This window comes from Glycine soja, chromosome 7 (assembly GCF_004193775.1).
Source record: "Glycine soja cultivar W05 chromosome 7, ASM419377v2, whole genome shotgun sequence".
NCBI lineage: Eukaryota > Viridiplantae > Streptophyta > Magnoliopsida > Fabales > Fabaceae > Glycine > Glycine soja.
The window spans coordinates 34,959,615-35,031,703 of NC_041008.1; the positions used below are offsets into that span (position 1 = coordinate 34,959,615).

At 39.9% G+C, this 72,089-nt stretch overlaps 2 protein-coding genes and 2 long non-coding RNA genes across 5 annotated transcripts; 3 read left to right on the forward strand and 1 right to left on the reverse strand.

Annotated features, from left to right (window-relative positions):
* Positions 1-23,446: 23,446 nt before the first annotated feature.
* Positions 23,447-24,079, reverse strand: LOC114420619 (major prion protein-like). The gene is made up of 2 exons (XM_028386469.1): positions 23,980-24,079; positions 23,447-23,655 (listed from the first exon to the last, which is right to left on the reverse strand). Exons 1-2 carry the CDS (start codon positions 24,077-24,079, stop codon positions 23,447-23,449), a joined length of 309 nt encoding a protein of 102 aa, XP_028242270.1.
* Positions 24,080-33,047: 8,968 nt separating this feature from the next.
* Positions 33,048-41,488, forward strand: LOC114419358. 2 transcript variants are annotated; one of them, XR_003668246.1, is made up of 6 exons: positions 33,048-33,258; positions 33,468-33,624; positions 34,159-34,322; positions 34,673-35,231; positions 37,095-40,542; positions 41,448-41,488. It is a non-coding gene; the product is annotated as an uncharacterized LOC114419358 (long non-coding RNA). The 2 variants fall into 2 exon arrangements; XR_003668245.1 differs by having other exon boundaries at positions 34,159-34,317.
* An 88-nt stretch (positions 41,489-41,576) lies between these two features.
* On the forward strand, positions 41,577-43,159 carry LOC114419357 (probable cyclic nucleotide-gated ion channel 20, chloroplastic). The gene is made up of 3 exons (XM_028385014.1): positions 41,577-41,696; positions 42,178-42,426; positions 42,935-43,159. Exons 1-3 carry the CDS (start codon positions 41,646-41,648, stop codon positions 43,016-43,018), a joined length of 384 nt encoding a protein of 127 aa, XP_028240815.1. The 5' UTR covers positions 41,577-41,645; the 3' UTR covers positions 43,019-43,159.
* Positions 43,160-66,139: 22,980 nt separating this feature from the next.
* Positions 66,140-67,959, forward strand: LOC114420321. Its single transcript, XR_003668386.1, has 3 exons — positions 66,140-66,186; positions 66,525-66,607; positions 67,912-67,959. It is a non-coding gene; the product is annotated as an uncharacterized LOC114420321 (long non-coding RNA).
* Positions 67,960-72,089: the final 4,130 nt, after the last annotated feature.

Genomic DNA, 72,089 nt, shown 5'->3' on the forward strand with positions numbered 1-72,089 from the left:
GGAGGGTACATCCTTTGTGGTACAAGTAGAGGGTACATCTACTTGGGTTTGATTGAGAACAAGAAATGGTACATCTCTTGTGGATCAATTCTAGTGGAGGGTACATCCACTAGGTTGTTCAAAGAGAACAAGGGAGGGTACATCCCTTGTGGATCTTTGCTTGTAAAAGGATTTTTGCACAGTTGAAAAGAAATCTCAAGGACCGCAGGTCGCTTGGGGACTGGATGTAGGCACGGGTTGTTACTAAACCAGTATAAAAACTCTTTTGTGTTTGTCTCCTTCTTCCATACTCTTTTAATTTCCGCTGTGCATTTCAATTCCTGCTTTTACTTGGTTAAGTTTCTTTTCTACTCTTTATTTACTTAACAACACAGTAAAAGCCTTAGAAGAGTAAATTTTTAATTAGTAAAGGTTTAGGAATAATTAATTCAACCCCCCCTTTCTTAATTATTCTTAGGCCACTTGATCCAACAGGAATTTCAGAATCTAATGTTATATTGTAAAGTGTAAAATATAATAGAATGCATGCAAATTTCTCAAGTGATAGGGATATCAAACATTGTAGGAGATGAACATATTAAGGGAACATCAGCTAAAAGTATTCACTTAAGACATGATAATCATAGTTTTCTGCTCATGAATCAGTATAGGACAACATATTTAAAACTGATATTCATTGTCTAACTTGAATTGTAATACATAGGGCAAAAGAATTGGGGGGAAAAAAGAAAAGTGACCTAGGCCATTACCTTGTCTCTCCTTAAGGCAACATAATGTTGTAAGCCATTACCAGAACCCATCATAAGAGAAAAAATTATGTTATTACAAATTTAGTCATTAGTTAACGGTTATAAATAGTTAGTAGTAAAGAACACAACTGAAAAAGCTTGTAGCCATATTTAATCTTTTAGAACCAAATGAGACTTTGTCATACTTGTTGATGATTTTTGGGAATGCCATGAACAGTAAAGAAGCTGCAAATCAATTGACACCATGTTCGTTAGTTTTGTAAGGATAATCATGCTTTGTCAAATTTTAAGTTAAAAAGTGATCAACAAGGATGCAACTTCCCTGTAGAGATTCACCCATTGAAGCTTGTCATATAATTCATTCAAGTATTTGATCATTTGTTACTCTACCTTCCATAGGTATTTCTTGCTAAAAGACAAGTGATCATGATTTGAAGCCAAGAGCAAACTGTTAATGTCGTGACTAGAGTTTTTTGGTGTGACCACATCGATCTTTACCTCAGCTCCATGTTCTTCTTTGAGATTTCTATTTTGAAACAACAAGGACATGTTTTGTTAATAACTTATAGTATTAATAACTTCAACATTGATGAGAAACACAATTTCAAAGGTAAAAGCTTGAACTAAAAAAAGATAAGTGCAGTTGTACTACCTCATATTTGTTGATGTAAATTGGACTATCATCAGTAGTATCGAAATCCTCAGCTTCACAATCACCTGAAACAATTCCTGTCGGGGTCACCCAAAAAATACATATCATTTCGATGCAAATACCCATTGCGAATACAATGCATTGTCCAAATATTTTGAAGCTGACCAAAATCAAATAAACAAATATGTATTTTATTTTCAATTTTTAGTCAATACAACTACAAACTTGTTTATAATACATGTTTAAAGAAAGACATCAAATACACCATAGTGGTTGTTCAAATCTCATCTAAAGCTTTCTACATTGGATGTTTTTAATCGTTAAAAAATATGATGCCCATTTTTTGCGAATTGTTGTCATGGTCTTGATGTCAAGTGGCATGCCATCACCAAACTACTACAAATTATAAAATATAAAAATTAGTCATCTTCATTTGAAAAAGGAATAAAAAGTGTTAGTCAAGGAAACTTTTTTCGTGGGTTAGTAAATATACCATGCTCCAATCATTCTTCAACTCCCTGCTTACTATGTTCCACATCCAATGCATGACATAATAGTCGCACTCATATCCTCCGCTTTGAACATGACTCTACATTCAATATGAAAAATAATTCAATCTTACAATTAAAATGCACAACATCAACAGTCAGAAATAACCATTAATTATATGACTAACCTTTACTTCAATCCACTGAGGTGTAGCTTGATCAATGTTACCGTCAGAAGTAGTCTTTAATGTCTTGAATGCATTGCATAGAAAGATATGGACGTGTAAATGAGGGAAAAACTATTTATGTATCCAACTTAAAAATGAATTAAATGTCTTATAATATAAAACTTAACTTGTTTATTGCAGCTTTGATACGAAAATCAAGCTTCTTAAACAATGAACAAAACCAGACGACAACATTGCTTGTAGGACACATAACAACCAGCTGCCAATGGGCCCTAAATTGGATAATAATTAGGTATGAATTACACAAATATTCTTTACAGGGATATCATAAATTTTACTTAGTGATTCAAATAAGCTTCTAGGTAGACCTCTCTTTGGGATTCCTTAACCCAATTTTCAATGTAATGTTGACATTCAGCATGTTTATCCTTTGCATTGTGTATCAATTGAGGCTCAAGGAATCCATACACTGATCCATGACCCAAGCTAGAACTCCAGTCATCCATAAACCTATTTTCAACATTTCAAATGAAAAGTGTCGCAACCTACCCTTTGAAGGGAGGGCGACGCGGGGCTCACGGGTGCGTCTTCCAAGGGAGAAGAACGCGCGAAGTCGCCACCAATGTTTATTTGAGGAAAATGTTGGAAAACCCGGAATTTGTGGTCTACGAACTTTAGTCATGAAGGTTTAGTGTGGCGTCCCTAAATTAATGACTGGTTGAATAGTAAGAATTTAAATAACAAAAACCATGGTAAATTTTTTTTTTCTTTTTCTTTTTCATCTCTTTCTCTTTTCGCCAAAACAAGATTTAGAAGGAAAATCCTCACTATAGAGTCCTGAATGGCCAGTTCACAACTCTATTCGAAGTCATTTCTTTCTTACCGCTCATAATCTCTAAAACTAATTTGTTGTTTCAAAAGGAAGAATATACCAGCCATTACTTTAGGTCGTCACGTGAAAATAAAAGAATAAAATACGGTCGGTAAACTCTTTTACAATTAAAGTTACAAATGCTTTCTTCTCCAATACCAAGATCGATTATAAATGCATTCATCATTTAAAGTTGTCCAAAATATGGGAGTTTTACAAAATATATAGTGTCATCCAGAGCAAAGGTGTTCATAGTGGTGGCTTCAGCCACATGTATACAATCATCAAATTCCTATACATCAGGTCTACCCATACAAAAACAAAAGAGTAAACCTAACAGTCAGTCCTAGATACACCCACCCTCCAAAATATACAAAACGAATCCAAAGAGCTGTCCACTAGGATGAAGAGCCTCCGCTGATCGCCATCTCCCCCGGGCCACCATCCTCCGTAGAGTCTGCCTCAGATGCCGACATGACTTCCTCGGGAGAATCCACCTCAAGAAGTGGATCCTCATCACCCTCTAGAAAGTCAAGGGCATCCACAGCAGGCTCAGGAGGTAGCTCCTCCAGATCCTCCTCAGGGTCTTCCTCGGATGACGTTACCTCGATCACTTGGACGGGCTCCACTAGACGATAGGGTGTAGGCGTGGGTAGTATCCACTCCACCGTGTGCTGAAGCGTCCGTGCAGGTTCATCTGGATGCACCAAAGAAGTAGCCGTGAATCGAATGGTGCCCCGAAATCGGCACCTCGTGTTGCCTTCGAGGGTCTCCCAAGCTCCCTCTAGGCACTCCATCTCTACTCGATCACGGATTAGCTGCGCCGCCATCACGATCTACAAGAAAGAAAAGAGAGGGGTAGACTCTTTCACAAGAATCTAACTGCGCTGCACACAATGCATCTCATAACCACTACATGACATTAAAAGGAGTATCTTAAGGCTTTTCATCTCTGGTAATCGATTACACAGCCTTGGTAATCGATTACCAGAGGCTAAACTTGAATTACACAGCCTCAGGACATGAAATATGCAAAAATGCACTGTGTAATCGATTACACATACCTGGTAATCGATTACCAGTGACCCATCCCTATGTGTAATCGATTACACAGGCTGGTAATCGATTACCAGAGGCTCCCTTAGCTTCCTGACTTCGTTTTCAAGCCTGGTAATCGATTACACCCCGGGGTGATCGATTACCAGAGACCATCTTAGCCTCCTGTCTTCATTTTTAAGCCTTGTAATCGATTACCCACCCTTGGTAATCGATTACCAGAGGCCATAATCCACATATCACACAAAATTCACAGCTGGCCAGCCACCACAAGCCTCCTTGCTTTGTGGTCTTTGTTCCTTTTATCTGTTGACTGCCAGGAGCTCGCCTGCTTAGGTACATCACAGGTTCTCACTGACCGACTATGCCCGGGTTGGGTCGGGATTGGTCAAGCTTGGTTTTGGGCAATAGCACCCCACCTGACGTCCCCAAGGTCTCCTGACCCCCGCGACATATCTCCAGGTACCACTCTGTGGTCAACAATAAAAGCAGGAAGTTTCACCCTTCAACACTTCCTCATCTCAAGCTTGTAGGATTATGGGGTACCCATCACATGTGGTACTAGGTGGCGGTCGGGCGATGGTGCACAACAAGTTTTCCACATCCACAATGCGCGCATAAACCCACCATCCCCTGTTGCCCACCTCCAACTGAGCTCACATACTCCCACGTAGCCCATATCCTCGTTTCTCTCAACACCGGGTCCCCATCAATCCTCCCAAGCTTCCACAACATCCAAGCAAAACAACATTCAAACAGCACAAGCTATCACAGCCAAGCAAAACAGGGCAAAGGCAGAAAACTCTGCTCAAACACCAACCAAAATCACAGCTTTTCTCACTTAAAGACCCCAATAACAATTCCTTCGATCTAATTCGTTAACCGTTGGATCGACTCCAAAAATTTACTGGAAGTCTATAGTGCATAAGCCTACATTTTGACCGTTGGGATCTGCTAGCAAACATTCAGAACTCATTCTACATTACTCTTTCCACAACCAGCAAATACATAGCATTTTTCTGCACTTGTGCAAAATCCTGCTGCACAATTTCACAGCAAAAATCTGCACAAAGTGCAGATTTCGAAAATCACACTTCCTCTCATCCAATCTTGCTCAAATCAATTCCTACAAGTCCCAAATCATGTATCAATCATGTCTAACCCAAAATCAAGCTTTACAGCACAGCAACACAGAATCTAGGTGTCCAACACCCCTCAATTCAATGGGTTTTCTAGGTTTGAAAAGTGAAATTTAGAATGAGGTAAATTTGAAGTGAACTCTCACCTCACACCAGTCCAGAACATCAATTTAGACTTGTTCAAACTGGATTTACACCTAAAATCTCACCGAATCAAAATTTGACTCTTCAACACCCAAATTTGCCCTAGAAATGGCCCTTGGTTCACTTTGGTCATTTGTTGTTCTCTCTAGCACAGTCCAAGCTTTCTCATAAGTCCTAAATGACATTTCAAGCTAGGATTCACTCACTTTAACCTCCATTTACCATAGAATTCAGACTTAACCTTCCAACCCTCAAAGCCTCACTCTTTTTCCACTCATAACATCACATTCTCACTTTCTAACCCTAGGTTAGTTCTACCCTTCATCTCTAACAGTTTTCCATAAGCAATTTCAGCATATAAACATCACAAACATCATCACAAAACCCCTAAAACAGAATGGGTATGTCTACTCATCCAAACATGACAATTTCAACAAGCTTTCAACAAATGTCTTCACAAATAATCATCACACAGCAGAAACCTAGCAAGACTACCCATCATATCTCCCCAAACCCCATACCCACGAAAATCAAAGGAGAAAGAAGTCCACCCAAACCTGAAATTTCGAAGTCCCACTCGTAGCCACGCACTTCACGACTCCAAAAATGCTCTCCTTTCGCGATTTGGAGCAGAAATGATGGCCAAAGGTTGAAGCTTTGCTTGGAGTTTCAATGGAGAATGAGGGGGAAAGAAAGGCAACGTGAGGGAGAGGGAGAGAGAAGGCTTCTGCAATTTTTCTGCTGAGTGAAGAGAGAGAGAGTTGCTTTTTGGTTTTTAAAGGCTTTTTCCTCTTTTCTTATTATTTTATTCAAGCTATGCCACATGTCTCCATTTGAGTGGAGCAAGAAGGGCCCACTTTCTCTTCTAATTGTGACTCATACTCAGCCACAAACAGTGAGAAAAATCTGACCTTTGAAACGCTAAAATCCTGCCTCGGTTTGCGTGCCGTTTCTGGGGTTCCAGTTCCTCGCGTTTCTCTGCGTCCGTTGGGGCCAGTTTTCGAAAGTAAGCAATATATATATCAAAACGCTCAGAATAAAACCCCGAGCGTGGTTCAGAGGTTGGTTTCGTTAAATTCTAAGTCACACGCAAAACGATGATTTTTAAACTGATTAATTAAGAATTAACCCACAACCTCCCAGTTATGGATTTCTCTTCCTTAATTAGTCTAACCCGCGTATCTTGCCCCCCACCATTCCTACCCTTACCAAGAACATATATGCATATACACTGAATAATACTTATATATATATATATATATATATATATATATATATATATATATATATAATTCAAAATACATCGTTTCCGAAAACTCCGGGTAGAAATTTCCAAGATGTTACATTTAGCAGTTGTTTTTACGCACGGGGAAGGTATTAGCACCCCACACGTCCGTCACAAAGGATGGCAGCCTTCAACCAAGTGTGCAAAATATGACTTCAAAACTACGTATTTTCCCTTTTTTATGTTTTTATGTATTTTCCCTTTTTTATGTTTTTTACTTTTTTGTGGGCCTTTTTGTATTTTATCTTTTTGTGGTCCACAAGGGTGTTTCCCTCGCTCCTACCTATTCCTCAATTGCGATGAGGAAGTCAGACCTACGTAGTTCTTTCAAAACTAAACGTTGGTTAAGTTGTTTTTATCTTTTTTCGTAAGATTGATTTTAATCGAACAAAAGTTGTTTAAGGCATTGGACCATTAAATGATCTTTTGATTCTTTTGAAAGGAGAGAAACGTTAAGGCATTGGACCATTAATGATCTCTTGGTTGTGAAAGAAGAGAAACGTTAAGGCATTGGACCATTAACGATCTCTTGTTTTTTTTTAAAAGGGATGGTCGACAAAAGTGGGGCTTTTGCTCCTACGTATCATTGATTTGTGGTGAGGAATTCAGACCTACATTGTTCTTGCAAAAGCGGTAAAGTTATGTGTTGATTTTATGCTTTTGAACGGTCCATGTTAACCGACAAAAGCAAAGAGGACCATTTTTAAGGCGTTGGACCTTAAAATGGTTTTAAGTGACTTTTGCGGACAAAGCTTGGTTTGTGAGTTGATTTTAGCCTTAGTTTCACTTTGGTTATTAATCATATTAATCAATTCATTCAAGGAAACTTTCAAAGAAAAACGTCCGATTTTTTTTATTATTTTATTATCATTTCTTTTCAAGATATTTTGATTTTATTATTATTTTTCTTTTTTTGATTTAACCGAGGTTACAACGTGAACGATCGGTTGGATTTTTTTTTAACAGTGATTAAACGAGATTACAACACAAATGATCGGTTGAAATTCATTTTATCAAATATTAGGTGAGAATGACTTAAATAAACGATTAAAAACTTGTTAAAGCGGAAGAAAAAAAAAACCGAAAGTGAATAAGATGAAGATGAAAGCAAACAAAACAAGAAATGAATTGAAAGCCTCGGATTCGAACACTTACCAGTTGAAGATCGAAGAACGGCGAAGAACGATGAAAAATCTTCACGAAATCACCCATGGAAACGTCTCAGAAGCGTTACAGAGGCACCTCGGCTTGGATTTTCTTCATGAAAACATGTTTTTTAACCCAAAACAGCTGAAATGCATAGCATAGGGGTCAGGCACCCTTTGGAACAACCCTCCTCTACCAATTTCTAGAAAAAAGGGGTGGAGTTTGCCACCCAGGTGGCTTCCTCAGGAAGCTTCCTGAGGCACCCCCCTTTTTACTAAGTTCATCCCTTTTTTTTCGTAATTTACGAAAGCATATCGGAGTGAAATATACTTATTTAGGTTTACGGGTGTCATACCCTAATTTCGTCCGGGGACTATTGTTTGATGGCATGCAACCTTTGGTTGACCGCTTCGAGGTACTTGGCACCCTTTGTTGCACAATACGTGAAGTTCCGAGACATGCCGAAAGTCAAAAGGAAGCATTGTTACGCAATCCATGAAATTCCGTAACGTGCCAGAAATCAAAATGAAGTGTTGTTGCACAATCCGTGAGTTTCCGTAACATTTCGAAAGCTAAAAAAGGAGTAATTACATGATCCGTAAGGTTCCGTAACCTTACGGGAAGAAAACAAGTATCATTACGAAATTCATAAAGTTTCGTAACGTTACGGAAAAAGAATCACCAATAAAAGAAAAGGGGTGTACTTAGTAAAAAAGGAGGTGAAAATAGCAACCAAGCCCACTTGGGCCTTCCGGATTCTTCCTCCAGAAGGCGGTTGCTTCTGGAGAAAGCAACTTGGCTCGCCTGGGCGAGCTGGGTGGCAAGCTCCTCCCCTATTTTCCTATAAATAGAGGGAGGAGTGAAGAAGGAAGGGGTTCAGCCTTCTTGGCACTTCGTATTCACTTGAAATTACTGAGGAAAATTGTTTCCGTGAAGAAAATCCAAGCCGAGGCGCTTCCGTAATGTTTCCGTGGGTGATTTCGCGAAGATTTTGAACCGTTCTTCGACATTCGTCGTTCGTTCTTTGTCGTTCTTCGGTCTTCAACCGGTAAGTTCCCGAAATCGAACTTTTCAATTCATTCTATGTACCCGTGGTGGTCCTCATTTGTTTCGTGTACTTTTATTCTCGTTTCATTTACTTTTTGTACCCCCTTTTGACGTGCTTCAGTCATTTACTTAAGTCATTTTCTCGCCTAATCAAAAAATAAAATAAATTTCCACCGATCATTTGGTTTGTAATATCCGTTAATTTCTGTTAAAATGAAATCCGACCGTTCGGTCATGCCGTAACCATGTTGGAAACCAAAAAGAGGTAAAATAATAATATAATAATAAAAAAATATCTTTTAGTAAAATAAAGCAAAAAAAATCAATCGGACGTTTCTCTTTGAGATTTCTCTTTCTTAATTGAATTCACTAATAACTAAAGTGAAACTAAGGCCAAAATCAACTCGCAAAGTCAAACTCGTCCGCCAAAAATCACTAAAAAGGATTTGAAGGTTCAATACCCCAGTTTTTCTTACCAAGTAAAATGGATAATTTTTAAGGTCCAACGCCTTAAAAAGACCATATTCCAAGTAAAAAGAATCGCTTGATTCACCCTTAAGAAAGAACTACGTAGGTCTGATTTCCTCTTCGATGGAGGGTACATAGGAGCAAGAGCCCCGCTTTTGTCGACCTCAAAAATAAAAAAGAAATAAAAGTTAGGGTAACACAATTTCACACAATTCTAAAAATAAGGTTGTTGTCCTTTGGGACAAACGTGAGACGTGCTAATACCTTCCTCAAACGTAAATACAACTCCCGAATCTGGAATATTCTTTATGACCGGTTTCCTTCGGTTTTTCTGACGTTTTCCACAAATAAACGTTGGTGGCGACTCCGCGCATTTTCCTCCTTTGGAAGACGCACCCGTGAGCCTCGCCTCGCTCGCCCACAAAAGGGTAGGTTGCCACAGTTGGCAACTCCACTGGGGACCGTTTTTGTGAGTTAGGCCTATTTTAGAAAATTGTGGAATTGTGAAACCTTGGGTGTGCATTTTGTTGAACTGTGTAAATATAATACATGATGTCTTTTCCACATTTTTACACTGCATTCTAAGCACCCACGTGTTTGAGTAAAAAAGTGACCCTATACCCGGGTTCATGGGAATCTAAGGAGTGGAGGTGAATCTATGGTCATGCTAGCTCTCCGACTTGCTTGATAATAGCGAAACCTCGTCTAGAGCTTTCTCTCTTTATAATGTGTTGTAACTGGTATTCCATACCGCCGCAATATTATTATCTTGAGTGATGATACCTCTAGAAAATAGCCATGTGAGATATGAATCGTTGGGAGTAGTTATTAGAGACCCCTAGATATTATCCTATAGGTCCCCAAATAGGGGCATGGAGCAAACACGCTCCGTGCCATCTGTTCTCATGCATTCTTCTGCAAATAGCACATAAATTATAGTTTTGCTAGTGATATTTTGTTTCTCTAGAGTAATGCGTTAGTTTTTAATACATACGTTGGGGCGCCATAATGCCTAGAACGTAGTATTAAAAAGATCGATCTTTTTCGGTCTCGTATATGTAAATTACCCCTTGTTTTTCTTTCCGTTTCATGCATGCGCATTGTATCATTCATATCGGAGCCTTAATCCACCCCTTTTTTAGGTAAATGATGGGGACAAATCAAAACGGAAAAAGATTCTATCAAGTCAAGATTAAGGGCCTAGAAGTCACCAGCCTTAAGGAGTTGGGACGGTTGATGGGACCCCTCCAAAGGCAAGCCTTCCACAAAGTGTGAGGAAAGATTTTAGATTTGACCACAATGGAGGTATTTACGGAAGCCATTGTATCCCTCGCCCAATACTATGACCAGCCGTTGAGATGCTTCACGTTTGGGGACTTCCAAATAGCACCGACTGTTGAAGAATTTGAGGAGATTTTAGGATGCCCTCTTGGGGGAAGAAAACCGTATCTTTTCTCTGGGTTTCTTCCCTCCTTGAGCAAGATTGTAGCTGTGATCAGAGATTCGGCGAGAGAGTTAAATCGTATAAAGCAAACTCGAAGCGGCGTAGTGTGCCTGCCGCGGAAATACTTGGAAGGCAAGGCAAGAGATATGGCGAGTCAAGAAGAGTGGGTCCCATTTGCGGATATACTAGCTTTGCTGATCTTTGGGGTTGTCATCTTTCCAAACGTGGACGGTTTGGTGGACCTATCCGTAATTGATGCTTTCCTTGCTTATGACCATAGCAAGGAGAGCCCGGTGGTAGCTATCTTGGCGACTTATTTGATACATTTGACCGAAGGTGCGAGAAGAACAGCGCACGGATTGTCTGCTACTTACCCTCTCTTTGTGTGTGGTTGGTTTCGCACCTATTCCAACAAGACATAAGACACCCGTGTCCGCTTTAGAATTATCGCTCGTGCGTCGAAAAGAGAAGAGTCGATTGGGACCAATACTTGGTTGGGATAGGAGGCAGCATAATCAACTGGTTTCCTCGATGGAAGGAAGGAAAAGAGGGGGTTCTCTTCTCATGTGGGGACTATCCAAACGTGTCGTTGATAGGGACGAGGGGTTGTATTAACTATAATCCCGCACTTGCCATAAGACAGTTAGGGTACCCCATGAGGGGAGCACCGATGGAAGAGAGCCTCTCGCCTTTCCTTGTGAGAGATTTTGGCGCGCAAAGTCTCAAGATTGTACAAAGAGTCCACAAGGCATGGAAAAGCCCGTTAAGGAAAGATAAAGAACTTAGGGGCATCTGCAATGGCATCATCGGTGGTTATCATGAATGGCTAAGAGTTCATACATGAGGGTTAGATTGGCTCTCCAAGTTGAAAATTATCAACGAGGAGAACTTCGAAGCTCCGGAAGAGGATGAAGAAGTCCAAGCTCTAAAATCCGAGCTAGGAAAGGCAAGACTCGCCAAAGAAAAATTCAAGTCAGCCGCTACAAACATCCGGAAAGAGTGTGCCGAGTTACGAGAGGAAAATGCGGCTACCGCAAGAGCCCTTGAACAAGAAACCAAGAGGGCCCGCAAGGAAGAGCATGGCCGAGATAAATTTCGTGGAGCTTTGTGGGGCAGCAACAATGAGCTCAAGCTCCGGAGAGAGGAAAGAGACCAGTCACGAGTACATGGCATGATCTTAAAGGAGGAGTTAGCTGCTTGCTCAAGATCGAAGAGGAGTTTGGCCCAACACTTAGAAGCCACGGAGCAAAGCATGCTAGCTTTAATAGGGCCGTACAAAGAAGAGTTAAACCAGTCTTTGACCCATGAACAAAAACTAGTAGAGGATTTTGCACAAGCGTACGCCGAAAAGGAAGCAAGAGGGAGAGTGATTAATGCATTGCATCAAGAAGCGACCATGTGGATGGATAGGTTCGCCTTGACCTTAAATGGAAGTCAAGACCTCCCGCGACTACTAGCCAAAGCAAAGGCCATCGCCAAAGTGTGTTCAGCCCCAGAGGAAATTCACGGGCTAATCAATTACTGTCAACACATGATAGATTTGATGGCCCATATAATTAGAAACCGTTAGGTTCTGTTGTAACACTTTTGTATGATCTTGGCTAGATAAAAGCTATGTTCCTTTTTATAAAAAGAGAAGTTCTGAAACTCATCACGTTATCTAAAAATGGCCTTGAGGTGGATCTAAGTGCTCTGATCATTCATTAGCATATTCATGTTTTGGTGGCATACTCACCACTGTTTGTTTCTTTAGGGAACTCACGATAACTAAAAAAAGCGCAAAGGCACCCCTATAACACCCGATCCAGAAGTAAGATGGATAACGAGGAGGGAGTGCAAGAACAGATGAAGGCTGACCTATTGGCCTTGAAAGATCAAATGGCTTCTATCACGGAGGCCATGCTAAAGCTTCAAAAAACTATAGAAGATAATGCTACGGCAGCCGCTTCCAATACAGCTAGGGAAGCGGAACCGGTGCTACCGCCCATAATAAACTTGGGCCAAGACAGAAACACGACGGGTTTCAATCGGAGGTATAATCCTCAAGCCTACCCTTATGGTTTGCCTCCGGACTTCACTCCCCATACCACTCCAGACGATTTGAGCCAAGCCCCTACCTTTGAGGGGCAGCTCCCTCCTCGTGCCGACTATCCTCTGCAAGAAGATGATGAAGGAGATGCCCATTTAGGCCCTCTACTTCCCCTCAAGGATCCGACCGCCCCAACCAAACATAGTCTGCCATGTCCCGTCTCCATCCACGTCCGTTAAGGAACTTGTTCCCTTTGCAAAAGGCAAGGGAAAGATTGATCCACTTGAAGAGAGGCTGAGAGCAGTAGAAGGCCTCAGTAACTATCCGTTCTCGAATTTAGCAGATCTGTGTCTGGTACCTGACATCATCATTCCCCCCAAGTTAAAAGTACCAGATTTTGATAAATACAAAGGGATGACGTGTCCAAAAAGTCATCTTCGGATGTACTACAGAAGGATGGGAGCATATTCTACGGACGAAAAGCTGTTAATGCACTTCTTTCAAGACAGCTTAGCCGGAGCAGTAGTGGCGTGGTACACCAATCTGGAAGCTTCTCAGATCCAGTCATGGAAAGACTTGGCAACTGCCTTCATTAGGCAATACCAATACAACACGGATATGGCTCCTGATCGAAACCAACTTCAGAGCATGACCAAGCGGGAACATGAGTCCATTAAAGAATATGCTCAAAGGTGGAGAGACCTAGCGGCCCAAGTCGTCCCGTCGATGACTGAAAGGGAAATGATCACGACTATGGTAGATACGTTGCCTACGTTCTACTATGAGAAGCTGATAGGATATATGCCGGCTAACTTTGCAGACCTCGTCTTCGCCGGAGAAAGAATCGAGTCCGGACTGAGAAAAGGCAAGTTTGAATATGCCTCCAACGTTGCCTCTAACAATAATTGAAGAGCCCTAGTGGTGGGCACACGGAAAAAGGAAGGAGATACCCACGCGGTCACCACCGCCCCGACGTGGATGAAAGCGCCCCAAAATGCCCAAAACTCATACCAGCACAACCACCTGAACTTTTCAATCCGAGCCGGAAGTTCCCTCCCAACTCAAGTGGAAGGGACTCCCGCAACAGAAAAAATGCCTGCCCAACACACAGCTCCAGCCACTCCTCGGCCAGCCAATAATACAACTCCTGGCGCGAGCTATAGCAATGCACGGCGCCCCCCGAAAGACGAGTTCTCTCCTATTCCCATGGCATATTCCAAGTTGTGGCCCTCATTATTGGAAAATCATTTGGTGGTGGCCATACCCAGGAAGGTCTTCCAGCCACCATACCCCAAGTGGTACAACTCAAATGCCACATGCGTGTACCATAGTGGAGCCCCCGGACACAACATCGACTCTTGCCTGCGATTCAAGTATAAGGTGGAACACCTAATAAATGCCGGCTGGCTATCATTCCAAGAGGAGGGCCCCAACATTAAAACTAATCCACTAGCCAGTCATGGAGGGGCTAGCGTAAACGCCATCGAAAAGGATAGGCCATCAGGGTCGAAGAGATTAAAAGATGTGGCTACGATTAGACGATTCATCTACCAGTCGCTGCAGGCAGCATGCATGGTCTCTCATGGCGGAGGCGAAAGTGACGAATGTCTGTTTCATCTCGGGGAATAACACGACATGGAAACCTGCCCCGCAGTGGAAGTGTTACTTCAACGGCTCATGAACTGGGGGCAGCTCGAAGTGTCCAAAGGAGATAAGGAGGAACCACAGATTTGCTTGCAGTCGGAAGAAAAGAAGGTTCCCCCAACCCCCAAAGCCCTAGTAATATGTTTCACTTGGAATGTGACCGGCTCCAGGCCCATGTACCCCCCGGCAGCGCCCAAGCCAACGTCATTCTCCTATCAAAGCAATAAGGCCGCTCCATGGAAGTATACCCCTCCCGCTTTTGGAGAAAGAGCTGCAACCGAGGTTGACTCCTTGTCAGCCAAGATGACCAACATCACCGGCCTTAGTGGCGTAACCCGTAGTGGCCGGGTGTTCGTTCCCCCTCACTCGGCGGAATTGCCCTCCAAGGGGAAAGCACCCATGATCCAAGAGCCCACAGACACGGCCACACCCTCAAAAGAAGCGGATACCCTGGTGGTAAAAGGAGCTGTAAAGAAAGAAGGTCTTCAAGGAAAGGCGGTGATCTTGGAAGAGGCTCATGAGTTCCTTCGTCTCATCCAACAAAGTGAGTTTAAAGTAGTTGAGCAACTGAATAAAACTCCAGCAAGGATCTCTTTGCTCGAACTGCTCATAAACTCCGAGCCTCATTGTGCACTATTGGTAAAGGTCCTCAACGAAGCCCACGTAGCACACGACATCTCAGTTGAGGGGTTTGAAGGAATTGTTAATCATATAACTACCGATAACTATATCGCGTTTGCGGAAGAAGAGATTCCTGTCGAGGGGGGAGGGCACAACAAAGCTCTACATATGTCTGTCAGATGCATGAACCATGTCGTCGCTAAGGTACTCATCGACAATGGTTCAAGTTTAAATGTCATGCCAAAGACCACCTTGGAGAAACTTCCTTTTAATGCGTCACGTCTAAAGCCAAGTTCGATGGTAGTATGAGCCTTTGACGGTAGTCGGCGGGAGGTGATGGGGGAAATCGACATCCCCATTCAGATAGGCCCCACACACTTGCAATGTGGTTTTTCAAGTGATGGACATAAATCACACCTACAGCTGCCTTTTGGGGAGACCCTGGATTCACGCGCTAGGAGTGGTCCCTTCGACGCTTCACCAGAAATTGAAATTCGCGGTTGGTGGACTCTTGGTGATAGTGTCAGGCGAAGAAGATATGTTGGTGAGCTACCCCTCCTCCGTACCATATGTAGAAGCAGCGGAAGAATCATTGGAAACAGCTTTCCAATCCTTCGAGGTGGTAAGTTGTGCCTCTGTGGAAACGAGTCCGTTGCTGCCATGTCTCTCTAATGCGGCCCTAATGGTGGCACGGGTGATGCTCAGGCACGGTTATGAGCCCGGAATGGGTCTGGGCAAGTACAGTCACGGGAATGCCGATGTGGTCGACATTAGGGGGAACCCGTACAAATATGGGTTGGGCTATGAACCCGGGAAACTGGGAAGAAGGAATGGGTCGTCAAGACTCCGGGCAGATAGGGCATGGCCCGACCATGTTAGCCAGTGTTTCAAAAGTGCTGGGATAATGTTCGAGTAAGAGGTGGCGGCAATAGGAGAGGAGTCTCCACAAGATCCGCCAAGTTTCGTGTGGCCATGCCATCCCAATTCCTAAGTGGGGAACTATCGCGTGATGAGCCAGTCGGAAGGCTATACCGCTGATTCAATGTAACTAGAGGCTATAGATTTCTTTCTCTTTTGTTTTGTGAAACCTATCTTATTAAATAACAAAGAGATCTTGTTTCATCTGTTCTTGCGATTCCACCTTTTCTCATATCATTTTGCATGTTTTTGTTGCTTTTGTCTTGACTGGTATAGATATGAGGGTCGATTCTTTGAGGATCCTAACAACGAAGGTTTGATAATCGATTTTGACCAAGAAGTAAGTCAAACAATAAACGAAGAAGAGGAAGAGGATGTCCTTTCACCAGAATTGGAGAGGTTGATAGCTCAGGAAGAACGCAAAATGAAGCCTCACCAAGAGGAAACTGAACTGATAAACTTAGACACCGGGGAGGGAAAGAAAAAAGTGAAAGTAGGAACCGGTATGACTGCACCTATCCGCCAAGGTTTGATAACCCTTCTTGAAGAATATCAAGACATCTTTGCGTGGTCGTACCAGGACATGCCAGGTCTGGACCTCGACATTATGCAGCATAAGTTGCCATTGAATCCCGGGTCTTCCCCGGTTAAGCAAAAACTATGAAGGATGAGAACCAAAATGTCTTCAAAAATTAAAGAAGAAGTGAGAAAGCAGTTTGATGCGGGTTTCTTGGCTGTAGCTCGATACCTGGAGTGGGTAGCCAACATTGTCCCGGTCCCAAAAAGGACGGCAAAGTGCGAATGTGCGTAGACTATCGGGATTTAAACTGAGCCAATCCTAAAGCCAATTTTCCTTTGCCACACATTGATATACTGGTAGATAATACAGCCAAGTTCACCCTTTTCTCCTTTATGGATGGTTTCTCAGGGTATAATCAGATAAAGATGGCACCCGAAGATGTGGAGAAGACTACTTTCGTCACCTTATGGGGAACATTCTGCTACAAAGTGATGGCCTTCGGGCTGAAAAATGCTGGGGCAACCTATCAGCGTGCCCTGGTAGCATTGTTCCACGACATGATGCATAAAGAGATAGAAGTCTACGTAGACATGATTGCCAAATCTCGGACCGAGGACGAACACCTCGTCAATCAACGTAAGCTGTTTGGAAGGCTGCGGAAATACCAATTGAAACTAAACCCAGCCAAGTGCACCTTCGGGGTGAAATCGGGGAGGTTACTGGGATTTATCATGAGCCAGAAAGGGATAGAGATAGATCCCGAGAAAGTGAAGGCCATTCTTGAAATGCCAGAGCCATGCACAGAGAAGTAGGTTCGAGGTTTCCTGGGCAGGTTGAATTACATCGCGAGATTTATCTCGCAACTCACCCCAACCTGTGAGCCCATCTTCAAACTATTGCGTAAGAACCAGGCGGTCCTGTGGAACAGCGACTGCCAAGAGGCCTTCGAGAAGATCAAACAGAGCCTCATGAACCCCCCGATGCTCATGCCACCTGTAACAGGAAGACCTCTTTTCCTGTACATGACTGTGTTAGACGAGTCTATGGGGTGCGTGTTGGGTCAGCACGATGACTTTGGGAAAAAGGAACAAGCCATTTATTATTTAAGCAAGAAGTTTACCGCCTGTGAGATGAATTATTCAATGTTGGAAAGGACGTGTTGTGCCTTGGTATGGGCGTCACATCATCTTAGGCAGTACATGCTCAGTCATACCACGTGGCTTATTTCTAAAATGGATCCCGTGAAATACATCTTTCAGAAGCCGGCCTGCACGGGACGAATCACTAGGTGGCAGGTACTACTATCTGAATTCGATATTGTGTACGTCACCCAAAAGGCGATAAAGGAAAACGCCTTGGCAGATTATTTGGCTCAACAACCCCTCCAAGATTACCGATGCACCCCGAGTTCCCGGATGAAGACATCATGGCCCTATTCGAGGAGAAGCGGACGAATGAGGATATAGACAAATGGATTGTTTGTTTCGATGGGGCATCTAATGCTTTGGGCCATGGAGTAGGGGCAGTCCTTGTGTCCCCAGATGATCAGTGTATTCCTTTCACGGCCAGGCTAGGTTTCGATTGTACCAACAATATGGCCGAATATGAAGCGTGTGCCCTTGCGATTCAAGCGGCCATTGATTTTGACATAAAGCTACTCAAAGTATATGGAGACTTGGCTTTGGTAATATGCCAGTTGAGAGGAGAATGGGAAACTAGGGATCCGAAGTTGATACTTGTCATACCCTAATTTCGTCCGGGGACTATTGTTTTATGGCATGCAACCTTTGATTGGCCGCTTCGAGATACTTGGCACCCTTTGTTGCACCATATGTGAAGTCCCAAGACGCGCTAGAAATCAAAAGGAAGTGTGGTTACGCAATCAGTGAGTTTCCGTAACTTCTTCGAAAGCTAAAAAAGAGTAAATACATGATCCGTAAGGTTCCATAACCTTACGGAAAGAAAATATGTATCGTTACGAAATTCGTAAAGTTTCGTAACATTACAGAAAAAGAATCACCAAAAACAGCAAAGGGGGTGTATTTAGTAAAATGGGCGGTGCAAATAATAATTTTCGAATCTGGGCCCTCCTAGAGGTTTCTGGGAAATTTCTTGCTTAAGGTGGAAGCAACCTAGCTCACCTGGGCGAGCTAAGTGGCAACCACCTCCCCAGTTTTGTTAAAAAATGGGCTTCCGGGGCTTCTGGGACACCCGTAATGCTTCCGTAAAATTCCCATAACCCTAAATAAGCATATTTCACTTAATATGAGTGAGAAGGAAGAGAAAAAAGAATGGGGGTGAACTTATCAAAAATGGGGGGTGCAAATAGCAATTTTGAAATTTTGCAATTGGGCCTTCCAGAGTATTTTCGATGCTGGATTGCTTCTGGAGGAAGCAATCCAGCTCGCCGTAACCACGTTGGAAACCAAAAAGAGGTAAAATAATAATATAATAATAAAAAAATACCTTTTAGTAAAATAAAAGCGGAAAAATCAACGGACGTTTCTCTTTGGGATTTCTCGTTCTTAAATGAATTGACTAATAACTAAAGTGAAACTAAGGCTAAAATCAACCTGCAAAGTCAAGCTCGTCCACAAAAAATCACTAAAAAAGGGTTTGAAAATTCAATACCTCAGTTTTTCTTACCAAGTAAAAAGGATCATTTTTAAGGTCCAACGCCTTAAAATGATCACCTTCCAAGTAAAAAGAATCGTTTGATTCACCCTTAAGAAAGAACTACGTAGGTCTGATTTCCTCTTCGATGGAGGGTACGTAGGAGCAAAAGCCCCGCTTTTGTTGACCTCAAAAATAAAAAAGAAATAAAAGGTAAGATATCACAATTTCACAATTCTAAAAAATAGGTTGTTGTCCTTTAAGACAAACGTGAGAGGTGCTAATACCTTCCTCAAACGTAAATACAACTCCCGAACTTAGAATTTTCATTTTGACCGGTTTCCTTCGGTTTTTCCGACGTTTTCCACAAATAAATGTTGGTGGCGACTCCGGGCATCTTTCCTCCTTTGGAAAGCGCACCCGTGAGCCTCACCTCACACGCCCGCAAAAGGGCATGTTGCGACAATACTCTATCAAGCTCATATCTTGAAGTTAGCCAAATTCTTTGACGACATTTCTTTGCACCACATTCCTCGGGATGAGAACCAAATGGCCGATGCATTGGCCACCTTGGCATCCATGTTTCAACTTGCCCCACACGAGGATCTGCCGTACATTGAATTCAGATCTCGGGGCAAGCTGGCACATTGTTGTGTGATAGAGGAAGAGCGAGATGGGAAACCGTGGTATTTCGACATCAAACAATATGTTGAGAACAAAGAATATCCACCAGGGATTTCTGACAACGACAAAAGAACGTTAAGGAGATTGGCTACTGGTTTCTTTGTGAGGGGTACCATCCTGTACAAACAAAATCACGACATGACCCTCCTGTGATGCATAGATGCCAAAGAGCCGAACTACATGATTGAGGAAATCCACGGGGGTTCATTTGGGACACATGCCAATGGGCATGCTATGGCTGGGAAGATCCTTAGAGCAGGTTATTACTGGCTCACTATGGAATACGATTGTTGCGCCCATGTAAGGAAATGCCATAAATGTCAAGCATACGCGGACAATGTCAATGTTCTGTCACATCCTCTGAATGTCATGTTCGCCCCTTGGCCTTTTTCCATGTAGGGGATAGATGTCATTGGGGCCGTCGAACCCAAAGCTTCGAATGGTCATCGCTTCATTCTTGTGGCGATAGATTATTTCACCAAATGGGTCGAAGCGACTTCTTATACCAATGTCACGAGGAGTGTGGTGGTCAGATTCATAAAGAAGGAACTGATTTGTCGATACGGACTCCCTAGGAAGATCATTACTGACAATGGCACCAATCTAAACAACAAAATGATGCCGGAAATGTGCGGGGATTTCAAGATCCCGCATCCTAACTCCACCCCTTATCGGCCAAAGATGAACGGGGCTGTAGAGGATGCAAATAAAAATATTAAGAAAATTATTCAGAAGATGACGGTGTCATACAAGGATTGGCATGAGATGTTGCCTTTTGCCCTGCATGGATATCGAACCGCAATACGAACTTCTACTGAGGCAACACCGTATTCCTTGGTTTATGGGATGGAAGCGGTACTCCCGTTTGAGGTAGAGGTCCCTTCCCAGAAGATACTAGCGGAATCGGGCCTAAAAGAATCAGAGTGGGCTCAAACACGCTATGACCAACTCAACCTTATTCAAGGTAAGCGTTTGACGGCCATGAGCCATGGGCGCCTGTATTAACGAAGGATAAAGAACCCGTTCGACAAAAAGGTGCGCCCGTGTAAGTTCAACGAGGGGGACCTTGTGCTAAAAAAGATATCCCACACTGTTAAAGATAATCGAGGGATGTGGGCCCCGAATTATGAAGGACCTTTCGTTGTGAAAAGGGATTTTTCTGGGGGGGGGGCTCTGATGCTCACCAACATGGATGGCGAGGAACTACCCTCGCCCGTGAACTCCGATGTCGTTAAGCGATATTATGCTTGAAGTCTGGGGCAATTGAGGAAACCGCTGCATGTTCTTTTTATTTTTGTGTTTTTTGTTCTTCTTGGTTTCCTCCAGGGATTCCTGTCCGCTGTAATTGTCTCGTCACAGTTCTTTAAAAGGAGAGAACATGGGTCTGAGGTTTCAGTCCTCACTTTGGTTTAAACCATGTGCAATTTGTAATAACCTGAGCCCTTTCGCTCAGTTCATGGGGTGCCCCAAGCGCATAATTAAAACTGAACCTAACCAGCTTTCACTAAGAAGATTATTGCATTGAAAACATTCATGCATACGCATGCGCATGCATATTTTGTGATAACAGGGGCAGGATCGTCTTAGGCAACGGTCAGAGGTCGAGACAAGGTTAAAGGCAGAAACCAATCAAGGTAAGACAACGACGCGGTCACGATTTGCCACACATCGTTGTTTCCTACTTTCAGGTGCTTAGGGACGGACGCAAGGAGAGGCTAGGGTCACGACCCATAGGTCGTCAAACTTTGCCTAGCCCGGGACGAACGGAAAGCGCCGCTGCAAAGCAGCCTAGTATTCTTTAAAAATTCACAGTAATTATTACTATTGTTTGTTTAAAATAAATTGTGGATGCCTAATCTACCTTAAGTGGGTTCGAATAAACGAACGCCGAGGGCCATGCTTATGTTTCCCTTAAAAAAATGGAAGGTTAGCTCGCCTGGGCGAGCAACCCCTGCACGAAAATGTTTAAAAAAGGGGAAGGGGGAAGTTTTCTTCCACCCGAAAACTTCCCCCCTTCATTCAAAAGCAAGAGCCACGGTTTTCACGAGCCTGCAGCCCTAGGATCACCATTTTTCGCATTTTTTTTATTCCGTTTTGCGATATTATTCATCTCCAACAAGTAAGTATCTCATCCTTGAGCTTTCTAACTTTCCATTGATGTATTTTGGTGCTCTAAATTACATGCATTGGCTAAAAAACGTGAGGGATTTATCTTCAAATTATTGCTTGTTTTTGTTGGATTGAGGGGTTGTAAGGGATGGCCTTAGGTCTATGTTGCATTCTGGAGTAATGGGGCATGCCACATTGCCCCCATTCTCTTGCTATTCATGCCAAAACGTGCGCCCACCAAGTGCTCGGTGAAATGCCTCAATGACATATGAGCATGGTTTTGTAAGCTTGGGATTGTGGGACTGTTTCATATGTATAGGGACAGCATCAAGGATTTAAAATGAGTGCCCGAATGTGATTCTAGGCCTAGGAACCCAAGCTTTTAATTTCAATACAAGGAAGCATGACTTACACCTAGGAATCTAAGTTTTGGTTTTGAATGTAAAAAGGCATGAATATTAGGACATGTTTGAGAGGGTTTTTTAGAATTTAAATTTGGCTGCCCCATGAGGAATACCTTGCACCTAGATAGCATGGAGAATACCTTTCAACGGTATGTATATATGTGAATATATGTAGCACGGAAATGCCTTGCAAAGTGTGTGAATATATGGCATAAAAATACCTTGCAAAGTGTGAATGAATAGCAAATAATGCATTTTAAAAAATCTGCATGTGTAGGATAGGTAGCGTAAAAATGCCTTTCAAAATATGTATATTTGTGGATAGGTAGCATAAGGAGTCTTTCAAAAAATGTACCCATGTCAAAATGGCACGAGAATGCTTATATGATGTGGAATTGCCCCTCAAGTGTAGATAGATGGCATGAATGTTCCCTTTCAAATGCAAGTGTGTGCGTGACGTGAGATTGGCTCTCTAATGTGCATATATGTATAGATAAATGTGAATGAAACAACAAAAAAAATTTTATGTTAATAAAATACTTCAAATGTGCGTAGGTAGTTTGTGGTAGCGAAATACTTAGGATATGAACATGTGTAATTTTGACACAATACCTTGAGCGTGCATATATGTATTCTTTTCAAAAAAAAATATGTGTGTGGTAACTAGAATGTTTTGAATATCCTTGTATGTTGATATAAATAGTAGGATATTTTACGCATATACACGTTCATAAATGTTTCACATTAAGAAAATGTGTGCACGAGTTTGTTCTAAGTCGGAAAGATTAGCATGCCATTTTTGCTTTAAAATAAGTGTTTTCTTGTAAACTAACTTTCCAAATGTTTGTCCTCGCAGGAAATGGCTCCGAGAAAGCTTTCCGCAAAGAGATCTAGGAAGGACGCCGCGGCTGAAGGGACTAAATTGATGTTATTATTTTGTTAATAAACTTTAATGCATAACCGGGCGTCAATTTTTTCAATTCTAAAAATCCTCTTGCAATTGCTTCTTGGACCAAACAAATTAGACATTTAGTTTTTATTTATTTATGTTTAGCAAAAAGGAACAGATAGAGAAAACACAGATACATAAATACATATATAAAAACTATTATTTCTGTATATCACAAGAGAGGAGAGACTTTCACTTTTATTACAACTACACTTCACATGATTTTTTATTTATTGCAATAACTTAAACCTATATATAGGCTTTAGCAAGTTTCCTTCTTAGTTGTTAAGGTTGCCATTAATCCCAGCCTCAACATGTTCATTAGGACGCCAACCACCCCAGCCACCGTGCCAACCCCAGCCACCACCGTGCCACGGACCGCCCCATCCACCGCCATAATAAGGGCCACCCCAGCCGCGATACCAAGGACCACCCCAACCACCGTAACCCCATTTGCTATCATATTCCCCATTTGGAGCAGGCTTCCCTACAAATAAAACAATCATATAATCATAAGGTATTTGATGAAATAACTATTTTAGATTATACTTTTGCTATATATCCCAAACAGAAGGATAAAATTGACAAACTAGGTAGCCTTCTGAATGCATAATCAAAATGCCTATACAATGCTTGCTGAAATTATTGTCCACGTATAAAAAATTAAACATGATTGGATATGCTTCCAAAATCTTGTAAAGTATCTTTATAGGCATACTATATAAGTGCTATATATCATCAAACTATCATATGCATGAGGTACAACCAATAAAACCTATAATTAATGTAGAAAAAATATGAACAAAGTTACCATCTTTTTTGTCAAAATTCTGGTATTCATTGGGTGCAGCGGAAATCAGAAGTATAGTGGCCATGAACATAACTAGAACAAGCAAAACCTTGGAACCCATTTTTCAGAACTCACTGAGAACTTATAGAACACTAGGTCATATATGTCGATGTGAAAGAAGTGGCTGAGTGTTTTCTATTTATAGGCAACTGAAATAGAGTGAGAACCAGAAGCATTCAATGCTTTACTTGGTGGGGAAGTACATTTTAATTTAATTCAGTCTTATCTTATCTTATAACTTCAAATTTTCAAAAATTATCATCAGAATCTTGTCAGTTTCCCCTTTGTTCTCGTTTCCATTTTCGTGTTGAAATTGAAAGCAATCATCACATTGTAGGATAATGTAAAAGAAAATGCCTCAACGAGGATATGCGTGCATGTTCATTACTATTTGACTTGCTAGAATTGGAGTTGAGAACAACAATGTGGACTTTTAAGATTGCTATGACACCGTGAATATAACTGCAATTGGATGTTTTAGACTGCATGCATGACAAATAATGCAATTAGTTCTCCGTGCGTGCATGCAACTCTTCGCACATAAACTATCATGACGCAAGAATTATATTTCATTAAATGAAAGCAAAGTTCAATCAGTCTCTACTCTCTACTCAATTCTTCATTTCTCTCAAATATATATATTTTTTCCTTTCGTGCTTGCGCCGCATAAAGACTAGTTTAATTTATATAAAAAGAGCTATATTAGTTTGTTGTTTTTCTTATTAAATATAGTAAAGAAAATATCAACTCGCTACAAATATTTGTATGACAATATGCATTATGCATGCCTTAAACCTAAAATGAAATTAATTAGTTTCAACAATATTCTATAGACTCAATTTTCCATTTCTCTCGAGCGATAAAAAATAATTTAATTTATATAGAAATGATAGATCTTAATTTAATAATAATTTCTCATTTCTTTTCTGTGTAGGAATGTCGAAAGTGGACCTTTGAATCAAATAAAAAAAACTAATTGGGATCAAATAGAGGATAGAAATAAGAAGTCAGATATCACCAAACTCTTTATAAAGTGCACGACATTTGTGGAATGTCATGGATGATTAATTAGGATATTTTATTTTCACTACTATAAAATGAGGGGTTTCTACATCGACTAACAACCAATATTGATATAGAAGTTATGGCAATTTATAAATTAAAAGCAAGTTCTCATTTTTAACCAATGTAAATTTACGTTTACATTCACAAAACCACCCCAAGTTCCTATTCTCTCACTGCTTTCTCTCATGGAAACAACACCTAACCCGAATGATCCACTCATAAGCTGAAGCACGTCGTGAAGAGCACCCCACCCAGATGCACAACAACAGCAAAAGATGGCAACAACAATCCATTGTGGAACAAGAACATGGTGGAAGCATCAATGGCGGAGACCAACAACGTGGCTATCAAGTTCATCGAGAAGGAGGATCTCACAATCGTTGAGAGCTTCGCAATGTATTGAGGGTGGTGTGGAGATCTTTTATGTGTGGATTGTTGATATATTGTATATTAATATCGGAACTCTAAGAAAGTGTAAGTAGATCTCTTTGATTGATTTTATCCTCTTTGAGTGGTGTCATGGCCAGTGAGGGCGTGAATGCCTTGCGACAATCAGATCGAAGTCACAACCTCATAACGACGACAAATGAAGAAGAGAAACCTCACGATCTAATCTAGCTTTGTTTTGAGTCAATGACAAAACAATAAAGTAGACGAGGCAAAAAAGGTGACATTGAAGAAGCGGCAATTATTTGTGGATCTGCTAATTTTTGTTTGTTTGAATTGACTTTCTACATTGGTTGTTATAGTAACTAGTGTAAAAATTCCCCGCATTCTAAATAATCTGTATTTACACTGGACACATAACCAATGTAGCATTTCCAATTTAACTAACATAAAAAATGCACATTGTAGTAATGTTTTTTTAAGCTTTTATTGTGTGTTTGGGCCTCATTCTTGAATTTTCGCCTTTTGTTGTATTTTAGGTTTTGTTTAGGATAATTTATTTATTTATTTTAGGTTCACTTTAGAAACTTTACTTATAAAAGAGGATTATAAACTCTAAGCAGAGACTTATGTTTCTCTTGTGAAAGAAAACAACATTTTCAGAAGAATTATTTTTTAAAAGTTTTTCAAAGCTATTCACCCTCCTCTAGATTCTCAACCCTGGTCCAACAGATCATCTAGGTTCTTTGATGCTCTCAATCTTGTAACCTGTGGTGTTCAATGTCTAGGCAAACTTCTCAAGAGATTTTGTCAATGTGATTAATGTTATCATAAGTTCTACTAGACATCTAGTTCATTTAGTATAGCTTGAAAACGTCCAATTGACAAGTAAACTGAAATTGTTATGTCTCAACTAAGCGGAACCCTCATACATTAAAACAAGAGTGTCCCACATTTTCTTATTAGTGCTTTTGAAGCTATGGATCTTGGTGTATTCCTCCTCAGAGAGTGCACACATAGTGGAGTTGACGGCAAAAATTTAGAAAGCATGGAATCTGGTCTAGAGAAAAGCGAATCTTGTATCGCAACCGAGACAGTTACTATCAGTATCTCTACTTCTTTAGCAATTTCTTCTACTACATAATCACTATTGGTCATGCTTATCCAAATTGGTAGACCATCTACTATGGCAAATACACTATCAGTTATCAAAACAGTTGGCACGTATTGTTACGCCTATGGTTCACAGTGAATTTCAATAGGCTAAGGAATTTGAGAGTAGGCATGGGAATATTGGAGAAAATATCACTACAAGAAAAATAACCTATGCCTACAGACACTTTTTAGCTACAGACATAAATTAGTGTAGGTAAATCTCAAAAATACTTTTACCTACAACTGACTAATGTAGGTAAAACTCAACCACTTGTACCAACCATTATTTGGTGTAGGCAAATTCATTAAAACTAAAAAAATACTTCTACCTATAATTATGTTGTGTAGGTAAAACTCATTATTAGAAAATACACTTTCAACATCGGTTATTTAGAACATTCTACATCGGTTCTAAAACCGATGTTGAAAGTGTCGATATTGAATGTATCAATGTTAACATCGGTTTTGGAGAACCGATGTTAACATATATATGACAACATCGGTTCTCTAAATACCCGATGTTAAACACAATGAGCAACAACAAAAAAAGTGTACGCATGATGAACGTTGACATCGGTTTTCCAGTAAAATTGATGTTAATATGTTATATTAACATCAGTTTTTTAGAAAAACCGATGTTAATGTAATATACAACCGATGTTAATATGTAATATACAAACGTTAACATCGGTTTTCTATTACAACCGATGTTAAGGTTAATATCGGCATCGGTTTTTGTAAATAACCGATGTTGTTTATGATATTAACATTGGTTTTTGTTAATAACCGATGTTGTTTTCAAGTATTTTTTTATATATACTTTCTGTTTTTACAGTAAACCCAAAATTGTACCTGTCAAATGCAATTTCAGACCCAATTCACAACAAATAAACATTTTATTCTGCTTTCAAGCAGTTTTAATGATAATAAACATCAAATAATTGATTTATCATAAAGAACAATCATCAAATGAATGCAATGTTCATGTTACATAGAAAATGTAAAAAATGTTAAACCAAAGTAAACTAAAGCTAAAGATAATGTCCCTAAATCATAGGCCTGATCTCTAACTCGGAGATAAAACTGTGCCCACTGGATCCGCAATGCTTTTAATCTCTCTGGCTCCAATGGTCTAGGATCGTTAAAATACTGCATGATGAAATAAATCATAATAAGTTAATAATGTAATACAAATTATAAATAAATCGATTTTGTTTGAAATAAACTTACTGCTTCCCAATTATTCCTAAAAGTTCCTAAAATGATGGTGGACATCCAGTGCATCACATAGTAGCCGCACTCAGTACTTCCTTTTTGTCTATTACACTAAATACATAATGAAATTTGGATATTAATTAAACAACTAGTGTACAGAGACATAAAGAAATATATATAAGTGGAAGTTTTATGTAAATGACGTACCTTGACGACAATCCACCTAGCAGAAGCCTTTGATTTAGGCTGTGGAGCATCATCAAGACCCTTGATAGCACTGTTCCATATGAGTAACAATTAAAAACTGGTGTTGTACGTTGAGGTATTACAATGCAAATGTATTGAAAAGAACACTAACCTATTAATAATCCCCTTAAGGTAGTTGTCTGGCCTGTTATGCAATGAACAAAACCAAACAACTAGGTGTTCCTTGGGCTGGATGACCACCATCTGCCAGTGTCCGCTGCAGTGGAACCTAAAAGGTGTTGGCGTCATTGACACTAACAGAGAGGACGAAGAAGTGGACCTGTTTTGTCTTGTTTTCTTAACGGAGCCGATCAAGTGATCTTATTATTTGTTCTCTCTCTCTCTCTCGGGAAACTGTTGCTCAGTCTATTTGCGCTTTAAAATTGTAGTTTGAAGAAGAAGATCAAAATTAATACTTTGAGTAGTTGAGACTGCCTAAAAGTGGCAGTTAACATTTTGTCGCCATCTCTAAAATAATCCTGAGACTGGAACTGGGACTCTCCAACACGCAATGCAACAACTCAAAGTCAAAACTCAAAACAAATCACTTGGGGAAAATTTGAGAATTCAAATGACCTAAGCCTTCGAGTTCGAGTACTTAATGGCCTAAGCCTTGGAGAGTGACACTCATTCAATCCATGCTAACTTCGATTCCTATTTATTTGTTATCCTTTTTCAGGGTGCCTAAATCAGTGGAAGACGAGCTAGTGCGTTTACAGTGAAGATTCCTTTGGGGGGGAGGACCTGATCAAAATAAAATTGCATGGGTCAGCTGGAAATCAGTGTGCTTGCCAAAAGAGAAGGGCGGTTTGGGTTTGAAGGACATCAAAAGTTTCAATACGGCATTACTTGGGAAATGGGAGTGGAATTTAATGCACCACAAAGGAGAGTTGTGGGCAAAGGTGTTGGATTCAAAATATGGAGGTTGGCGAGGCTTGGCTGAAGTGGATAGGGTAGGTCATAAATGTATTTGGTGGAGGGATTTACAGAAGGTTCTTTTTAGCACAAATAGTGGACAGCTTATTCAAAAAGGATTGAAGTGGAAGGTGGGGAGTGGTGACCACATCAAATTTTGTGAGGATAAATGGACCGGGGAGGAGGATTCATTAGCAGAGAAGTACCCTAGACTTTATTCAATCTCATTGCAGCAGCATCAACTCATTAGATCCATGGGAATGTATCAAGACATGGGGTGGGAGTGGAACTTTGCTTGGAGAAGAGCCTTATTTGACAATGAGATCACCTCAGTGCCTATGATTTGATAGGACAAGAAGCAACAGATAACAGTCAGGAGGAATGTTTTGAGAAGCTTTGGAGGATAAAGGTTCCAGCTAGGTTTCCGGTGTTTGCGTGGAGATTATTAAGAGATAGGCTGCCGACAAGAAAAAACTTGCAGAGAAGACAGATTCAACTCACAGATTCACTTTGTCCTCTCTGCAAAACCCAACAAGAGGATGCATCCCATCTTTTCTTTCACTGCAACAAAGTTCAACCCATATGGTGGGAAACCAAGTCATGGCTGCAAGTTAAGGGTGTTTTTCCATTAAGCCCACAGCAGCACTTCCTTCATCATTTGGGTGTTCAACCTGCTGGTGTAAGAAAGAATAGATGGCATTGTTGGTGGCTAGCTTTAACCTGGTCCATTTGGAAACTTAGGAATAGTATAGTCTTCTCTAATGTGAATTTTGATGCTAATAATCTATTTGAAGAAGCCATATTCCTTCTATGGTCTTGGCTTAGGGGTTTTGAGAAGGATTTCACAGTGCATTTCAATCACTGGTCAAGTAATCTACCACAAAGTTTTATGTATCAGCAGGGGATTGCATAGTTATGAGATTTATACATGTAAATTCATATGCATTTTGTATCCATAGCTTGGTTCCCCCTCAGAATATCAATGTCTGATTGTGGAACCATTTATATGGATCTTCTTTGTATTATAAGTACCTCTGGTACTTCTTTCAATATATATTATTTATCTTTGCCGATAAAAAAAACTTACACTAAAAATTTAAGAACTTCTAATATTTAATATTCCAAGATGATAACTGATTCATAGCTAGATGGAAACCAAATAAGAGAACCAGAAAGATTACTATCAGAAAACCAACAAATTAAGCATGGAAGAATAACCAACTCACTCTCTTCTCTCTTTTGAACCAAAATCATCTCAAAGACATCTCCTAATCTTACATTTTTTCTTCTAAATGCTTGAAAAGTATAAATAAAAAAAACCATTTGTTTCAATTAATAAATCCCTTAATACCAATATATAGAGAGGAAGATGGTGCAATCTATTAAAAAATATATCTATCTCCAACACTTCCTCATGCATTCTAGTAATTTATCATTCTCTTTATGCTCATCTAAGTTTCCTTTATTTCAATAGGACTACAATTTTCTAGATTCTTTCCTTTTTTCCTTTTATTAAAATTATTTTTACAACCCTTTCATCCAGTTATTTAAACTAACCACCAATATCTCTCTCCTATATAGTACCCAAGAAAATGCACAATGGGTAAACATGCAATCTAGTTGATGATGGAGTCAAGAGTCATTAACAATATAATTGCATGTAGCTTAAATGGCCATGCTGTAAACAAAGCATCAAAATTCAATGAAAAAACAGTTACGTATTGGACGACCAAATTTGACCACTTCTTCACCTCTAGTTCTCTGTTGACCTAGATAACCTATACATGAAAATGAGAAATTAGGATAAAGAAATCACAAGTGAATCATCACGGTATAAATCAAACTTCTATTACATCCAACATGAGTTGTGATCTTGTGAATGATAAAAGTAAAAGATCATGATTTGTAGACAATAAAAAACTGCTAAGATTAACAGTTTATCATGGCTGAAAATGCCTAACTCTTGGTGAACGTGACCCTAAGCAGCAAAATAAATATGCCCTAATAAATGCCTAGGATAAATCCAGTTTTATATTAAATTCAAATGTTCAAAAACATAAACTAATAGAACAAAGGCTTCACAAAAGGAATGTACCTACAAAGATAACAACACCATCAACAGACACCTAGCTTTTCTTTTATTCCAATTACCTATCAACAGACTAATAGGAAAGAACAAAATACTAAACATTTATTTAATTAAATCTAATAAAAAATTTACTTCAATAACATTATTTAACAAAATACTTGCAAGGTAGGGGTGTCTTCTAAGAACTGGAGGGAGCTTTATCTATACTTAAGCATTACTTGCTCAAGAAACAAAAAATATGTTCAAACAACAACATTCAAGCCCCCTCTGTTGGATAGTAAAATGTTAAAGCAATTGCAGGCAATTGCAAGACCCCTGTGGATCCATCTACAGAAATCATGGTTCATTCTCTGTTATAGTGCAAACAGAATAACACGTTACTAAAAATCATGCAACATTACTTATTACTACCCATAAAAAATAAAATAGGTCAAATGAAATATACAAGTTAGTGTTACCTTGATCAAAAGAACCCAACAACACACGCGCGTCAGCGGAGCCTGTAGAATCGCAAACAAAAACCTTTTGTTTATTATCCGATGCCACTCTCAATTCGGGTCAAACCACTCACAAGGAAACTTAGCATAAACGAATTTGAGCTACGTACCTCGCGGAGAAAGCTTTGACCTTTGAGCAGCGACGAGTGTTTCAGCACCCTAGTAGCAACAGTGTATGTAGGGTTTTCTTCGACCCAGGACTATGTGGGTTCTGCGGGGTTCCAACGACGACAATATGGATTTTCCGGCACTGTAGGGGGTTCTGTGGGTTCCAGTGAGGACAATGTGGGTTTTCCGGCAGTGTAGGGGGTTCTGTGGCATCGATCGACGACAATGTGGGTGTCGAGGGAGCGGTTTCTAGCATATTTCAGGCGGGAGGAGAAAGAGGAGCGATTTCAAGAAGTAGGATGACAAAGAGAAGAGGGAAGGCAAGGTTTTCGAGCGCGTGCGGCTTGTGAAATCTCAATTTTTTTTTAACTTATAAACATAACAACATCGGTTTTTAATGGATAACCGATGTTAACTAAATATAGTTAACATCGGTTTTGTAAAAACCGATGTTAACATCAAATACATCACATCAGTTTTTTAACAAACAGATGTTAAAATCAACTCCTTAACATCGGCTTCCTCAAAACCGATGTTAACTCTATGAACTTAACATCGGTTTTGCCCAAACCGATGTTACCATATTCATCTTAACATCATGTTAACATTAGTTTTTTAAATAACTGATGTTAACATGAATTAGTTAACATCGGTTTTTCTAAAACCGATGTTAAGTAACTCCATTTAATTACAAAAATGCCACCCCGCTTTCGTTAACATCAGTTTTAGCTATAATCGATGTTAATTGGGCGATGTAGAAAGCTTTTTTTTAGTAGTGACTCCAAAAAACTTATGCCTATGGTTGATTAGTGTAGGTAAAACTTAAAAGAATTACTACCTACAGAAGCACAGTGTAGGAAAAATTTTAAAAAATTTTAAAAAACTTATACCTACAACTACGTGATGTAGATAAAATTTCACAAAATCTATGCCTATAATTGGTTGGGGAAGGTATAACCTCAAAAGTCTTATACCTACAATTGTTGGTGTAGGTAAAACTCTTTAAGACATAAATTGGAGAATCCAAAGAACATTAACATTAATCAACGAAAACAACCTCAAAAGTACTTTTTTTTAAAATGAAAATAATATGCATGGAAAGAAACGATTAAAATGCAAGAGTTGATTAGGAATAATAAAATAATTAATCAACAAAAATCAATTACAGTAACAAGCACCAACATTAACATTATAATAAAGCATGAGTGTTAATTAAATAATTGTACGAGTTTAATTAATAATTAATAAAATATTCTCTCACCTTCGTTTCTTCTGTATCTGCCGTCACTTTAGAGCTCTCTCTCTCTCTCATATGTCCCTTTCAGTCATAAATTAGGGAAAAGCAAGCAGACAACTACACACAATACTCTCTCCCATTCCTCCTTCTTCTTCTCTTCTAGTCTAAGAGCGCAAAATGTTAATTACTCTCTTTCTCTCTCATCTAATCATCATAATCATCCATGTTCCTCTTTTCTCAGTCTTCTTCTTCTTCTTCTTCATAGTCTCTCCCTTCTTGTAATCACTGATCATGGTGGCGGCTACGTTTGATGGATTCTCCATAAGGTATATCTATTTGTCTATTATCTATTGTTTGTGGATTTGGTTTTACTAATATATAAAAGCACGCCACAGAAGTTTAACATATATAGCCATGACAAACACGATTATCAAACCTCTGGTTCCATTCTACACCAATTTCTATGAGTTTTGAGTGCAATGCAACTCTAAATGACGTCGTTTGATTTAATTTCAGTGTTTTGATTGGATTTTAGGGTTTCCAGCCTCGAGGCTGATTCGGATTGGTTGGAGATGGAAAATTCCAATTTGACGCAGTGTGTTTGAGTTGCTGTCAAAGTTTGGCCTCTGATTACGTCGGAGCTTATGCTTGGATGCACCGATTGCATCTCCATGGTTCCCGGTGAACCTCAGGTGTCTTTGCTATTTGAATCTATGCTCTGTTCGTTTTGCAGTTCAAAACCATTCACAGAACTAATATCAATGTGTTTGAATCTATGCTCTATTTGTTTTCTATTTGAATCTATGCTCTGTGTGTTATTTCTTACTGTAACTAGAATAGAATAGAATAGAATCACACACCTAACACGTGGATGGCTTTTATCAGCAGGAAATTCACCAACAAAATCTCACACGAAGATTTTTACTAATATATTATAATCTGTTCGTGCGTGCGCTCAAAACTGTGCATAATATATGAATATGATTGCCTTTTTACTTTCTTATAATCCAGGTTCATGCATTAGCATTAATTAAGTTAATGATAAAAAAACAATGTTAATTAATTAAGTTAATGTTCCCCCATATAATAATCTCCTATTTTAGAGCATTGGTGTAGAATGCAGATGCTGCTGTGGCTCTGACATTACACAACTGGAAAAATTACAGAGTGTATAGGCTTTGTGGAATGAGGTGAGTAGTGATGGTGTTCCTTCTTTCTTGTTATAGGTGTTGGCTATGTCCAAGGCCGACATGATAGGAAGTGCAAACTAATCGGAGTTTAGTTATTATGGATTTCGTTCGTTCCCGCTCTCAATTATCAAACCTCAAAATCGGAGGCTGAGCTGAGAATGAGATGATACTCGGTTACTTGATCGACTAAATGAGGTAAGGTAACAACTTTTCATCTATTTTATTATTATTTGGAATCTGCATTTTCATGTTCCGTTGCGATGGCGATTGGGAATTGGGATGAAAATCAATATGCAATTAAATGGTCCCTGCTATGTTACCCACTTTGATTCTCATCATGCCCTTTTAACCAAATTGGACTCTCAACCACTTGAGAACAATGATCTTCCTCATGAGGATGCATTGAGTTTCATTTGACTTTGTCACTTGGGAACAAATATAGTCTTTGGCTTTTCATTTACTGTTTTTTTTAACAAAAATTTATGCTTTCTCTTTTCAAGTTGTGAGCTAAATTGGATTGTTTTGCTTTAAAATTGATGATGTCGTGCAGAAATGTATACATTGATGTTTTGCTAGTTTCATAAAAATTGGAGAATCATCTGGGAAACATGGCTCATTTTGAAAAAGATGAGGTACCAATGATGTCAGAAACACATGCTCAACTATCTGATGAAGTTGTGGATTCTAATTTCCGAAGGCTTGTATCTAGGACACGAAGTGCTTCAATTTCTATTCCTATGGCCTCCTTGGAATCATATGAGAAAGAAACTAGTCTTGTGGGACATACTGGTCCACTTCATAGTGTGAGAAAAACCCCCTCTGTGCAGATCAGTGGTCCACTGTATGCTACCAATGGAACTGGAAATCTTTCACGACAGAATATAGTTGCAACACGAACCAAAGTAATGGAGAGCAAGACAGAAAAGTTTTCTACTTTCAATGGCACAGATGAAAATCGTTGGGATAACGACTACAATAGAAAGAATTAGCACTTAATGAGGTATGGGCAACTTGGAGTGTGTAATGATCCTTATTGTACTACTTGCCCCACTTATTTCAAGGCTTCTCAGCCAAGAACCCGAAGAACTTCAGCTATATTTGATCCCAAGGTGCTTTTCTTCCAAAAATAGACTTTTGTTTCTCCTTAAATTTTAGAGAACGTTGAATTCTATGTTTTGAACTTGACTTTAATTATGTGCTGCATAGCCAAAAAAATCATTTTACAGATGTGATTTTGCACTGTACAATCATCTTTATTCAGACCATAGTCTAGAGTTCATGTAGATGGTTTTTCTAATCTAATAATTTATTGACATTTTATTGAATTATGTTGTAACTTTGTGTTCTTAAGTAGCATTTAATTTTCATATTTATGCACAGCTTCACTTTTATGTTCAGTTATTATCAATCAATACAATGAATATATAGTGATGGCTTTTGGTCTATCAGAATGATATTTCTATGAGAAGCTCTCTGTTTCAATTGCTATTTACTTACATCTATATTCAAGATAAAAGATTGTGGATTTATTGTCCTAAGACCCTATTTAGCTTCAAGGTTTTAAAGTTTTCCTGCTATGTAATTTTGGTCTATCAAAAGTAGCCAATGTTGTAGAAAATTCAGAAAATCTAAAAAAAATTAAAACTATACATTGTTTAATGTGCAGTCTGTAACTTAATTCCTAAAATTTTTAAACACTAATTTGACTATGCTTTTCTACTGTGAATATGGGATTCTAAACAGGTTAGATGCTCCTACATGTTTATTATTTTTTAAGAAAAAAATACTGTTTGAAAAGAAGGAAACTGATTTCTAGGAAATAACTTATGTTCTCTAAGTTGAAGGCACCACTCTGATCATGTTTACTAGCATTTCCTACTAGGAAACTGATTTCTAGGAGAAGCTTTTGCTTGCTTGGTGCTTATCTCTTCTCTTTATAATCATAAATTTTTAAAGTACGGAGCCGGCACAATTGAATCCAGAGTCCACACCATATCCACTAGTTCCAAATATATATATATATATATATATATATATATATATATATATATATATATGTATGTATATATATATAACTTTTGTTGATCAGTGCCTATACATTATGTTCATTTACTAATTACTATTCTTAATCTTGAATTCTTAGTGAATAGATGACGTGTGTATAACATGTGAAAAACATATACGAGTATTTTATTGCTATTTTTATTTGTCGTATAATAATAATAATATTATGTATATTATTAAATTATTATTGATATCTCAAATTGAAATCCACTGATATATCTATGTCTTCCGAGGATATATAACTCTCATCATAGACTGACTCCACATTTTTTGGATCTAATGTCATTACTTACCAATTCATTAAATTTAAATATATTGTGAGCATGTAAAAATTTTATTATATAATTATATATTATCATCATCTATATAAATATTTTTTTATTAGATTAAATGCTTATTAAATTAATTAAAATATTAATATTATATATAATATAATATAATATTCATATTAAAATTTAATGTAGAATTTAATTTCAATAAAAATTTGATGTAGAATTATTAATTTGATCACTATTGTTTTAGTCAAGCTCTATTTATTCCCTATATTTCAAATTCTTTTAAAAAGTCCGTATATTTTTCAAATATTGCGAATTTGCTTTCCATTAGTTTAGTTTATTCCATATTTGGAGATGGACCTCTTTGCCTTGCTTTAAAATTACAAAGGCTTTTTACATTGTTTAGGTACATGTACATTAAAATAGATCACTCTCTTAAAATTTAAAAAAAAAAGACTGTATTCAAGTCTTCAAGATGAACTATTTACGTTGTCCCTTTTGTTGATATCATTGTCCACTATAGGGGCAATAGAAGTATTGTAAATAAACAATTTCAGTTTTTTTTTCATTATTTATGCAACACTTACATTCTGAAGGCCACTATACAAACTTTTCTGTATCCTTATATGATAGGAACCGTGAAGATGCATCAGTTAGGCCCAAGAGGAAGAGCAGTGCTCCTTCATACCTGAAGGACTACATATAAGCTTTGCTGACGTGGCATTAGTGCCAAGGGCTTGTCTGCCAATTCACACTACTTTTCACCATTCTGTTATGCCCTATATGCACAGAATTACTATAAATAGTATCTCATTGTAATAAGGCATATATGAATTCAATACAATAGTTTCCTTTCCTTCTTTCTTATTCTTGGGAGGAGCTGGACCCTCAAAACCAGTATTCATCGTGTTCTTCGTGTTCTTAGCATTTCTACTTGATCTTGCGACCTTTTCAATTTCCTTTTGTAAGTTTTTTTGATTTTATAAGTCTTTTTTGCTTCTTTACAGTTTAGATTGGTTATGTTTCTCCTGAGTCAAGGGTAGTAGGTGCTGGAGATTTAGTTGATCATCCCAAGAAAATTGCTATTAATTATCTGAAGGGTTATTTTTTCATTGACCTATTTGTTGTATTGCCTCTACCTCAGGTAAATTCTTACCATCTCCCTTTTTTGCTTTGTGGAAACTTTCTTTATATAATTTCCTTGGCTGAGTTTGCTCATCGTAACTTGGTATTTTGGGTATTCACTTTTATGTGCCACAAAGCACAAAGTTTATGATGTGAATTATGAGACGTTCCAGTCTTACAATTGAACATGAATGCTTATCGGTATTTTCTCTCTACTCATATTGTGTGATATCTGTTCGGTTAAATTTTCAGTGGCTTTGTATCTTTGATTTACTAGAAAATAAGGAGGTCTTTGATGTTGCCATATGAAGTTGAGTTTTTTCTTGTTTCTTTCAAAATATCAGTTTTTAGTTGTGATATTCTTATTCAAAATAAATAAGGATTTCTTGTGATGAGCTATTAAGTTTTCTATAATATGACTATTGTAGTTGCTATTGTCAAGTGCCTTCACATAAATAGTTTTCATCTCTCACAAACTCTGCATGCGAAAACTCTTTCTCCTTGAAGCATACAAATGCCAAAGGCCCACTTATTTTGTAATCAATTTGAAATTAATTTAGAACATGAGAGAATTGGGGATTTGTCCTCTACAATTAGTCATAAAGGCTATGGTACCTTGTTACCAACCAATTAGCAAACCATTCACCCCCAAATTGTTACAAGCTTCGACCTATGTGCATGAATTGTGTGCCATCACAACTGCCGTTAAGAAGTGGAGACAATACCTTCTTGGCCATCAATTCATGATCTTGACTGATCACAGAAGTCTTAAGGAGCTCATGACTCAGATTGTTCAAACTCCAGAGCAGCAAATGTATTTTGCCAGGCTTATGGGGTATGACTACTCCATTCAATATCGGTCCGGGAGCACTAATTTGGTAGCTGATGCCTTATCGCGCTTGAAGGAGGGATCAGAAGGAACCATGTTATTACTATCTGTACCTTGCCTGACATTTTTAGATGAATTGAAGAAGCAATTAAAACAAGAACCAGCCTTTATCGAATTCAGGAAGAATATATTGGCCCAACCCACAGCCTTCCCTGAATATTCTATTACTCGTGGATTGATTTTGTAGGGGAATCGTATTTGGTTACTAGAGGATATCCCCTTCATTCAGACTCTGTTAATGGAGTATCATTCTACTCCAACAGGGGGTCACATGGGGGTCACGAAGATATTAGCAAGGCTCACTGAGAATTTCTATTGGCCTTGTATAAGAAAAGATGTGAAATAATTCGTTGCATCTTGTGTGGATTGTCAACACACCAAGTACGAAACTAAGAAGACTGTCAGACTTCTATGTCCACTTTCGATACCCTCAAGGCCATGGGAGGACCTCTCGTTAGATTTCATTACGGGGTTGCCACCCTTTCGCGGGAACACCACTATCCTAGTGGTCGTAGATCATTTCTCCAAGGGGATACATTTGGGAATGTTACCCACGCAGCATTCTGCTCATTCAGTCGCCGTCTTGTTCATGGAGATTGTCGGAAAACTCCATGGCATGCCACGGAGATTGATTTCCGATCGCGACCCGCTATTCATCAGTAGCTTTTGGTAGGATTTATTCCGCTTGAGTGGCACGAAGCTTCGAATGAGCTCCGCTTACCACCCCCAAACAGATGGGCAAACGGAGGTTATACACCGCGTTATCGAGTAATATCTACGCGCCTTTGTTCATCAGAATCCTTCGTCATGGGGCAAGCTGTTAATTTGGGCTGAGTGGTCCTATAATACGACCCAACACTCAGGTTCCGGTGTCTCACCGTTTGAGGTCACATATGGACGGAAACCACCTAATTGGCTGCAGTACTTCACAGGTTCTTCAAAGATGGAAGCCGTGGATACCTTACTCTCCGATCGAGAGTGTGGTTTCATTGCCTTGAGGAAGAAATTGCATAAGGCTCAAGAAATTATGAAGCTGACAGCAGACAAGAAGCGTAGAGAGGTGCAGTTCCATGTCGGTGATATGGTTATGGTTCGTCTCCGGCCACGTCGTCAAGTCACCATTACAGGCCAACACCAGAGATCCCCCAAGCTCAATAAATGATACTATGAACCATTTTCGGTACTTGAGAAGATTGGGCCTGTTGCGTATAAGCTGAAACTCCCTGAAGATGCACGTATCCACCCCGTATTTCACTGCTCCATGCTCAAGCCATTCCACTCACCTGTCTTAGCTAATACTTCTCCCACCCTTGCATTACCTTCGCTGATTGTTAACAACGAGCCTGTGATCTCTCCGACGGCCATTGTGGGCACCCGTTATACCTCTAATTCTGAAACACCTAAGTTACAGGTGCTGGTACAATGGGAAGGTTTGCTTCCCGAAGATACCACTTGGGAAGATTGGGAGCAACATCAAGATAACTGCCACCTTAAGGGCAAGGTGATTCTTGAAGGCCCAGGGGATGATAGGAATCGTGAAGATGCATCAGCTAGGCCGAAGAGGAAGAGCAGTGCTCGTTCATACCTGAAGGACTACATATAAGCTTTGCTTTGCTGACGTGGCATTAGTGCCAAGGGCTTGTCTGCCAATTCACACTACTTTTCACCATTCTGTTATGCCCTGTATGCAGAGAATTACAAATTTTGTTAGCAATATCACTATAAATAGTATTTCATTGTAATAAGGCAGATATGAATTCAATACAATAGTTTCCTTTCCTTCTTTCTTATTCTTGGGAGGAGTTGGACCCTCGAAACCAGTATTCATCGTGTTCTTCCTGTTCTTAGCATTTATACTTGATCTTGCGACCTTTTCAATTTCCTTTTGTAAGTTTTTTTGATTTTATAAGTCTTTTTTGCTTCTTTATAGTTTAGATTGGTTATGTTTCTCCTGAGTCAAGGGTAGTAGGTGCTGGAGATTTAGTTGATCATCCCAAGAAAATTGCTCTTAATTATCTGAAGGGTTATTTTTTCATTGACCTATTTGTTGTATTGCCTCTACCTCAGGTAAACTTCTTACCATCTCCCTTTTCTGCTTTGTGGAAACTTTGTTTATATAATTTCCTTGGCTGAGTTTGCTCATCGTAACTTGGTATTTTGGGTATTCACTTTTATGTGCCACAAAGCACAAAGTTTATGATGTGAATTATGAGACGTGCCAGCCTTACAATTGAACATGAATGCTTATCGGTATTTTCTCTCTACTCATATTGTGTGATATCTGTTCGGTTAAATTTTCAGTGGCTTTCTATCTTTGATTTACTAGAAAATAAGGAGGTCTTTGATGTTGCCATATGAAGTTGAGTTTTTTCTTGTTTCTTTCAAAATATCAGTTTTTAGTTGTGATATTCTTATTCAAAATAAATAAGGAGTTCTTGTGATGAGCTATTAAGTTTTCTATAATAGGACTATTGTAGTTTCTATTGTCAGGTGCCTTCACATAAATAGTTTTCATCTCTCACAAACTCTGCATGCAAAAACTCTTTCTCCTTGAACCATACAAATGCCAAAGGCCCACTTATTTTGTAATCAATTTGAAATTAATTTAGAACATGAGAGAATTGGGGATTTGTCCTCTACAATTAGTCATAAAGGCTATGGTACCTTGTTACCAACTAATTACCTTGTTACAATTAGAACTCTGAAGATTTTTGTTGTCATTTTTCTATCTTTATCTTTATAAACTGCTTAGTGTTCTATATCAGCTTTTTCAAATATAAATGAACCACAAGGATTGAACCTTTCATTGTGTCTGATGAATTAATAGTTTGTGGACGATGAACATGAACATATACTTGAGATCAAGCAGGCAGTAGGGGAAGGAAAGGGTTTTCGATTTGTGAAAAAGACTAATGATTTATTGTGTACTCTTCAAATTCCTTGTCATGACATGTGTGATGAAATATTTGTAGATAATGATATCATTTGTCCTACGAAAGTACTTGGGAATATCCGGAGAAAATTTTGCTAAAAATCTTCTGCGTGCAGCAATCCTTTTGCAGTATTTTCCCAGATTATTCAGGTTTCTGCCTCTGCTAATTGGCCAGTCTCCTACAGGATTCATATTTGAATCAGCCTGAGCAAATTTCATTATAAATCATCTTTTTTTTATGCTATCTGGCCATGTTGTTGGTTCTGGCTGGTACCTCTTTGGCCTGCAGGTGAGTAAAAATGATATTTGAAGCTTCCATTTTCAAAAAATACAAAATATCTTCCTCACTAAATTTTATAATTTGCTTCAAGTTCTCATGTTGCATTAAAATGGAGGATAAATACCTTGCACAGTGCAAATTGAAAAAGCAGAAGAAATATTACTTGATTCACTTGAATGCTTTTGATTTTAATTTGGTTGTATATAATATGATAATATGTTACAAGAATCATCAGAAAAATAAACTATGATAGTAGTGTGTTCTCAGAAAAAATTTGATGCCATGAGGTGGACCTTGGAAAGTTTTAATATAAGCAGTTTAATCCTTCTAATTCTTTTGTAATATTGATCATGAAATTCAATTATCAGAATTGTTATGTTTCCCTGGATCTAGATGACCTATTCAATTAGAATCAGGAATTTGATTCTGTAAATGATGGGTAATATTAGATTATTAACTTTCTCTTTTTCAATCCTCTTCCTTCTTCCAGAGGGTTAATCAATGCTTGCGAAAGGCCTGCCAACATTCTAATATTACTGGATGCTCAGCATTTATTGATTGTGGCAGTGACCGTGCATCTGACCAGTCAAAACTGTGGAACAAAAATGTAAATGCCACTGCTTGTTTGGATTCCAGTTCCGGTGCTTTTCCATATGGGATCTATGTACATGTTGTACCACTTACTATAGAAACTAGGGTGGTCAAAAAATATGTATTTGCACTGTTTTGGGGCTTCCAGGTATGTGTTTCCTTCTTTTCTTTTTTGTTTCTTCAGTATCAATTGTGTACATCTATGAAGATTCAAATAAGCTTAATAATTAACATTCATATATATAGGGGCCACATATCAAGTGAGAGCATGAGATGAACTAATATTGACCTTTCAAGATTATTTCCTCTAATCTCTGACACTCTCATCTGATATATGTCAGTATGTGTGTGTCTATCTATGAAGCTACTACTATCTGTGTGTAAGATCGATATATGTGTGTCAGGATTAATTCCTCTAAGATTATCTGTCTAGATCTATTTGTGTGTGTTGAGATCTAAGAAGCTCAAACACTTTTAAATAGTTGTTTTTAAATTCAGGGAAATGTAAAGCACATTTCTATATCGAGTGATGCCAAAAATTTAGTTACATCAGATTTTGAGGGTAAACCATCTGAGTATATTTAAGAATTGATTGGTATTTTTTGTCCACTTGCTCAGTTTCTTATATGTTATACATGATGTAACTCCTTTTGCAGGTTGTTGTAACTTTTCAAAGGTCATGTTGCAGCAGATCTCTAACTTTGTGCAGCATAATAATAAGCTCATGTATATTTAATTAAAAATTATAATAAAGAAAGTGTAATTAGGAACTAGTTTTATTATTATTATATGACATTTACCTACAGAAGACCGTAGGTACAAGTAAATTGACTTTTACCTACAGTTAGAGATTATAGGTATAAATTAATATCTTTTACCTACATTTGAAATAGTAGGTGTTACCTATAGTGATAGTTAAATTTGACTGTAGGTAAAAATATATCCGTAGGTAAAGCCTATGGTGACAGACTATTAGTTGTCACTGTATACCCCCTCAAAGTTGACGCAAAAAACGTCTGTAGGACAAAGTCCTTTATACATCTACCTACGGATTTTGGACTTCTAGTGATAGATTTTGACTGTAGGTAAAAGTCATTTTCCTTGTAGTGAATATTTTTACTTCAGCAACACATGGGTATACAAACCAACTAAACCAAGACCTTGTAATTTCAGTCGGAGCCACACAGGTATCCGGATTAGCCAGGATCTTTACCACAGGTTCAGTCAAGTGGCTTTTCAACTGGATTAGTACAACCTGTTTAACCAAATTCAGTTCAGCGTAATTGGTTTCATTAATTGATTTTAGGTCAACCAAATTCGAATAAGCTATATTGGTTGAATTTGGTTCATCTAGTTCAGTTGAATTCAGGTAAGCCGAATTAGAACCAACTAGTTCGGAAAAAATTAGATCAGTTGATTTCTGTTCAATGATCTCAACCAAATTCAGCAAGCCAAATTTAAATCAGCTAAATTTGGTTCATCTTGACCAGTCAAAGTCAGTTCAGCCGAATTCAACTTGGGCAAGACTTTTTAGGTTGTTCAACTGGATGAGGTTCATGTAGGACCAACACTAGTTCTGTTGAGTTATGCTTAAGAGGAATAGAATTTGCATGCCCAACCGAATTTTCACTCAACAAGTGCCATATAACCCATTCTTTGCACTATCAAGTACATTAGCCATTGATTGCCTAGGGGGATAGGTATTGAATGAGTTATCAAATCAATATAACATGCAAAAATGGGCTGGTTGAATTGGCTAGAAGGCCATCCAGGGTAGTAGGACATATTGGTATGTCATATGCTATGTCGAATATGAGTGCTATCGATATGACTGCACATGCAAATAATTTTGAACCTGTTGGATATTCTACATGAGGCACAAAATGCATGTTGGCAAAACATATTGATGATGGTTTTGGGAAGTAGCCATGTTGTATTTCGTCACCAACCTCGGCTGATCAACATAGATTTCTACCTATGATCATATGTGAGAAACAACCCGAGACAATTGTCATGTAGAATATGGCTCAATTAGCAATGTCTTGAATGCTTGACCCAAATCATGAAAAAATATTTTGACATTCAACTGAAACAGCTAATCGAGTCGACAAATAGGAAACCGTATCTTGAGTGTGTTGAGATGATGAAGCCTTTGCTGAGGGGTGTTAGGGGATCAACAAGCATACCAAATTGCACCAGTAGAATAAAATGAAAAGTCCGAGTATCAATTTCACATGGACTTTTTCAATATTGGATAATTTCACAGATTTACTATGTAAGCTAACAAATATCACAAGAAAGTGGTAAGTACATAAATTTTACTTACTTCTTGCATTAAACAAACAATACATACTTCTTGCATTAAATAATTTCATACAAAATCTATGTAATTTTAATTAAATCAATTTTCACAATCGGAATTACTTTTACAATATATCGTGTCAATCAATTTAATAAAAAAATACTAGACGTACAAATAAATGGGAAGAATATGTTATTGTTGGATTTACACTCAATCATGATAGCAAAAAAATATAAAACACTAATAACGACAAGTAAATATTATATCCTTGAATTATATTTAATGCTATCATTGATTTATACTTAAAATATCTCAAGTAAATATTGCATCTGTAAATATCGTTATCACAAATTTATGAAAGGAAATTAAAAAACATGTATAAATTCCTAAAAGAAATCTTTAAAAGATTTTAAATAAATAAAAAAATAATAAGATTATTCATAAAAAATATTTCCTTAGTACTAATTTATGTTTGTGATGTTTGTGCAATGCACCTTGGAGACTGGAGAAACTTCACTTCGCCTTCAACTTTAATTTGTTCCCAAGTTAGAAAATGAGAGTTATATAAATAAAATATATAATAATGTTTCTCCTTTAATTTATTAGCATTACAAGAAACATGAAGTACAAAATTTATCCAAAAGGAAGTGAAACAAACCAATACATGATTAGATGACGTTAAAAGCCAATCGTAAAATACCATGATCAGGAAAACAACAAAGCAACATTTTTTTTTTTACGAAACAGAAAAAACAACTCAGCTCCTACAAACCAATCTATTGCAAACAAAAAAAGAACTTCAATTCCAAATAATCTAACAGTAATGGTGGCTCTCATACCACTCGTTGGACTTTTAGGGGATCCTTATAAAATATCAATATAACCACCAAAAAACACATTATGTTAGACTATCAAGAGGGATTATGAAAAATGCCTAGATCCATGATAAGCAGAGGAATTGGTGAGTCTAAGGAACTGTTGGTTTTGTGTTCTTCCTCAACTAAATCACCATTTTCCTTTTGGGACCTTAGATTTCTCGTCAAATGGGGATAAAAGAATACAATTTTTGATTTGGTATATTAGGGACCACAACCTTGCTTTAGGTTTTAACCTATTAGAGTTCCTATTATTCCCTAACGAGTCAAACTGGTTTTCGCTTATCAAGCCCATATTAATTTGTGATGATAGTCCAATAGACTCACCAAATTAAATCACTTATATTGAGCCCATAAATGTAAATAATTAATATAAATGATAAATGTAAATCACTTATATTGAGTTCATTATTGATTTTTGAATTGAACCAAACCAATTCATATTTTGTCAATTGAACAAAACCAATATCTTAGTATGGATGGATTATAACACGAATAACAATCTTTCTAGAAACTTAATTATCTTCAAAGGAACTTTACGAAGCAAAAGTTTTATGGAAGGATTTGTTTAATATGGAAATGAAAATATCTGCTAAATGGTACTAACAAATGTGTGACATATTTTCACTTGTAAATACTGAAACAAGATTTTTTTTCCCTCTGCAATTCAAGTACCTTAATATACTATATTGACAAGCCATTTCTGTTGGTGTTTTTTTTTTGGTGGAAGCTGGTATATAATTTATTACAGAGTATGCTTTTCGTATTCCATATCAATAAATTGTTGATCTGAATGTTTCCTATGCAGCTTCAACTGGAAAACAAGTATGATGTACATGATTTGCATTTTCTGTATATTTTTTACATATATTTTAATTGTTATCTTAATTGCTTCTAGTTATATTCACAAAATTCTATTGAACTCATAAACTTCTTCATAAGAGTTAAGACAATTTAAGTTGTAAACCAACAAGAAGCTTCATTTTATGAATTTGTTACAACGATGCACATTGATATGGCGATTTTTATGATACATAAACCTATTGCAGGGTCATAACTCATAAGTTTTGTGCTTGCACTTGAGTCAATGCACTTGATGCAATCTACCCCGCAAGGGCATTGGATAACAGTCTCTAAGTAGATTAGGCCAGTGATGCAAGAGAAAGCTTGATGGAAGCTTGCTTGTAGGGCTTCTATGGAGGCTGGATCTTTGAGCTTCAATGAGGACCCTTAATGGTGATTTTCCACCATGGAGATGCAGCGGAAGACAAAGGAGAAGAGGTATGAGGAGGCGCCATCCACTAGGGAATAAGCCATGGAAGAAGGAGCTTCACCACAAAGATGAGCCTTGGATAAGAAGCTTGGAGAGGATGCTTCAATGGAGGAAAAGAAAAAGGGAGAGAAAGAGAGAGAGGGGGGGGGGGAGCACAAAATTGAAGGAAGAAAAAAGGGAGAGAAGTTGAACTTTGAGTTGTGTCTCACAAGACTCTCATTCATCAAAGTTCCTACAAGTGTTACACATGCTTCTATTTATAGACTAGGTAGCTTTCTTGAGAAAACTTCCTTGAGAAGCTTCTTTGAGAAAACTTCCTTGAGAAGCTAGAGCTTAGCTACACACACCCCTCTCATAACTAAGCTCACCTCCTTGAGAATCTTCCATAAGAAGATTCCTAAAGAAGCTAGAGCTTAGCTACACACACCTCTCTAATAACTAAGCTCACCTCCTTGAGATGAGAAGCTAGAGCTTAGCTACACACCTCCTATAATAGCTAAGCTCACCCCATGACAAAATACATGAAAATACCAAAAATTCCCTTCTACAAAGAATACTCAAAATGCCTCAAAATACAAGGCTAAAACCCTATACTACTAGAATCGCCAAAATACAAGGCCCAAATGAAGGAAAAACCTATTCTAATATTTACAAAGATAAGCGGGCTCATACTTAGCCCATGGGCTCGAAATCTATCCTAAGGCTCATGTGAACCCTAGGGCCTTCCCTTGGATCTCTGTCCCAATCTACTTGGAGTCTTCTATCTAATGCCCTTGCTGGGTAGGATTGCATCATTCCCTCCACCTTGGAAAGGATTTGACCTTAAATCTTGAGGTTCTTCATACTCTGGGCTCCTTCCCTCAACACCTCAAAAAAGAACAAAACATATGTATTAGTGGTGTTTGGTATGTTGAAGTAAGGTAAGGTCTGAAAACCCATTTCGTGGGCATCTTCCCATGAAGGAACATGGTTCCTCACAAACTCAATGAGTGGTGCTACAAGTATAGAAAAATCTGAGACAAACCATTTGTAAAAGTTTGTTAAGTCATGGAAGCCCCGAATTTTTCTTATACTTGGTGGAGTGGGCCACTCAGGAATGACCTTTATTCTCTTAGGATTCATGGGAACCCTTTGATCACTATTTGAAAAATTAAGAAAAGTAACACAATAAAACATACCTTTTTCTGTATTTTCATATTGATTATTCCTACATGTCATACCCTAATTTCGTCCGGGGATTATTACTTGATGATATGAAACCTTTGATTGGCCGCTTTGAGATACTTGGCACCCTTTGTTGCACAATATGTGAAGTCCCGAGACGTGCCAGAAATCAAAAGGAAGCAGGCTTATGCGATCCGTGAAATTCCGTAATGTGACGGAAATCGAAAGGAGGTGTTTTTGCGCAATCCATGAGTTTCCATAACTTCTTCGAAAGCTAAAAAAGAGTAAATACATAATCCGTAAGGATTCGTAACCTTGCGGAAGGAAAAAAATTATCATTACAAAATTCGTAAAGTTTCGTAACGTTACGGAAAAAGAATTACCAAAAAAAGTAAAAGAGGGGTGCATTTAGTAAAAAGGGGGGTACAAATAGCAGTTAGGCCCACTTGGGCCTTCCAGTTTCTTCCTCCAGAAGGAGGTTGCTTCTGGAGGAAGCAACCTTGCTCACCTGGGCGAGCTGGGTGGCAAGCTCCTCCCCTATTTTGCTATAAATAGGAGAAGGAGTGAAGAGGAAAGGGGTTCAGCCTTCTTGGCACTTCTGATTCTCTCAAAATTGCTGAGGAAAATTGTTTCCGTGAAGAAAATCCAAGCTAAGGCGCTTCCGTAACGATTCCGTAACGTTTCCGTGAGTAATTACGCGAAGATTTCCAATCGTTCTTCGACATTCATCGTTCGTTCTTCGTTTTCTTCAGTCTTCAACTGGTAAGTACCTCAAACCGAGCTTTTCAATTCATTCTATGTACCCGTGGTGGTCCCCATTTTGTTTCATGTATTTTTATTCTCATTTTCATTTACTTTCCGTACCCCCTTTTGACGTGTTTCAGTCATTTATTTAAGTCATTTCTCGCCTAATAAAAAAAAAAAATTTCCACCGATCATTTGATTTGTAATATCCGTTAATTTTAGTTAAAATGAATTCCGACCATTCGGTCGTGCCGTAACCACGTTGGAAATCAAAAAAGAGGTAAAATAATAATATAATAATCAAAATACCCTTTTAGTAAAATAAAGCGAAAGAATCAATCGGGCGTTTTCTCTTTGGGATTTCTCATTCTTAATCGAATTGACTAATAACTAAAGTGAAACTAAGGTTAAAATCAACTCGCCTAGTCAAGCTCGTCCACAAAAAAAAAGGGGTCACTTAATGGGGTTTGAAAGTTTATCATTTCAGTTTTCCTTATCAAGTAAATGGATCATTTTTAAGGTCCAACGCCTTAAAATGATCACCTTTCAAGTAAAAAGAATCACTTGATTCACCCTTAAAAAAGAACTACGTAGGTCTGATTTCCTCTTAGATGGAGGGTATGTAGGAGCAAAAGCCCCGCTTTTGTCGACCTCAAAAAATAAAAAGAAATAAAAGGTAAAATAACACAATTTCACAATTCTTAAAAATAGGCTGTTGTCCTTTGAGACAAACGTGAGAGGTGCTAATACCTTCCTCAAACGTAAATACAACTCCCGAACTTAGAATTTTCATTTTGACCGGTTTCCTTCGGTTTTTCCGACCATCTTTCCTCCTTTGGAAAGCGCACCCGTGAGCCTCGCCTTCGCTCGCCCGCAAAAGGACATGTTGCGACAGTTGGCGACTCCACTGGGGACCTTTTTGTGAGTTAGGCCTATTCTAAAGGAATTGTGGAATTATGAAACCTTGTGTGTGCATTTATTGAACTGTGTAAAATGTAAATAGTTGTTGTCTATTTTGCATTCTTTACACTGCATTCTAAGCACCCACGGGTTTAAGTAAAAAAGGGGCCCTATACCCGGGTTCATGGGAATTTAAGAAGTGGAGGTGAATCTATCATCATGCTAGGTCTCCGACTTGCTTGATAATAGTGAAACCTCGTCTAGAGCTTTCTCTCTTTATAATGTGTTGTCGCTAGTATTCCATGCCGCCACAATATTATTATCTTGAGTGATGATACCTCTAGAAAACAGCCGTGTAAGTTATGAATTGTTGGGGAGTAGTTATTAGAGACCCCTAGATATTGTCCTATAGGTTCCCAAATAGGGGCAAAGAGCAAACACGCTCCGTGCTATTCGTTCTCATGCATTTTTTGGTAAATAGCACTAGTTTATAGTTTTGCTAGTGATGTTTGGTTTCTTTAGAGTAATACGTAACCTTTTTAATACTACGTTGAGGCGCCATCATGCCCAAAACGTAGCATTAAAATTGGATCTCTGCGGTCCCGTATGTGTGAATTACCCCTTTGTGTTGTTTTCTTTCCGTTTCATGCATACTCATTGCATCATTCATGTCGGAGTCTTGATCCACCCCTTTTTTAGGTAAATGATGGGGACAAATCAAAACGGCAAAAGGTTTTATCAAGTCAAGGTTAAAAGTCTAGACGTCACCAGCCTCAAGGAATTGGGACGATTAATGGGACCTCTCCAAAGGCAAGCCTTCCGCAAAGTGTACAGGAAGATTCTAGATTTGACCGCAACGGAGGTATTTACGGAAGCTGTCGTATCCCTCGCCCAATACTATGACCAGCCGTTGAGGTGCTTCACGTTTGGGGACTTCCAAATAGTACCGATTATTGAAGAGTTTGAGGAAATACTAGGATGCCCTCTTGGGGGAAGAAAACCGTATCTTTTCTCCGGGTTTCTTCCCTCCTTGAACAAGATTGCAGCTGTGGTCGGGGATTCGGAAAAAGAGTTGGATCGCATGAAGCAAACTCGCAACGGCGTAGTAGGCCTGCCACGGAAATACTTGGAAGGCAAGGCAAGGGATATGGCGAGCCAAGATAAGTGGGGCCCGTTTGCGGATATATTAGCTTTGTTGATTTTTGGGGTTGTCCTCTTTCCGAACGTGGACGGTTTGGTGGACTTAGCCGCCATTGATGCTTTCCTCGCATATCACCATAGCAAGGAGAGTCCAGTGGTGGCTATCTTGGCAGATTTGTTTGACACCTTTGACCGGAGGTGTGAGGAAAACAGTGCATGGATTGTCTGTTGTTTACCCGCTCTCTGTGTGTGGTTGGTTTCACACCTATTCCAACAAGACACAAGACACCCGTGTCCGCTTCAAAGTTATCGCTCCTGCGCCGAAAAAGGAAGAGTTGATTGGGACCAACATTTGGCTGGGATAGGAGGCAGCGCAATCAATTGGTTTCCTCGATGGAAGGAAGGCAAGGAGGGAGTTCTTTTCTCGTGTGGGGACTACCCTAATGTTCCGTTGATAGGGACGAGGGGTTGTATTAACTATAATCCCGCAAAGTCTCAAGGTGATACAAAGAGTCCACAAGGCATGGAGAAGTCCGTTGAGGAAAGACAAGGAGCTTAGAGGCATTCGAAGTGGCGTCATCGGTGGTTATCATGGATGGCTAAGAGTTCACACGTGAGGGTTAGATTGGTTCTCCAAGTTGAAAGTTATCGATGAGGAGAACTTCGAAGCTTCGGAGGAAGATGAAGAGGTCCGAGCTCTAAAATTAGAGCTAGGGAAGGCAAGACTCGCCAAGGAGAAGTTCAAATCAGCCGCTACACACATCCGGAAAGAGTGCACCGAGTTACAAGAGGAAAACGCGGCCTCTGCAATAGCCCTTGAACAAGAAACCAAAAGGGCCCGCAAGGAGGAACATGGTCGAAAGAAGTTCCGAGGAGCATTGTGGGGTAGCAACAATGAGCTCAAGCTCCGAAGAGAGGAAAGAGACTGGTCACGGGTGCATGGCATGATCTTATGGCACCCGATCGGAACCAGCAGCAGAGTATGACTAAGCGTAAGCATGAGTCCATCAAAGAATATGCCCAAAGATGGAGAGATCTCATAGCCCAAGTCATCCCGCTCATGACGGAGAGGGAGATGATCACAATTATGGTAGATACGTTGCCCACGTTCTACTATGAAAAGCTGATAGGCTACATACCTGCTAACTTTGCGGATCTCGTCTTCGCCGGAGAAAGGATTGAATCCGGACTACGAAAAAGGCAAGTTCGAATATGCTTCCAATGTGGCCCCCAACAACAACAGAAGAGCCCCAGTAGTGGGCGCGAGGAAAAAGGAAGGAGATGCCCACGCGGTCACCATCGCCCCGACGTGGATGAAAGCACCCCAAAATATCCAAAGTTTATACCAGCCCAATCCCCCGAATTTTTCAATCCGAGCCGAGAGTTCCCTCCCGACTCAAGTAAAAGGACCGCCCGCGGCAGAGAGAACGCCGACCCAACGCACAGCTCCAGCCACGCCCCGGCCAGTCAACAATACAGCCCCCGACACGAGCTATAATAATGCATAGTGCCCACTCCCGAAAGATAACTTCTCTCCTATTCCCATGGCATACTCCGAGTTATGGCTTTCATTATTGGAGAATCATTTGGTGGTGGCCATACACGGAAGGGTCTTCCAGCGACCCTACCCCAGGTGGTATGACCCGGGTGCCAAATGTGAGTACCATAGTGGAGCTCCCAGACACAACATTGACTCCTGCCTCCCGTTCAGGTATAAGGTGCAACACCTAATTAGTGCCGGCTGGCTGTCGTTTCAAGAGGAAAGCCCAAATGTTAAAACTAATCTGCTAGCTAGTCATGGAGGGGCTAGCGTGAACGCCGTCGAAGAGGATGGGCCATCGCGGGCAAAGAGATTAGGAGAGGTGGCTACTTCTAGACGCTTCATCTACCAATCACTGCAAGCGGCGTGCATGGTCTCCTGTGGTGGAGACGAAAGGGACGAATGTTTGTTTCACCTCGGGGAGTCACACGACATGGAAACCTGTCCCGCGGTGGAAGAATTGCTTCAGTGGCTCATGGACTGGGGGCAGCTTGAAGTGTCCAAAGGAGGGAAGGAGGAACCACATATTTGCATGCAGTCGGAAGAAAAGAAGGTTCCTCTAACCCCCAAGGCCCTAGTAATATGTTTCACTAGGAAAGAGACCAGCTCCACACCCGTATACCCCCGGACGGCGCCCAAGCCGATGCCTTTTGCATATCAAAGCAATAAGGTCGTTTCGTGGAAGTATACCCCTCTCGCGTTCAGCGAAAGAGTTGCAACCGAAGTTGACTCCCTGTCAGCTAAGGTGACCAACATCACCGGCCTCAGTGGCGTGACCTGCAGTGGCCGGGTGTTCACTTTTCCCCGCTCGGCGGAGTTGCCCTCCAAGGGGAAAACGCCCATGGTCCAAGAGCCCACAGATGTAGCCACCCCCTCGAAAGAAGTAGATCCTCCGGTAGTAAGAGGGGTTGAAAAGAAAAAGGGTCTTCAAGGAAAAACAGTGACTTTGGAAGAGGCCCATGAGTTCCTCCGCCTCATCCAACAAAGCGAGTTTAAGGTAGTCGAGCAACTGAATAAAACTCCAGCAAGGATCTCTTTGCTTAAACTGCTCATAAACTTCGAGCCTCATCGTGCGTTGTTGATAAAGGTCCTTAACGATGCCCATGTAGCACATGATATCTCAGTGGAGGGTTTCGAAGGCATCGTTAATCATATAACTACCAACAATTATATCGCGTTTCCGGAAGAAGAGATTCCCGTTGAGGGGAGAGAACACAACAAGGCTCTACATGTGTCGATGAGATGTATGGACCATGTTGTCACAAAGGTACTTATCGACAATGCATCAAGTTTGAATGTGATGCCGAAGACCACTTTGGAAAAGCTTCCTTTTAGTGCGTCACGTTTAAAACCGAGCTCGATGGTGGTGCGAGCCTTTGATGGTACTCGGTGGGAAGTGATGGGGGAAATCGACATTCCCATTCAGATAGGCCCCCACACTTGCAATGTGGTGTTTCAAGTAATGGACATAAATCCCGCCTATAGCTGTCTCTTGGGGAGACCTTGGATTCATGCGCTGGGAGTGGTCCCTTCAACGCTTCACCTGAAATTGAAGTTCGCAGTGGGTGGACTTTTGGTGATAGTATCGGGTGAAGAGGATATGTTGGTGAGCTGCCCCTCCTCCACCCCATATGTAGAAACGGCGGAAGAATCATTGGAAACGGCTTTCCAATCCTTCGAGGTGGTGAGCTGCGCCTCTGTGGAACCAAGTCCGTTGCTACCTTCTCTCTCCAACGCGGCCATAATGGTGACACGTGTTATGCTCAGGAACGGATTTGAGCCCGGAATGGGTCTAGGCAAGGATAGCCTCGGAAATGCCGACGTAGTCGATGTTAAGGGAAATCCGTACAAGTATGGATTGGGGTACGAACCCGGGATGCCGGGGAGGAGGAATGTGCTGTCAAGATTTCGGGCAGACAGAGTATGGCCCGGCCGTCTTAGCCAATCTTTCACCAGTGCCGGAATGGTGTCTGAGGAAGAAGTGGCCGCAGTAGGAGAGGAGTTCCCTCAAGACCCACCAAATTTCGTGCAACCATGCCACCCCGATTCCCAAGTGGGGAACTGGCGTGTGATAAGCCAGTCAGAAGTCTATACCGTTGATTCAATGTAATTAGAGCCTATAGATTTCCTTTCTCTTTTGTTTTGTGAAGCCTACCTTATTAAAATAACAAAGAGATCTTGTTTCATCTGTTCTTGAAGTTCCACCTTTTCTCATATCATTTTGCATGTTTTTGTTTATTTTCTCTTGTTTGGTATAGATATGAGGGTCGATTCTTTGAGGATCCTAACAATGAGGGTTTGACGATCGATTTCGACCGAGATGTAAGCCAAATGATGAACGAAGAAGAGGAGGAGGACGTCCTTTCACCAGAGTTGGAGAGGTTGATCACTCAGGAAGAACGTGAAATGAAGCCTCACCAAGAAGGAACCGAACTGGTGAACTTAGGGTCCGGAGAGGAAAAGAAATAGGTAAAAGTGGGAACCAGTATGACCGCACCTATCCGCCAAGGCTTGATAGCCCTTCTTGGAGAATATCAAGATGTCTTTGCATGGTCATACCAAGACATGCCCGGTCTGGATTCCGACATTGTGCAGCATAAGTTACCGTTGAATCCTGGGTCTTCCCCGGTTAAACAAAAGCTATGAAGGATGAGACCTGATATGTCTTTGAAGATCAAAGAAGAAATAAGAAAGCAATTCGATGCGGGTTTCTTAGCTGTGGCCCGGTACCCGAAGTGGGTGGCCAACATTGTCCTGGTCCCGAAAAAGGACGGCAAGGTTCAAATGTGTGTAGACTATCGGGACTTAAACCGAGCCAGTCCTAAAGACAATTTTCCTCTGCCACACATTGATGTATTGGTAGATAATACAGTTAAGTTCGCCCTTTTCTCATTTATTGATGGTTTATCGGGGTATAATCAAATAAAAATGGCACCCGAAGATGTAGAGAAGACCACTTTCGTCACCCTATGGGGGACGTTCTGCTATAAAGTGATGGCCTTCGGGCTCAAAAATGCTGGGGCAACCTATCAGCGGGCAATGGTGGCATTATTCCATGACATGATGCATAAGGAAATAGAGGTCTACGTAGATGACATGATTGCCAAATCTCGGACTGAGGATGAACACCTCGTCAATCTACGTAAGTTGTTTGGAAGGTTGCGGAAATACCAACTGAAGCTAAACCCAACCAAGTGTACCTTTGGGGTAAAGTCGGGAAAGTTGCTGGGATTTATCGTAAGTCAAAAAGGGATAGAGATAGATCCCGAGAAAGTGAAGGCCATCCTTGAAATGCCGGAACCACACACGGAGAAGCAGGTTCGGGGGTTCTTGGGCAGGTTGAATTATATCGCGAGATTTATCTCGCAACTCACCCTTACCTGTGAGCCCATTTTCAAGCTATTACGTAAGAACCAGGTGGTCCTGTGGAACAGTGACTGCCAAGAGGCCTTCGAGAAGATCAAACAAAGTCTCGCAAATCCCCCGGTGCTCATGCCACCTGTAACAGAAAGACCTTTTTTCCTGTACATGACCGTGTTGGACGAGTCTATGGGGTGCGTGTTGGGTCAGCACGATGATTCTGGGAGAAAGGAGCAAGCCATCTACTATCTAAGCAAGAAGTTTACCGCATGTGAGATGAATTACTCAATGCTGGAAAGGACGTGTTGTGCTCTGGTATGGGCATCACATCGGCTTAGGCAGTACATGCTCAGCCATACCACATGGCTTATTTCCAAAATGGATCCCGTGAAATACATCTTTGAGAAACCGGCCCTCACGGGACGAATCGCTAGGTGGCAGGTACTATTATTTGAATTCGATATCGTTTACGTCACCCAAAAGGCGGTAAAGGGAAGCTCCTTGGCAGATTATTTGGCCCAGCAACCCCTCCAGGATTATCGGCCGATGCACCCTGAGTTCCCAGATGAAGATATCATGGCCCTATTCGAAGAGAAGCGGACGCACGAGGACATAGACAAATGGATTGTTTGCTTCGATAGGGCATCTAATGCTTTGGGCCATGGAGTAGGGGCAGTCCTTGTATCCCCGGATGATCAGTGTATTCCTTTCACGGCTAGGCTAGGTTTTGATTGTACCAACAATATGGCCAAGTACGAAGCATGCGCCCTCGGGGTTCAGGCGGCCATTGATTTTGATGTAAAACTGCTCAAAGTGTATGGAGACTCAGCTTAGGTGATACGCCAGTTAAAAGGAGAATGGGAAACTAGGGATCCGAAGTTGATACCCTATCAAACTCACATCTTGAGGTTAGCCAAGTACTTTGACGACATTTCTTTCCACCACATACCTCGGGAAGAGAATCAAATGGCTGATGCATTAGCCACCCTGGCATCCATGTTTCAACTTGCCCCACACGGGGATCTGCCGTACATCGAATTCAGATCTCAGGGCAGGCCAGCATATTGTTATGCAATAGAGGAAGAGCGGGATGGGAAACCGTGGTATTTCGACATCAAACAATATGTCGAGAACAAAGAATACCCACCAGGGATTTCTGACAATGACAAAAGGACGTTGAGGAGATTGGCTACTGGTTTCTTTGTAAGTGGTACCATCCTGTACAAACGGAACTACGACATGACCCTCCTACGATGCATAGATGCCAAAGAGGCGAACTTCATGATTGAGGAGATCCACGAGGGTTCATTTGGGACACATGCCAATGGGCATGCCATGGCCAGGAAGATCCTTAGGGCCGGTTATTACTGGCTCACCATGCAGAGCGATTGTTGCGCCCATGTAAAGAAGTGTCATAAATGTCAGGCATACACGGACAATGTCAATGTTCTGTCACATCCTCTGAATGTTATGTCCGCCCCTTGGCCTTTTAAAATGTGGGGGATAGACGTTATTGGGGCCATCGAACCCAAGGCTTCGAATGGTCACCGCTTCATTCTTGTGGCGATAGACTACTTCACCAAATGGGTCGAAGCAGCTTCTTATACTAATGTCACGAGGAGTGTGGTAGTCAGATTCATCAAGAGGGAGCTAATTTGTCGAAACGGACTCCCTAGGAAGATCATCACTGACAATGGCACCAATCTGAACAACAAGATGATGCAGGAAATGTGCGAGGATTTCAAGAGGCTGCAAATAAAAATATTAAGAAGATTGTCCAAAAGATGACCGTGTCATACAAAGATTGGCATGAGATGTTGCCTTTCGCCCTACATGGATATAGAACTTCAGTACGAACTTCTACTGGGGAAACGCCGTATTCCTTGGTTTATGGGATGGAAGCAGTACTCCCATTTGAGGTAGAGGTTCCTTCTCAGAGGATAATAGCAGAGTCAGGCCTAGGAGAGTCAGAATGGGCTCAATCACGCTACGACCAACTCAACCTTATTGACTCAACCTTATTGAAGGTAAGCTTTTGACGGCCATGAGCCATGGACGTCTGTATCAATGAATGATAAAAAGCGAGTTTGACAAGAAGGTACATCCGTGCAAGTTTAACGAGGGGGACCTTGTGCTGAAGAAGATGTCCCACGCTGTTAAGGACAATCGAGGCAAGTGGGCCCTGAATTATGAAGGACCTTTCGTGGTGAAAAGAGCTTTTTCTGGGGGTGCTCTGATACTCACCAACATGGATGGCGAGGAGCTGCCCTCGCCCGTGAACTCCGATGTCGTTAAACGATATTACGCTTAAAAGTCTGGGGCAATCAAGAGGACCGTTGCATGTTTCTTATTTCTGAGTTTTTTCTCGTTCTTCTTGGTTTCCTCTAGGGATTCCCATTCACTGTATTTTTCTCGTTTCTTTAAAAAGAAAAGATGGGCGAGGTTTCAGTCCTCCCTTTGGTTTCAAAACCTTGTGTTTAGTTTGTAATAACCTGAGCCCTCTTCGCTCGGTTCATGGGGTGCCCCAAACGCTTAAATTTAAAACGGAACCTAATCAGCCTTCACTAAGGAAATCATCGCATTAGAAACATTCATACATGCACATGCACATGCATATCTTGTGGTAGCAGGGAGCAGAATCGTCTTAGGCCACGGTCAAAAGTCAAGACAAGTCAATGGCAGAAGTCAACCAAGGTAAGACGATGACCGGTCACGATTGGCTGCGTATTGTTTGTCTCCTACTTGCAGGTACTTAGGGATGGAGGCAAATGGAGGATAGGGTCACGGCCGACCGTCGTCTCTTCCCGGCACTAGACAAGCGGATAACGTCGCTGCAAGACAGCCCAGTATCCTTTGAATTCATAGTATTTTATTACTATTGTTTGTTTTAAATAAGTAATCGACGCCTAACTTTAACTTAAGTAGGTTCAAGTAGGCAAACGCTAAACCATAAGGGGGGGGAGGCATGATTAATGTTTCCCCTTAAAAAAAAATTGTAGGTTAGCTCGCCTGGGCGAGCTGAGCTCGCCTGGGCGAGCAACCCCTGCATTCAAAATATAAAAACGAGGGAGGGGAACGTTTTTGTACCCAAAAACTTCCCCCCTCCCCCCCATTCAAAAGAGAGAACTCGCGAAGGCTTGCGTTTTTTGCTCCCCCAAGTCACTTTTGGTTGAATTTTGCTTTCTTTTTGGTATTTTTATTCACTCCAACAAGTAAGTATTCAATCCTTGAGTTTTTTTAGCTTCCCATTGGTGTATTTTCTTCATCTTTTGGTGCTCTAAATTGTGAGAACGTGCTTATATTTGTGGGGCAGTTTTGGGTTGTTTTTATGCTTGATTTATTGAGTTGAGGATTTGTGTGAGAAGGCCTTAGGCCTATGTTGTATTTTGAAGCAATGGGGCATGCCACATTGCCCCCATTCTCTTGCAATTTATGTCCAAACGTGCGCCCACCAAGTGCTCGGTGAAATGCCCCAATGGGGTGTGAATGTGATTTTGTAAAAATAGGATTGTGGGACTTTTTTATGTATATAGGGACAGCATAGGAGATTCAAAATAGGTGCCCAAATGAAATTCCAAGCTTAGGAACCCAAACTTGTAGCTTCAATGCAAGGAAACATATTCATGGCTAAGAACCCAAATTTTGGTTTTAGAATTAGAAAAGCATGAAAATTAGGACTTGCTTGTGAGAGTTTTTGCTCGAATTTGGGCTGCCCCATGTTTGATACTTTGCATAGAGGTAGCATGGAGAACACCTTGCAATAGTGTGTATATATAGGTAAATAAAAGGGGCATGAAATTCTTTGCAAAGGGTGAATGAATATTGAGGTCGCTTCCCAAATGAATGTATGATAGCACAAAATTCCCTTTTAAATGCAAGTGTGTGCATAATGCAAATAGCTTGCCAATATGCATAAGTGTGAGTGAAACAATAAAAGTTTGTATGATATATATTTCAAATATATGTAGGTAGTTTGTAATAGCAAATGTTTAGGATGTAATTAAGTGTAAATTTTGACGCAATGCCTTGAGCATAAAAGTGTATGTTCTTTTCATAATGCATATGTATGTGTGACAATTAGAATGTGTCGGATGTCCTTGTATGTTGGCATAAATAGTAGGATATTCTACACATACGCGTGTGCATAAATAGATTACATGAGTTCGTCCTAAAATCAGAGGGATTAGCATGTCATTTTTATGTTAAGATAAGCATTATCTTGTAAAACTAACTTCCCAAATGTTTATTCTCACAGGAAATGGCCCCAAGGAAGCTTGCCTCGAAGAGATCCAGGAAGGATAAAGCGGTTGAAGGAACCAGTTCCGCTCCCGAATATGACAGTCATCGTTTTAGGAGCGCTGAGCACCAGCAGCGCTTCGAGGCCATCAGGGGATGGTCATTTCTCCAGGAGCGACGCGTCCAGCTCAGGGATGACGAGTATACCGACTTCCAGGAGGAGATAGCTCGCCGGCGGTGGGCATCGCTGGTTACCCCCATGGCCAAGTTCGACCCAGACATAGTCCTCGAGTTTTATGCCAATGCTTGGCCTACAAAGGAGGGTGTACGAGATATGCGATCCTCGGTGAGGGGTCAGTGGATCCCATTCGATGCGGATGCTCTCAGCTAGTTCCTGGGATATCCTTTAGTGCTGGAAGAGGGCTAGGAGTGCGAGTATGGCCAGAGGAGGAACTGGGCCGATGGGTTTGATGAGGAGGCTATCGCCCAATTGCTGTGTATACCAGGGCAGGATTTTGCCTGGACTGCTGCTGGAAGACGGGTGCGGATCATGCGCACCAATATGACCACCCTGACCCAGATATGGATGACGTTGCTGCTCAGCAACATCCAGCCCAGCGATCATAATTCCGACCTCCCCCTGCCGAAGTGTCAGCTGGTGTACGCCATCCTGACACGGATGAGCATTCACGTGGCTCAGTTAATCGCTGATGCCATCTATCTATTTGCAGGTATGGCGCCTACCAGGCACCCTCTAGACCCGGATCAGTCCAACAGGGCCCTGGGATTTCCCGCTTTGATCACAGGACTCTGCCAGTCGTTCGGAGTCCCCGTCGCACCTAGCAAGGTGATTCGGCCGCCCATCACCCGAGCTTTTATTGAGAAGTATTGCACGCAAAGACAGGCCCAGGGGGATGCTCGCAGGCCGCAGACGCGCCGCCACCTCATCAGGCTGGCCCAGCTGGATCATTTGATACGGAGCAGTATTTACGGCATTTGGTTCGCCAGCAGGCGGCCAACCACCGGGCGCATGTACAGACCCATGATTGTATTTACCAGTTGAGCCTCAGCCTGCAGAGCCAGGGTTTTACTTCCTTTCCATGCCCTACTCCGGATCAGTTCAGGGCAGAGGTCACATGGCTCGGAGATTGGCCTGAGGCCCGGGCAGGAGAGGCACCAGCAGAGGCCCCCGACGAGGCAGATGAGGCCCGCGAGGACGAGGAGATGACCGATTTGCTTGATTTCTTGGGAGGGAGCGAAGCCACATGATTGGGAGATCCCTAGATCCGTATTTCTTTTTATGTTATGTTTATGTTTCCATTTTTTCCTGTTACATATCATCTTATTTTTGTTTAACTAAGGGACTAACGTTTGTTTCGTGTTGATTGACTTTTGTTTTGTACATACATATCGTTTGAGTCGTTACATTAGTACTTTTTTCGCTGTTGTCAATAGTGTTTGTAGAAATTCCAGAATCGCGTAGAATTTTTTCATTTAGGAACGTCGTCCTAAAAATAAAATGAACCAAAATCATGATAAAAAAGAGAGAAGTGTAGTGAATAAAATGTCTGCGTATATAAAGAAAAAGGAAAATGTGCATAGAAGGGTTTTTATAAAAAATACGTATAGAGGGATTCTTATGTGTGTGAACGAGTGTATATAAAGAAACTTTTGTATGAACCATAGGTGTGCGTTGGAGAAAAACGAAAAAGAGCTTTGAATGTAAATAGGGTTTAACCATGTGACGTAAAGAGAGAGAGAGTTCCAATGCATATACAGAAAAAGTTTGTCATGTATAAGAGTGTAGATATACAAAGAAAAATTTCTTTGTAGAGGACCATAGGTGTATAATTTTGTGAATATATAAAAATGAAACAAAAAGGAAAAAGAAAGAAAGACTGCGAAGGTCGACATGTTATAGTTAAGAAGTATAAATCATTCGTAAAGAGCAAACGTATCTTCTGGAAACAAGGGACTGATGCTAAGATTTTATTTTCCAGAATAACCGAGATAAGAATGGATGAATTCGTTGAACTGATGGGAGAACATAATTTGGAAACATTGGGTCGATTTGTGTAAATTCCCAACCGTAGTATCACAATGCCATAAACGGAATGCTTGAGTGCCCACCTGGCTGTAGCCGTGACTACTTTTGCACGTTGTTTCCAAATCATCATTGTCGCGCGTGCCTTATGGAATAATATGGAGGTTCGGCCCGAGACCGACACCTTGACACCCAAATTTGTTTTGCCCAGATGTCAAGATTGGTTTCCCACAATAAAAAGCCCCATGGAAACACAACCATAGACTCTTTTGAACCTTGGCCTATCAAAAGAAACCTCATCCTTTCCCCCGAAGCAAAGGACAACGGAATCTCCTCAAGGGAGAGCGAATAGAATGCTAAAATCTGATTTCCCAAAGAAAGAAAAGGAAGAAATAGAAAGAAAAGAAAAGAAAAAAAATGAAAAAAAAATGAAAACAAAAGGAGAAGAAGGATTCCCGATCAAAGGTCGGGAGAAAGTAAAAAGGAAAAGATCGGAGGAAAACAGAGTAATTCTCGATCAATGAAAGAAAGAGAACAGGAAATCTTTAGACCAGATGAATTGTCGGCAAGATAAGTGATTGCCGGTAAAGGAAGACCCGTTTTCGGTGTCTCTTCCTTTCGAATCGTCGTTCTCGACTGGCGATATCCCGCCCCACATAAAAAGGAAAAGACCAAAACACTCAGCTTTCTCTCCAAAACACTACCCATGAGAAAATCCTATTGGTCCGTGATCGTACGTTTGATCTTTGATTCGATAGGAAATCGTGTGCAAAATAAAGTCATGGTGCAGTTATGGTTTGGGATTAGGGTAAAACACTGGCCTGTGTGAGTTTTTATACGCTATGAGTGATTTATTCCTAGTTTCAGCTTAACCCGATGTTTCCCCTGCATGTTCATTTAAAAGCTAAATGTTGACATCCTACCCTTCATTTTCGGTTACAAGGAAGATTACACTTGGCATGAATATATTGTTTCTCTAAGATATGGTGCTCTCGCGAATGATTTATTTATTTTTTTCTTTGCAAAAAGCAGGTTCGCCTTTTTAGGTGGAAAAACCCGGTGGACCGTTCGGTCCTGCCAACAAATCTTATTCGGAGACCCATGAATTGATTGCCTAGTGCTGTTCATGCGTCCTCCACCATCGAGTCTGGAGCCCCGCGAATTGATTGCCTAGCGCTGTTCGCCAATTCTCCATTCTCCAATCTTATTCGGAGACCCATGAATTGATTGCCTAGCGCTGTTCGCCAATTCTCCATTCTCAATCTTATTCGGAGACCCATGAATTGATTGCCTAGCGTTGTTCATGCGTCCTCCACCATCGAGTCTGGAGCCCCGCGAATTGATTGCCTAGCGCTGTTCGCCAATTCTCCATTCTCCAATCTTATTCGGAGACCCATGAATTGATTGCCTAACGCTGTTCATGCGTCCTCCACCATCGAGTCTGGAGCCCCGCGAATTGATTGCCTAGCGCTATTCGCCAATCCTCCATTCTCCATAGTTTTTATCGTCAAGAGCGGATCCTCTTGACTGGGAAATGTGATCTTTGTTATTTTGCCGATTGTTTCCTTTGCCAAACGTATATATGTATATTATATTGCTGTTGTTTTTGTTGTTGTTTGTATTTTGTTTTGTGTTGCGCAGAAAAAAAGGAGTAGAGATGAGAGTCGTCATAGACTAATCACGGAAAGGGCAAGGCGGACGAAATCAGTGTCTTATCTTTGCTTTCCTCTTATCTCCGATAAGAGGTAAGTAAAGAGGGGCAACTGTCATACCCTAATTTCGTCCGGGGATTATTACTTGATGATATGCAACCTTTGATTGGCCACTTTGAGATACTTGGCACCCTTTGTTGCACAATATGTGAAGTCCCGAGACGTGCCGGAAATCAAAAGGAAGCAGGCTTATGCGATCCGTGAAATTCCGTAATGTGACAGAAATCGAAAGGAGGTGTTTTTGCGCAACCCATGAGTTTCCGTAGCTTCTTCGAAAGCTAAAAAAGGGTAAATACATAATCCGTAAGGATTCGTAACCTTGCAGAAGGAAAATAAGTATCGTTATGAAATTCGTAAAGTTTCGTAATGTTACGGAAAAAGAATTACCAAAAAAAGTAAAAGTGGGGTGCATTTAGTAAAAAGGGGGGTACAAATAGTAGTCAGACCCACTTGGGCCTTCCAGTTTCTTCCTCCAGAAGGAGGTTGCTTCTGGAGGAAGCAACCTTGCTCGCCTGGGCGAGCTGGGTGGTATGCTCCTCCCCTATTTTGCTATAAATAGGGAAGGAGTGAAGAGGAAAGGGGTTCGGCCTTCTTGGCACTTCTGATTCTCTCGAAATTGCTGAGGAAAATTGTTTCCTTGAAGAAAATCCAAGCCGAGGCGCTTCCGTAACGTTTCCGTGAGTAATTACGCGAAGATTTCCAACCGTTCTTCGACATTCATCGTTTGTTCTTCGTTTTCTTCAGTCTTCAACTGGTAAGTACCTCAAACCGAGCGTTTCAATTCATTCTATGTACCCGTGGTGGTCCCCATTTTGTTTCATGTATTTTTATTCTCATTTTCATTTACTTTCCGTACCCCCTTTTGACGTGCTTCAGTAATTTATTTAAGTCATTTCTCGCCTAATAAAAAAAAAATTCCACCGATCATTTGATTTGTAATATCCGTTAATTTTAGTTAAAATGAATTCCGACTGTTCAGTCGTGCCGTAACCACGTTGGAAATAAAAAAAGAGGTAAAATAATAATATAATAATCAAAATACCCTTTTAGTAAAATAAAGCGAAAGAATCAATTGGACGTTTTCTCCTTGGGATTTCTCATTCTTAATCGAATTGACTAATAACTAAAGTGAAACTAAGGTTAAAATCAACTCGCCTAGTCAAGCTCGTCTACAAAAAAAAAGGGGTCACTTAATGGGGTTTGAAAGTTTATCATTTCAGTTTTCCTTATCGAGTAAATGGATCATTTTTAAGGTCCAACGCCTTAAAATGATCACCTTTCAAGTAAAAAGAATCACTTGATTCACCCTTAAGAAAGAACTACGTAGGTCTGATTTCCTCTTAGATGGAGGGTACGTAGGAGCAAAAGCCTCGCTTTTGTTGACCTCAAAAAATAAAAAGAAATAAAAGGTAAAATAACAATTTCACAATTCTAAAAAATAGGTTGTTGTCCTTTGAGACAAATGTGAGAGGTGCTAATACCTTCCTCAAACGTAAATACAACTCCTGAACTTAGAATTTTCATTTTGACCGGTTTCCTTCGGTTTTTCCGACGTTTTCCACAAATAAACGTTGGTGGCGACTCCGCGCATCTTTCCTCCATTGGAAAGCGCACCCGTGAGCCTCGCCTTCGCTCGCCCGCAAAAGGGCATGTTGCGACACTACAAAAAAGTATGACAAACCTAAGGTGTCCCATATGAGTACCTAAGTTTGTATTGAAACTAAAAATAAGAACAACCCTACCTAATGGGTCCCTATGTACACACACCATGAAAATGTTAGGTGTGTAACACCCTGATATATATATCTATATATTATTAGTAATTATGTTTGATGTTTGATTATTTGTTGCGTTATTTTCATCTGTAATTATTTTTAAGGAAGTTAATTTAGTTAATAGTGGGGTAGATAGATAAGGATTTTGAGAAAGCTTCTCAAAGAAGCCACGAGGAAGCTTCTAGAGGAAGCCTCTTAATGAAGCTTCTAGAGAAAGCTACACGAAGCTGCCTCGATAAAAACGCTGCCCCGCCTTCATTAACCGTTGGATCTTCTCGAAATTTGGTCAGCAACTTCACGAAACACTTTTCCATGATCGGACCGTTGGCATCTTTGAGAAGATGTCTGGAGTGTGCTAGAAGCCTCTTAATGAAGCTTCTGGAGGAAGCCTCTTAATGAAGCTTCTAGAGAAAACTACATGAAGCTGCCTCGGTAGAAACGCTGCCCAGCCTTCGTTAACCGTTGGATCTTCTCGAAATTTGGTTTGCAACTTCACAAGACACTTTACCAGGAGTTAACCGTTGGGATCTTTGAGAAACTATCTGGAGTGTGCTAGAAGCTTCCGTTCCCGAGAGCATCTCTTATTTAAGCATTTCAGCCTTTGCTTTCTTGTAGCTTAGGAAAAATGCCATTTCTTCTTCTTTCTTTCTTCCAAATCCATTTCTAAAGTTCCAAGTACTTTCTCCATCACCCACATCCACCATTAGCCACCACAAACCATCATTGTTCTCCATTGAAAACCCACACCGAGAGGAACCCTTCAACCGAAGCAGAATTTCCAACTTGGCTTGCAGTTTCGGTAGAGAACGAAAACCCTAATCTGATCTTTCGTTTTCTTTCGAGGTAACCATGGTTCTATGCTTGTTTCTTGTTAGTTTCATCTTGTCTTTGCATCTTTTCTAACTTTGCAATCGTCATTGCATGTCTTATGCTTCCTTTGAAAAACCTTAGAGAAAGAGACTTCGTAAACATTATCCTTTCATGAAATGCATGTTATTTTCGTAACCTACACTGAACCCCGGTCATATTGGCGTGGTCGGAATTTCCAAATTACGTTCCTTTGTAAAACCTGAAATACTCTCAGCTCTTTCATGTAGTGATGTGGGTGTTTGACCCAGAGCACTGTTACTAGCTTTGTTTTCTTAAATCCATACCAAGTCTCCTTCATTTTGGCATGGTAGAGGCTTGTGTGGAATCGACAAGCAAGGACAAAAAGGAATCTTCAAGTGACGCGACGAGGAATCCGTGGGGTAGCTCACTATAGGTAAGGGGAGTTTATTATAAAATTTACCATTTTAACACCATAGTTAGGGTCAGGGAACCTAGCTATGAGGATATCTGCCTGTCCCTGTTGCATGCTGATTTTTCTTCAAAGAAAATTACGTTTTAACTAATGGGATGCGATATATATATGTATTGTGATGAATGATATTGTTTTGGCTGTTTGAAGACTGTGCGTGTGGAAATGATATTGTTGTGTTTGTTTGAATTGTTGTTGATGTTGCTATTGAGGATTTTAATTGATATGTGATGATAATGATGATATTGATTTGAGATGACATTGTTAATAAAGACCATGTCAACATGAATTGTTATTATTGATGAATATGTGAATATGAAATGAGGTTGTTGTTGTTGTTGATAACGTCATTGAGATGAGATGATATTTATGTTGTGAATGACATGGAAATACGATTTGTTCATTGATGTTGGAAATGCATTGGCATGTGCATGTTGTGTATGTTCGTGGGGGGCACTGTGCACTGACCTTTCAGGGTCTTTGGCACTATCTTTTGGCCACGTTCATACGTTGGATGTTGTGTATGATCGTGGGGGGCACTGTGCACTGACCTTCCAGGGTCTTTGGCACTAGCTTTTGGCCACGATCATACGTCGTATGAAGTGTATGTCATGGGGGGTAGAGTGCACTGACCTTGTCGGATGGCCCAGACGTGGGTAACTAGCGTGGTTAGAGAATCTAAGCATTCCTGAGGGGATGCTTAGGTGCTTTAATTGGTCCATGGTCTTTGGCATTTACTTTTGGCCGTGATCATAGCTCATACGACACAGGAAATAGAGTAACTGTGGCCAAGTGTACTTTGTACTAGGGGGCTGTCACCTGGTAGGGAACACCTTTGGGCTCCCAGGCTGATCACCTATGGGAGGGGGGCTGTTACATGCACAACCGGGTGGTCTCGACAAACTCAGCACAGTTCCCTAAGTGAGAGTGTCGTGTGGACACGCTTAGGCTATTTCCTGAGATTTGGTTGTTGTTGGTACGTACCACATTGCATCTGAGTGTTGAGTTAGGTGCATGCATCATTCTGTGCAGTCTTGATTGGGTCCATGGATGGATGATGAGTAATTGTTGGATGTGAATGATGAATATTTGTTGGATATGAGTGTTGAATAATGATTGTTGTGTATGCTTATCATGTTTGCCTATGTTCCTTGCTAATTGTGGTTATTTGGAATTGGTATTGGTTCTTTTATAATAAACTCACCCTTGCAATTTTGTATCGTGTCGTTGATACCTGTGATGATCACGAACCTTGTTCGTGGGAGCAGAATGACAGTGGCAGGGTGTAAGGAGTAAGATTCTGGTGAGGAGCCGCCGAGCCGACGTGATGACGTTGGCGTTATTTTGGGAGAGAGTTGTGTTTTGTAATCAACTCCTCCGTAGTTGGTTTTTAAGTTTTATTTTGTAGAGTTAAAGATTTAAAACTGGAATTTTAATTATAGATATATGGACATATTTAATTTTCGTTATGTGTATGACATATACCGAATTATTGTTTCTATGTAATTATGCATATTCACTTAAGTAATGGCGTGTTGTTGGATGAATTTATGTTGTGACAAAATCACTTCTATTTTCATAATCAAAAAATTAAGGGAGTTCTTTTTATAAAAATTGAAATTATCGAAAATTAGAGTGTGGATACCGTAGCGACGAGGCGGGTCGTTACAAGGTGCACGAGTGATTTTACAAAAGAGGGTTGCACCACTCAAAACATTAGTCATACCACCTATTTTAGGGACTTGGTGCCTAATAATACCTATTTTGGGCACCAACAAAGCACAAGGATTTAAGCTCTTGCAAACCAAACCCTCATCCAACAACTTCTTTACTTGAGGAATAAACTCAAGCCCAAGAGGTGTGGCAATGCTAGCAAGTGTCTTTTTACAAAAGAGAAAATGTGGAGGTTGTCTAAGAGGGAAAGTTTCTTTAATGTTTGTGTTTATTGTAAAATGAGTTTCCTTCTTAGCTAACCTCTTAAAGGAGGCACTTACCTCCTTACACTTCTTTTTAACCACTAATGGTTGTCCTTCTTCTTTGGGGTAGATTTCTTCACTAGATTCTTCCCCTTTTGCTTCTTCACTTTCACTAGAGGAAGGTGAAGTAGTAGCCTTATCTTGGCTACTATAAATGTCTTGGCCCCTCATAATCATGGTTTTTATGGTGGGGTATTGAGAAGTAATGTGTCCTCTTCCAAGACATTTAAAGCACTTTATAGAGCTGGTTTTCTCTTGCATACTAGCCTTAGGGGCTTGCTTTTCTATTGTCTTCCCCTTATCAACTTTGGGCTTAGAAGGTGTCACCCCTAAGATGCCTTGACCTTGGTCTTTCTTTGGATAAGAGTGAGAGCCATAAGATTTTGACCTAGACTTCTTTTTAAGTTATTGCTCTATCCTTATTTCCCAAACTAAGTTTGCCTTTACATTGTCCTTCCCATGGAAGTATGGGAGGTTAATGTTAGCCTCTTGAGGCTTTCTTTCCTTTTCTCTTCTATAGGAGTGAGGTCTAAGATGTGACCTATGCCTTCCTTCATAATAGTCACGAAGTTCTTTACTAGGCTCTTGCAAGAGTTATGACTACTATAGGAGACATGTTTTTCTCTTTTCATTTCTTTCATTATTTTTCTTCTTTCTTCCTCTCTTATTTTCTTTCTTTCATCTTGACTTATTTCTTCCACTCTTTTTTTTCCTTTTTCTTTTCTCTCTTGTTTTGCTTTCCATAACTTGAGGGAACTCAACTCATCTAAGATTTTAGATAAAGGGTCTTTATGACTAGTACCCTCGCCATTAACACTAGATGAATGATGACTCATGTTGGTTCCTAAGTTGTGGTTCTTTCTTGTTGGAGGTTTGAAAGCAAAAGGTAAAAGAAACTATGGTTGAAACTAGCCAAAATAAACATTAAAAGATGTGTGAAAGATAAGGTAAAAAACTAATTGGTAAAAGGAAAGCTATCAAGGTGGTTTGACAATGGAAGGTAAAGGAAATAAGCTATGAAAGTAAGCAAGAAATGTAAACTAGGCGAATCCTAAGAGTGTTTGGATGACCACATTCAAGGTTCCCAACAAAACACTCACTATCCTAAGGAAAAATTGCCTAAAATTATTACACACAAATGAAAGTTTGGTAACCTATTGGAGGCTTCCCACACACTTCCAATGAAAGGCCTTTTTGTTACAAAACTTGAAAGTAATGAAGGTAAGTAAATTTCAAATTACAAAATTACAAAACGGCCCTCAATTTTGATGGTTGTTCTCTCTTTGGTGATTCACTCGATTTGGAGTGCTTCTTAGTGTAAAAGCAAATGACTTTGATGTTTGGATGATGATCATGATGATTTGATGCAAATGCGCTTTTCAAGTTTAATTCAAGACAATGATTCAAGAATACGAGACACAACATCAAGATGATCACTAGTATTTTAGGAAGGGAATTCCTAATTAAAATAGCAAAAGGTTTGGCCAAGTAATTTAATTTAAAAAGTGTTTTTCAAGAGATTTACTCTCTGGTAATCGATTACCAGAGGATGTAATCGATTACCAGTGGCCAAAAATGGTTTACAACAGCTATTAAAAAATTTGAATTCAAATTTTAGACTGTGTAATCGATTACACAATATTGGTAATCGATTACTAGCAGTTAATAAACGTTTTAATTCAAATTTTAAAACCTGTAATCGATTACACAAATCCTGTAATCGATTACTAGAGGAGATTTTCAGAAAATGATTTCTAAGAGTCACATCTTTTCAAATGGTTTTTACATGGCCACCAAAGGTCTATATATATGTGACTTGAAACACGAATTTGCTTAGATTTTTTCATAACAAAAAGTCTTATTCTCTCAAAGAGCAAAAACATTTCATCCTCTTAAGAATTCCTTGGCCAATACACTTGCAATTCAATAAGGAATTAATTGAGTGCTCAGATTGTAAAATCTATCTCTTTCAAGAGAGATTTTTTCTTCTCTTCTTTCTAAATTCTCAAAGGGGATTGAGAGACCGAAGGTCTCCTGTTGTGAAGAAATCTGAACACAAAGGAAGGATTGTCCTTGTGCGTTCAGAACTTGTAAAAGGATTTTACAAGATAGTGGAACTCTCAAGCGGGTTGCTTGGGGACTGGATGTAGGCACAAGGGCGTGGCTGAACCAGTATAAAACTGAGTTTGCACTTTCTCTTCCCTTAAACTCGTTTATTTATTATTGATTTATATTTATATTCAGATTGTTCTATTTGAATCATTATTTAAAAGTTAATTTTTAAGGGAACTTGCAACTTGCATTGAAATTGAAATAGAATTTTTAATTGGGGAAATAGCTTGCAATATCTTAATTCAACCCCCCTTCTTAAGATATCTGAGGTCACTTGTCGAACAAGTGGTATCAGAGCTTCATTCTTGTATAAAGTTTAGAAGCTTCAAGAATAATGGCCTCAGCAAACTTCTTATTTCCAGAAGGAAATTCAATCAATAGACCTTCAATCTTTAATGGAGAGGGTTACCACTACTGGAAAACCCGAATGCAAATTTTTATTGAGGCAATAGACTTAAATATTTGGGAAGCCATAGAAATAGGGCCTTATATACCTGCCACAATAGATGGAAGCACAACAAGTGGAAGCACAACAATAGAAAAACCTAGAGATAGATGGTCTGAAGAGGATAAAAGACGAGTACAATATAATTTAAAAGCCAAAAACATAATTACATCTGCCCTGGGAATGGTTGAATATTTCAGGGTTTCAAATTGTAAGAGTGCTAAGGAAATGTGGGACATAACAGATGTGAAAAGATCTAGGATAAACACATTAACTCTTGAATATGAACTATTTAGGATGAATGCAAATGAAAGCATTCAAGACATGCAAAAGAGGTTCACACATATAGTAAATCAACTTGCAGCCTTAGGGAAAGATTTTCAAAATGAAGATCTCATAAACAAAGTATTAAGATGTCTAAGCAGAGAATGGCAACCTAAAGTAACAGCCATTACTGAATCAAGAGATTTATCTAACATGACTCTTGCTACTCTATTTGGAAAGTTACAGGAACACGAAATGGAATTGTTGAGATTAAATCAACATGAAGAAAATGACAAGAAAAAGAAGGGAATTGCTCTTACAGCCTCATCTTCAATCCAAGAAGAAAGTGATAAGGAAATTGATCTACATGAAGATGATGATCTTAGCCTTTTTGTAAAAAGGTTCAACAAGTTTCTGAAAGTCATAGGAAGTCAAAGGCGACCAAATTTTAAATCTAAAAGAAGGACAAAAATCTCATCTTCTACTCCAAAATGCTTTGAATGCAATCAACTGGGACATCTGAGGGTTGATTGTCCTATCTTCAAGAAAAAGATGGAGAAATCTGAAAAGAAAAATTTTAGTGAAAAGAAAATGAAGAAAGCGTACATCACATGGGATGACAATGATATGGAATCTTCTGAAGATTCAC

Coding starts and splice junctions, on each gene's coding strand:
- LOC114419357 (XM_028385014.1), top strand. CDS start 41,646: ATGCTATCTGGCCATGTTGTTGGTTCTGGCTGGTACCTCTTTGGCCTG. Junction 41,697..42,177: donor GGTACCTCTTTGGCCTGCAG/GTGAGTAAAAAT, acceptor TCCTTCTTCCAG/AGGGTTAATCAATGCTTGCG. Junction 42,427..42,934: donor CACTGTTTTGGGGCTTCCAG/GTATGTGTTTCC, acceptor CTCCTTTTGCAG/GTTGTTGTAACTTTTCAAAG.
- LOC114420619 (XM_028386469.1), bottom strand. CDS start 24,079: ATGGGTTCCAAGGTTTTGCTTGTTCTAGTTATGTTCATGGCCACTATA. Junction 23,656..23,979: donor GAATTTTGACAAAAAAGATG/GTAACTTTGTTC, acceptor TTTTATTTGTAG/GGAAGCCTGCTCCAAATGGG.